Source organism: Cherax quadricarinatus, chromosome 27 (assembly GCF_038502225.1).
Source record: "Cherax quadricarinatus isolate ZL_2023a chromosome 27, ASM3850222v1, whole genome shotgun sequence".
In the NCBI taxonomy this organism is placed as follows: Eukaryota; Metazoa; Arthropoda; class Malacostraca; order Decapoda; family Parastacidae; genus Cherax; species Cherax quadricarinatus.
The window spans coordinates 9,735,937-9,808,025 of record NC_091318.1 but is presented as its reverse complement, the minus strand read 5'-3'; positions in this window follow the sequence as shown (position 1 = coordinate 9,808,025).

Here is a 72,089-nt window from a genome sequence, read left to right as displayed (position 1 = left end):
ATCGAATTTACTGAAGTCAGCATAAAAACAAAGTACCATCAAGGGATCTGTGTACTCTTCGATGATGGCTGCGGCACAGGTGGAAGCAAATATTACAGTCGTTTGAGCAATTAGCAAATCGACATCAACTTCTGCATAAACAGGCTTGCCTCCACTTTCATGCAGCCTCTCACCGAAACTGCTTGTATTGGTGGATATTAAACAGTGTATTGGTGAATATTGTATAAAAAAACCGTTCCATGTATGATGTCAGCTTCTGAGATTAGCTCTGAAACTGGACACGTATTATTACTGGTCAGTTAGAGTGACCAGGAGAGTGTGGTGTGTGTCAGTACGTGGCGCGAAACACCTGCAGCAAAATGTCATAAGACGTCACGGTTTGTTTTTTGTAGATTTTTTTTTTTTGTAAGTTAGGTTAGTTTTTTGGCTTAAGTGCTCTCATGTTTACCTGTAAAGCCCTAGTGTGCAGAGTCCTGATTAATTTTTGCGACAGTACTAGTACGGGTTGAGTAGCCTGCAGAAAGGAGGGGTGTCATGGAGCTTCCCTGTTCGTAAATGAGTGTTGTAGTCACTAGTAGCAGTGTGCTAGTGAGCTGGGTAACGGTGAACACTGGAGTATGGTGATGTTGGTATGTAGCAGAATAGGTTGAACGTTGTATATGTAGGTTTACTTATATATATATATATATATATATATATATATATATATATATATATATATATATATATATATACATACAAGGAATTCGCGAGAGCAGGCGAAATATACACAAACACTGATCTCTGGCTGAAGGAGACTCGAACCTACGAACCTTAGGACAAGGTACGCAGTGCTTTACCAGTGCTACACGTTTGATCCAAGGCAGCCTTGGATCAAACATGTAGCGCAAGCTACACACCAAGGTATTGTCCAGTGTGGGTAGATTGGTAAAGCACTGCGTACCTTGTCCTAAGGTTCGTAGGTTCGAGTCTCCTTCAGCCAGAGATCAGTGTTTGTGTATATTTCGCATGCTCTCGCGAATTCCTTGCATTGTTCAAATCTCTAGTAAGGCTGATGCATGCAGGGGATGAGATGAAAAGCTGTAAGCCTTCTCCCTGAAAGCTGGCCGCCTTGGATCAAACGTGTAGCACAAGCTACACGCCAAGGTATTGTCCAGTGTGGGTAGATTGGTAAAGCACTGCGTACCTTGTCCTAAGGTTCGTAGGTTCGAGTCTCCTTCAGCCAGAGATCAGTGTTTATATATATATATATATATATATATATATATATATATATATATATATATATATATATATATATATATATATGTCGTGCCGAATATGTAAAACTGGTCAATTAGTAAGAACTCATTTAAAATGAAGTCCTTTCTGAAATTTTCTCTTATACGTTTAAAGATATATTTTTTTCATTAATGTTATTGTAAAAAAATTTAATTTTGCACCAAAAGAATCTTAGAAAACTTACCTAACCTTATTATAACAAGAACAATTTATTTTAGCCTAACCCAACTAAATATATTTTAGATTTGTTTACAATAATTTAATACTAAACAAACACAGTGAAATATATTTTTTCGTTAGGTTCAGAATGATTTTGGCGAAATTATTGCATACACAAATTTTCACTTGTCCTATATGGCAAGATGAGCGTTGCTATTTAAGCCAAGATGGCAAGTTCTGCCTATTCGGCACGACATATATATATATATATATATATATGTCGTGCCGAATAGGCAGAACTTGCGATCTTGGCTTAAATAGCAACGCTCATCTTACCATATAGGACAAGTGAAAATTTGTGTATGCAATAATTTCGCCAAAATCATTCTGAACCTAACGAAAAAAATATATTTCATTGTGTCTGTTTAGTATTAAATTACTGTAAACAAATCTAAAATATATTTAGTTGGGTTAAGCTAAAATAAATTGTTCTTGTTATGATAAGGTTAGGTAAGTTTTCTAAGATTCTTTTGGTGCAAAATTATAAATTTTTTCTTCAACATTAATGAAAAAAATATATCTTTCAATGTATAAGAGAAAATTTCAGAAAGGACTTAATTTTAAATGAGTTCTTGCTAATTGACCAGTTTTACATATTAGGCACGACATATATATATATATATATATATATATATATATATATATATATATATATATATATATATATATATATATATATATATATGTCGTGCCGAATAGGCAGAACTTGCGATCTTGGCTTAAATAGCAACGTTCATCTTGCCATATAGCACAAGCGAAAATTTGTGTATGGAATAATTTCGCCAAAATCATTCTTAACCTAACGAAAAAATACATTTCACTGTGTTTGTTTAGTATTAAATTATTGTAAACAAATCTAAAATATATTTAGTTGGGTTAGGCTAAAATAAATTACTCTTGCTATAATAAGGTTAGGTAAGTTTTCTAAGATTCTTTTAGTGCAAAACTATAAATTTTTACATTAACATTAATGAAAAAATATATCTTTAAACGTATAAGAGAAAATTTTAGGAAGGACTTAATTTTAAATGAGTTCTTGCTAATTCAACAGTTTTACATATTCGGCACACAAGAAGAGTCCTTACTCCTCTTCATTTTACCGGCAAAGTTCAGTTGGAGACCATTAGTACCTCTGGTACTACTGGTACCAGAGGCTATAATGAAGGAATTAATAAATGTGATTAAGTGATAAAATAAAGGTACAAAACTGTAATCTGCCCTTGAAAATTAAAATGTTCCATCGTCATGTTCATCTCAAATTTGTAAATGTTGTTCGGTATAGCTTATAGTATAACTTAACACAACATATTTATTTTTCAGTTTCTTACATGACTAATCTTACTTCTGAATTTCACACGTCTAATCTTACTTTGGTAAATGCAAATCAGTTATTAGCTCCGTAGTTGGACAAGTTTTACACATTTCTTGACCTACAGTTGACCACCGTTTTTCATTCTTAACATTTTGGAAGCTGTAGAATCTTTTCACGGAACTATGCATCGAGTTCCTTTCCACCGTTTCCTCGCCCAGTTCATTCCACTTTTCAGTCATTCTGAGACTGAAAAGGTATTTCCTAACGTCCCTGTGGCTTGTAATAATATTAGTAGAATTACCGTCAATATGTTAGGTAAAAGGACACAAGTGCAACTAATGTGACATTTTATTGTCATGCTCCTGGAGAGAGAAACGTTGCCACAATAAAATGTCACATTAGTTGCACTTGTGTCCTTTTTCCTTTGGCTTGTTTCTAACTTCCATTTGTGCCCCTTTCTACCTGTCCCTTTTCGCTTTCCTGGGTGAATTTAACACGTCCGTCGTCATCATGTTTGCCTTAGTTTTTCTCTCTTGTAAGTCTGCATTTGACTCCTTTAGTCTCTCATTGCTTTGCTCTATATCCTAAGTTTTACATAGTGTTCTAAACACTTACTTTACGGTTCTGAAGGCAGTTCTTACCTTTGCCAACCTCACATTTTCTGCCTATATTATGGATTTGATCTGTGCCTCTGGTGAGATATTCGCTGTCATATTTACTCCTACATAAGTTCTTCGTATTCTATTTTTGGAATTTTCATCTCTTTTCCGTTTCGATTTGCATGCTGTTGCACTTCTTTAGGGTTCATTTCCCGAAACCAAATATTTGACCACTCTTGTAATCTGTTAATGGCTTCTCATAGCCTGTCTGTCCGTTCTTACTGATATCGTTTACAAACAATAGTGTGTGATAAATGATTTAGAAAACAGACAAGTTGAAAAATGAGACACTTATACAACATATGGGACTCTTTATTGATTTCCACATGTTGCATAAATGTCTCAATCTTAAACAAATAATAATATATAAGTCACCTTCCTTTGGTAGATTATTTAAGTATATAAAAAATAATACCCTTGGGAAAACCGTGATGAACCTGATTCTTTCTAAAGATTCCGTGATCCACTTAAGTGCTTTATCTTTTGTCCCGTCATGCTTTACTAGTTTATGCTAAAGGCTTTCCAGAAATAAGCAGTAAACTTAATACTGTCTTTTTTTTGTTAGATCTCTGTGATACGTTTCACAGAGCTCCTGGAGGTCCGTGAGGCAGGTTTTGTCAACTCCAACGCCGTTCTGGCTTTCGGTAAAGACGTCAATTTTCTCAAGGTTTCCCGCTAGTATTTTCCGCAGAATGTCTTTTCCAATACTTTGGACAGTATTCATGCCAGTGATACTGACCTGTAATTCAGTGCCTTTTGCCTGATATTCAAACTTTTCCAGTGTGGTTGCTGGCTCCTAGTGGCAGTCTATAGTCTATTTTGCTGATATCTGATTCGCTCAGGATGAAAAACATATTCAATTTGTAATATATTTCTTCTTCTCATGTAATTATTTATCCATCTTAATTTTATTAATAGAATATACTACTTTATTATCATATTTAAGGGTTTTCTGGGACACAACTCATCCAAGAAGAACTTGCAGTTAGTATCCCAAGACAGACACAGATACACACAAAATTTACCATTATCCTCCTATTTAGTATTTATAAAATACACATGTGCAGGAAATTCTAAAAAAAGAATCTAGTCAAATGTAAGAAATTAGCTTTGATTTTGATTAGGTTTATTATAAACGGCAAAATATTACAACAATGATTCATACATATTAAAATCTCAGATCCTAATGTATTCTGAAGTGGAACTCAAACTTATGGCACTAAATTATATGGAAGGAAGATTTACCATGTTATGACTTTACTCGCAAACTTCAGTTTCAGCTGAAGTCAGGCATCACTGACTTTCAGCACACACTGGAAATCAGACGCCAAATGAAACATTGGTTTTACAACTGGGTAATATACAATCGGGTCTCTTCCATTTGCAATACAAGTATGTCGAATTTACCTCATAGTCTATGAGACTATGAGTTTACTTTATCAATACCAAAACAATGCTTTATTAAAAAACTATAGATCTACACTAAAACATTTGTTTAAAGTTTAGTCCCACACTTAATCAAATTCTCTCTCTCTCTCTCTCTCTCTCTCTTGGATACAAGATTAGCACACCAATAAATCAAGTTTTCCATTAATTACATAAACAGTACGTAAGATAGCTTTACATATCAGCTGAATAGCGTTCTCTGGTCTGTGAAGAAAACTCAGCAGAACTACACAACTTACTACACATCCTGGTGAGGGACTTGTCTCAAAGAATTTGAGATACCTTGCCTTTCCTCCAACCAAACTAGATTTCCTCCCATTCGCTGGGTACCACGGGTAATGCAACACACAAGAATATATTAATGAATATCTTTAACACCCCCTCCCCCTGCCCCGAGAAAAAACTAAATGAATGCACTAGGAAAAATAAAATGAATACGCTAGGAAAAATAAAATGAATACACTAGGAAAAATAAAATGAATTCACTAGGAAAAATAAAATGAATACGCTAGGAAAAATAAAATGAATACACTAGGAAAAATAAAATGAATACGCTAGGAAAAATAAAATGAATACACTAGGAAAAATAAAATGAATTCACTAGGAAAAATAAAATGAGATTGATCTTAGATCTCTGTTAAAGTATTCGGGAGGAGTGTCAACTAATGTCTCTTGAAGGTGTTGTGCTACAGCTATGATTCTTGTAGGTGTTGTGCTACAGCTCCTGTGACTCTTGAAGGTGCTGTGCTGTAACTCTTGTGACTCTGTAGGGTGTTGAGCTACAGCTCTTGCTACTCGTGAAGATGGGTACAGAGTAAGGGGAGGGAGGAGAACTTGAACTCTTACGTCTATAGCTAAGTTACATTTACACAGAACGTGATCAAAATTAATCAGTTGTGAGTTAGGTCCGATACAAACAAAATTTCCTGGTGAGGAATGGTGGTCATGATAACGATGATTCTGAACAGTTAACACTAGCATTCATGGGATTGCAAGAGTCAAAGAACTGGTTTATTCTGTTCGTAGTCCCGTTGACACTACGTATCGCAAGAGATGTGGTAGAGGCATGCACTGTTCATACAGTTTCCGCCTCGACAGGTCTCTGGATTGTGCCAGGATATTATTCATAAGCCATATTGGGTATCACGTCCGCTGGTAATGGTATAACAACATGCCAACTTTCCCGGACATGCGGCGGAGGCTGGGTGTCGGTGCAGCCAGTGATGCTGTTAACACATATCTGAAATGTCTGTCGTTATTACCACACGGGAATAACTTTTGAACAAGAAAATGCTTCTAGTGTGAACAGGTCTACCTCAGTAAAGCCTTTTACCTTTATCAACACTGATATGCCAACACCTTTCATAATTCACAAATCAATTTCTCTTATCAAAGCCACTTTACTGGTTCTCGGTACTGGAGAATTGAATCGGTCGCTCCGCACCACCATTTGCCATCTGTCCATTAGGCAACGAAATGGGGAAAAAAAGTTGCACTGCATATTCTGGTGTCCTGAGATGTGTGGTGCTGTACATGTCTGTTGTGTGTGGCTGAGTGTTGCATTACTGTGGCTTTGCTGTGTTGTTGTGTTACGATGATGCTTACTGCTTCTCTTTGCAGCGGTCAAGCCCTAGCTCTTGGCCCTGTATTGTCGGTTGGCATTATTGGCTCATGGGCTCTTATTATACCTACCAATAAGTTTGTTTATAGAGTTTCCTTCCACATCTTCATTTTCCTGCTCATTTCGCTTACCACCATGATAATGAAATTCTATATCATAATATCTTTGAAGCTCAACTGTATTTTTAGGTTACATACATACATACATACGTGCCTTTAACTTTTACCTCGAATTTCAAGCAGACTTTCCCTTATCCTGCTCGTCGAATTCTCTGAAAATCGTGTACTTGGTGATCATGTTTCACTGGTCCATCTATCTCAGATCATTAGATCTGCTGCTCTATCTCTCTTCTTTTAGATCATTGGTCTCTTCATCGTTCAATTCCCTCCACTCTAAGAATAGTCTTGTTGCAAATCTCTTGAACCTCTAGAATTACTAAATTCACATAACGATGTGTGGGATCCATGTAGGCGCTACGCTCTGTGACAGGTTTGACATTTGTCGTGTATAGCCAGAATTAAGTCACCATTTATTTTTCTGAAGGCAGCTGTAAGACTTGTAATCCTCGTAAACGACACAGTTATCTGCAGTTTGAATGCATATCTGGTGACATGTTCGGTGGAATGTTCACTCTTAGATCTTACTCTCTGTGTGATATTATTTATGATTCAAGTTGTATCCCATCTCTGGTCTCTTCTCTTCATCCCTAGTGTGTATGATCTTACACATGTTTAACTGCAGTAACCATTTGTTTTCCTGTACCCGTTCTTGGCTCCGTTCATTGGTTCACGTTATCCAGGTATAGTGATAAACAGGATTCGGTTGCTTGTGGCAAGCTCTTTAGGTATATTAAGAAAAGTAACTAGTACTCAGTTGCTGATTCTTGAGTAACCTTACTCACTACCATTTATTATATTCATACGTCTTTTCTTTAATTTTTTTATTATTACTTTTTTGTGTGTGCGTGTGCCTAACTTTAATTTGTGAATTAGCCTCAAGTATAGCAGTTTATCAGATCTCAGGTAGTTCAAGAATATGAAATCGACCTAATCCTGTCGTTACTGCTTGATCACCATTAATCTATCGCAGAATTTCAGTAGGGTCGTTCAACCCATTCCCGCACCATAATGAATATGCGTGCAAATTTGAAGGTTTTCTGATAACGCTTGACCACAGTATTGACAGAGACACATGTCGGCCATTTTTCTAATTTGCTTATTTGTAGTTAAGTATACCTATTTAAATCACAAACCGGGAGGAACTCGAACCCATGGCAGGCGAGTCCTAAAATTCACAATATTTGCAAGTGTACAGTAGAAGCTCTAAGGAACTTACATTTGGTATATCGTAAGAAAATTATAGTAGTGACATGAGGATAGACCGATTCGTTACTTTCAGTCTGTCCCAATTTCCTACAACGAATTCCTTTCCCTCTAGTTAATTTGCAAAGTTCGTCATAATAATCTTTATCCGTATATACCAAGTGATACTAGCTTGGAATTCATTGTCATTTGCCTCTAACTGGTTTATCAAGACGACATATGCAATTTTCCAGCTGTCCTGTAGTTGCTTGTGGTTCCCACAATGCTCAACTTCCGTCAATACCGATTAGGATATGTTAGCAGACCATGTAGCTCTGTCGTGTCCGTTTCTTTCGATAGCTTCGTCACTTTCTGTTTTATGTGGATGAAATTCAATCTCTGTTGATCAGCTCTTTCGTAATGTTGCTGGTACCGTTCCTGCCTCTTTAATGAAAACCTTCTTCAATCTCTTTCACTTCCCCCCGTTGTCTTCTGTGAGTGTTCTCCCTCTGTCGTCAAGCCAACTATATGAAATTTTATGATCGTCTGATTTTGGTGGATGTGACGAAATTTCGGTTTTGATCTAGCCCTTCAGACACATGGGATTCTTCAGTTACCGCGCTGCCTCATATCTTACCCTTACATATTTATTCCTGTTTTCTTCTCTGTTAAGTCATCTTCAGTGCTCAGTACATAAGCCATATTATTTTTTCCTCGACTTTGCACCGCTGCAACTCTGGCTGAAGTACAGAGGCGCGCCCGTTCTTTCACATTCCCACTTCAGAATGGTATGAACAATTCTGTGGGTTTCGCCACTTTCTGGCTAATCTCGTCATCATCTTATGGGTTGTCTCACCATCCAATTCCCTCTCCACTGAACTGTGTGTGTGTGTGTGTTAGTTAGTTACCATTTTGTCCTAGGCACATGTCGATTAGACACCAGGCCTGTTGTGTGTGTAGGTGTGTGTGTGTAGGTGTGTGTGTGTAGGTGTGCGTGTGTGCGTGTGTGCGTGTGTGTGTGTGTGTACCGGTGCTGGTGCCCCTACCTAAGGAGACCAGCGGGTGAGGTGGTGGTTATCCTACTGTAGCACTTTTTACTTGCACTCCTCTGGTCATGAAACCGGTCACTTGCAGTCTTGCTCTATCTTGTGTGTGTGTATGTGTGTGTGTGTGTGTGTGTGTGTGTGTGTGTGTGTGTGTGTGTGTGTGTGTGTGAATGTGTGTGTGTGTGAATGTGTGTGTGTGTGTGTGTGGTGTTTGTTTTTGTGTGTGCGCGCGCTGAGGGAGGGAGGGGGATAGGGAGAGAGGGGGAGAGAGAGAGAGAGAGAGAGAGAGAGAGAGAGAGAGAGAGAGAGAGAGAGAGAGAGAGAGAGAGAGAGAGAGAGAGAGAGAGAGAGAGAGAGAGAGAGAGCTTAGTGTGGTGTTGGTTCGGCAATCTATAAAACAGATTCGAAATTTAATTGCCTTAGTATTTTAACTGAGTGTCTTCAGTTCGCATTGTTAAATCTGGTGAGTCAAGTTAGACGTAATGAGCTAAACTTTTGGCCGAAGAAAATCTTTGCATTAACAGTAACAATGTAGTTGAAGGAATAATAACTGTAATTAAAAGATTGGTGAGAATATTCATTATAACAGTAAAAAAAATAAGTTAATTTTAATGTATTTAGGAATAAATTTAATAACAATATAGAGGGTATATTTATTGCAAGTATAGAGGGAAATTGAGCGTTGTGTTGGGCATAGGGACCCACTAAAAATAGTCTCTTCTTTCAAGAAGGGAATGTTGCTCTTGCCAGTGTGTCTGAGATAATCAGTGCGTGTCTCCCTTAGTAGTTGCTGGACATTGTTATTCATAAAGAAATTACTTTGCAGTTTCTTAAATGAAATTTGTATGTATGTCATAATATGCCCTGTTAGGTATATTCATTAAATAATATTATTAATAGAAGTTTTATAACTGTAGTGTAAGCGCGCCTCTGGCAAGACAGTGATGGAGTGAATGATGGAAGTTCTTCTTTTTCGGGCCACCCTGCCTTGGTGGGAGACGACCAATGTGTTAATAAAAAAAATATTAGTAACAGAGGTCGTCGTCGATTCTGGCGAATTTATTTACATAGGTAATAAACACAGTCGTCGAAATGAACTTTTCTGTTGATGTGTATATGTAGTCGACGCTAAAGATGCAGGAATTCAAACCTCTTGCCAATTCGAAATGCATCTAACTATGGACGGATTTAATGCAGAGTATAGAGCAGAGGGATTTATATCACTAGTGAAAACGAAATTTTACTCATGTCAAAAAGAGTAGGACAATTTTTTCAAAAAGCAGGGATGCAAGGAGAAGATTGTAGAGGGAATAGTATAATATTAAGATCGATTAAAGCTTCAGAAGTCGAGTATTAATGTTAGTGATGTGTGTGATGTAAGCTGCATATAGTTTAACTTATTATTTAAAACAAGATTCAAGATATTCGAACACGCTTAGAATTTTATTTAATTTATAGATTTATAGTCGGAGTATGACTGTTAAATTCTATTTTTACCATGAATTGCTAATGAGTGTGCTGGGTTCCCTTTGTTAAAGTTGCTCATTCTAAGTTAAGTTTAATTTACATTAGCTCGTGAAAAAGTGATATTACTTTTTCTTCAATATTTTTTTTTTTAGCGTTTAGTGTTCTGGAATTTTATTCAAAACTTTGTTTTCGTTAATGAGGGAAACGAATGTAACAGTCTGTTTACTCTGCTTAGACTTCGATATTATCACCTGTTTCTTCTCTAGTAGGTAGTCAGTGTTGCCACTCATAAGTCACTATTTTGTTTTTGAGTGACTTACCCGTCACTAGAACCAAAGATTTTTATTGCCGCTGTTAATGCAAAAAAATTTTTTAAACGAATACGAAATAGATAATGATTCCTTTTATCTTACCTTTATCTTTATACCTTTGAAAAGTTCCGAGAGTTTAACTATTCTCAGAGCCCGGCCATGGGCCAGACTCGTCTGGTACTTGCCTGATCAACCAGGCTGTTGCTGCTGGAGGCCCATTACCCCACATATCCATCACAGCCTGGTTGATCTGTCACAACTTACTCAATGTCTTTTTAGGTTTAGATATATAACACTTAAGCCACGTAAGATATCTTGGAATTGATATACCAACACCAATAACAGTCTCTACGTCACTGACAGAGTGATCAGAATCTGATGTATTTCAGCATAAAAGTTTTATCTAAATTTGTGAGGGATCAGATAAATAGCAATAAATTCTTAGCTTATTGCAAATTTGTCTTACTTTTGCTTTAGCTGCTTTTAATACTAAAGGTCATTAGTGTCGGTCATAGGGTAAACTGGATACGATCAGTCAGGGGTGAATTAATCCCTAAAATAATAACTTGTGTAACCTCTCGGTTTCCAAACCACCGTCAGGGGAAACGTTGCAGGCGCTACCAACATATTTCTCCTACAGCTTGCACATGTTGATATAAACTACGTCTGTACAGCGTCTCCGGGACCACGATATTCTGATGTTACTCAGTCTTGGTATCAGGTGGTTTATATATAAGTAGAACAATCGACATGTCTTTTTTTCTGTGTAAAAGAATAATTGTTTTTAGCATATGGATTATGTAACACATTTTCTCTCTCACAGATAAAGAAATTATTTCGTCTATTCAGATTCCACTGTTCGAATAACCTTTTGTAAGAGATTCTGTGGAGGTCCCGAGCTCTGCGTTTGACTCCGCGAGACCATTTATTAAAGGGAATTTTTTCTGTCGTTATTGTTTTCAGTCCTTGTATATTGGCAAAGATAAAAGAAGTTATTCTGTTAGAAGTGTTTCGTAAGGGAGGTTCTGTTGATAGATGTTGTTCTGTCTTGTTTTGGGGATTTATCGTATGAATAATACCTGATGTAGGCCAAAAATATTTGCCTCTTGTAGGACAGTGATCTGTAGCTCAGTGGTAGAGCACACGACTCACCACCGAAGGCGCACTGGATCGATTTCCAGCAGGGTGAGACAAACTCTCCGCACATTTTCTGCTCCTCTTCACCTAGCAGTAAACAAGTACCTCAGTTTTTGTCAAATGTCGCAGATCTCATCCCGGGGTGGTGGCAGGATACCTTATATAAGACTAGGCTTTTGAAATGAGCTGTGGAAGACAATAGCTCTTAGCTATTACTAAAGAGTTCATATTATTGCCACAATGAGAACGCTCGCGGTTATAGCTACCCAGTCATTCCTCCACCGACTGATCCGTATTATTATTATTATTATTATTATTATTATTATTATTATCAAAACCAAGTGCTAAATCCGTAAAGGTCATACAACCAACTGGTCCCTAACACCCGCACATGCACAAGTGAATTTCAATCGTGGTTCCTATCTTAGCAAATAAATGTTAATGTAATCTTAGTGTTAACAGTGGATGCATGTCTTGGTTATTTCTTCTTGGTAGTCTATTGCAAATTGAATTTCTGTCCAGTGACTTTGTTGTATAAGTGTATTAGATTTTTAAGCTCATGTGCAAGCGTTAAACTAATGGGGGGGTCAAACAGCACTTGGGAATGAGTGATAACAAGTTTGTTCAAAGGATGATTTACTTTGATCAAGATCCCTTTATAGGTATCAACGAACTCACATGAAGAAATATTGTATTAGAGATCGCTTATATTCTGTATCTTAAAGAGTGCGTGGCATCTTCATATAGTGCAGTCAAGTGACTTGAGCAGCTGTGTCTGTGGTCACATGCAATTTTCATTAAACAGTTGTCGGGTGTAACAGAGCCATGAAATCAAGATGTATCAAAGAATTATGTCATACAAATGTTATCTGCATATATTCAAATGTAGTAAGTCAGTGATGTTTAGCACAACAGTAACTGAGCGTACATATATGAAAGTACAGTCAGTGTTCGCTCTAAATAGCCTGAGTTATTAATGTAACTTACTTTTAAGAATAATACCAGGTACACACATTCACGAACTAATAATTTACGAAGGAATTAAAGTCAAACTTTTATAGATTCCTTATCACATAAGCCTCAGGGAGAATGATCAAGTCGTAACCTTGGCTAAAGTTGCATTACACAAAGAGAATGTCTAATATAATGATGGTTTCTGAAACAAAGTTTAAAAAAAATGTTAAAAAATAGCAAATGAGCTTGAAGAATAATATAGATTTGAACTAGAGGTTATCATAATTAAATGTGTCAGGTAATTCGGGTTTATAGGAAAGGAATAATATCAGTAGAAAACAAGATACTTAGATCCTAGCCTAAGTCTCACAGTGGCAACCAGTGTGGGACTAAGGCTAGGATCTAAGTACCTAAAACAGTATGATTTCTATGGAGAATTATCAGTCACGTGAAGTGTAAGGAGTGAACCTGTTAACTGGAGAGACTGTAACCCAGGAAGCGACCAGTGTTTACAGCAGTAATAATTTTTTTTATGATTGTTATTAAATAATGCAGTGAGTAAATGATGAGTTACAAGATTAATATACGAAGTAACTGTAATGTCTTAATATCATAAGTAACTCTACACAGTGAGGTCTTACAAAGAACTACTGCAACCTCTGTAATCTTGTTATTTTACTCTCCCACATAGAATGAGTTACGGGTGTACAATAAATTGCCACTCTGGCAATTTTCATGTATACACACACTAAAAGTAAAAACTTATTGTATCAGTGCTGCAGTGGTGGGATAAGAAATGACGGAAATAAGATTTTAATGTAGAAGGTATTCTGGGGTACTTACAAAGTACTTAGAAACAGACTAACACATGGAAAGACTAAATGAGCTAAAGACACGGAATAGTCTAGATTGTGACGATGAAACCGAGGGCTCAACCTATACCATCACAAGCATAACTGAGCACGCAGGGGGTTAGTTTCTATTCTTTTCATCATAGACTGAAGACGAATGGAAAAAAGGGAGAGGCAGTTAGACGAATGAAGAGGTGGCGGCAAAGAAATCAGAGGATAATGTGATATATGTATGCATTTTTGATTACCTTCCATTGCAAGACGACATCTGACCCATAAGAATTTAGCGCTGCCTACCGAATATAATACGTTCACTGCCCTTCCCTCCGCGTCCTGTGGCCAGAAACAAGTATATTAATTATCGTTACGGACAGCATCCGTAATTACCTGGTAGGAACCCCTCCTAGCGACCAGTCATCTTTTTGCCACCTGCTGGGGTAACTTCTCTGCTGGAGCTGAGGCAAAGATCTCGCAGTTACTGAGGCAGCTGTGGCCCTCCTGCTGAGAGAAAGAATCTCTCTACCGAAGCGGAAATGTCCTTACTGTAATGGCTGCTTCTAGAGAGGAGAGTTGTGCTTCGCTGTTAAGGAGTAATGTATGTATGTGTGTGTGTGTGTGTGTGTGTGTGTGTATGTGTGTATGTGTGTGTGTGTGTGTGTGTGTGTTTGTGTGTGTGCGCGCGCGCATGTGTGCTTTTCTCACATTCACCTATATGTGGTTCGAGAGGTCAAGTCCTATTTCCCGGCCCCGCCTCACAACTTTCCACTTGCCAGGGCCAGAATACTGCAACAATAATATAAATATCACAATAATAAAATATAATTTGAAAATAATATTACCAGAACGGACTTGTTAAAATTCTGATTTGTTTGATGTTAATATAGCCAATATTATAGTGATTTATAACAGAACTTATATACATTGTAAAGAATATACTTTAAATAAGATAAATTGAAACTGAAAATTTTAGAATATTTCGGAAAATTGATAATTTTGAAAAGTTAGGTGTCTCGTGGTTCGGTTAGTAGTATACTCCTCTCACATACTGAGTGCCCATGGCTCGATCCCCGGCACGGGTGGAAATGTTGCGCATGTTTCCTTACACTTGTTCACCTAGCAGTAAGTAGGTACCTGGGTGCTATTCGACTGTTGTGGGTAGCATCCTGGGGAGTGGTAGTATGACTCAGAGCTCGGCTTTGAAAAAAGCTGAGGCTGGATAACTTCTTAACCTTTATTATTGATCTGTGTAAAAGTAATGCTATGTAAATTACCACTGAAATAATAATACAACATATTACTACAATGTGAAATAGATCGAATGATACAGAAAAATACAGAGTAACAAATTTATACTAAATGAAGCTAAAAATATGTGAACCTGATTAAATTCTTCAGTAGAAAAACTGCGAAGACAATATTAATGTGCCAAAAATACAAACCAAATGCAATTTTATTAACAAAGGCACAAAACAAATGTTTTATGTAACAAATAGTAAATAGAGGCAAATTATTTAACAGTTAAAAAATAGAAGTGACTCTTCATTGTTAAATTCTGGTTTCAAGGTCAAAAGAGCTAAAACATTTACTCAAGATTTTAAAGTCACAAGAATTTAAATAGCGCTTATTTTTCATTAAATGTTTTCGAATTATTGTGTGAAGGGCGAGTCAGATGGTAACCCGTCCTGGGAGACGCATTTTTATACTCGTATATATTCTGATTTGAAAATATAGCGTGAAGAACAACCAGTATACCGCAGTGTAGAGCTGGGACGTATATATATATATATATATATATATATATATATATATATATATATATATATATATATATATATATATATATATATATATATATATATATCGTGCTGAATAGATAAAACTTGCGATTTTGGCTGAAATAGCAATGCTTTTCTTGCCGAATAAGGCAAGCGAAAATTTGTGTATGCAGTAATTTCGTACAAATCATTCTGTACCTAACTAAAAAATATATATTTTATTATTATTAAATTAGTGTAAACTTATCTAACGTATATTTAGTTGGATTAGGTTAAATTAAACTGCGCTACTTATGATAAGGTTGGGTAAGTTTTCTAAGGTTCTTTTGGTACAAAATTATTAATTTTTACATTAACATAAATGAAAACATATATCTTTAAACGTGTAAGAGAAAATTTTAGAAAGGACTTAATTCTAAATGAGTTCTAGCTAAGTGACCAGTTTTACCTATTCGGCACGACAATAATTGGTTGTGTACTCCACGAGAGCAGAAGCGGCAAGCATTCAGAATATGAGGTGCAATAAAGAGTAAAATAGTATTTAGGTGGTTAGATAATATGAAACTAAGAGTGGGAATTATATTTTCTTAAAAACATGGCCACTCACAGTAATTATTGTATAGTTCCAGATTTCTATATTCGAAGGTTTTAGTGCTAAATCCACAACTACACGTGACAGTAGATGCAGTCCAGGAGTTGTAGTCAGTAGATAATTTCCCACATCTTTTGTCATTTTCCCGAGTATTTCTTAGGCACTCGCAAATTTAAGAAATGTAATTAACGAAAAAACAGACAAAAGAGACTGACAATGCCCAAATGGATTGACGTCAGAGATTACACGTGGTAACCGCACACTGTTCTCAGTGAGAATATATAACGAGAAAATACAACATTGTCTTAGCCCCTTTCAACAGAGATGAAGACCACGATAGTAAATACAAGCAAATAATGTGGCGATGCAAATAATATGGCTACAGGACACTGTAATGGTTTCTTTGTAAAATGAAGTTTGTCATTTAGTATTAAAAGGTTAAAGAGTACAGTGTCTGGGGAAGCTGAGATACATACATTTGATTTAAGAAATTGAAGACTAGTGAGTAATATAATTCTTTAATAGGATAAAAGTGGATGTGTATATTTGACAATTGAAAATGGTGTGCCACGATTTTTGGCAAACTCCTGCACCTACAAACAGGTAATCACAATCCATACAATACATACTAGCAACAGAATTAGCGAGGGCCAGTGTGACTAGATAAAAAGCTGTGGACACATTTTGCCTTCTACGTTTATAGCAAATCATTATTCTGTGCAATCAAGAGTGTTCCTACCCAACACGCTAACAGCCAGGTACCTCAAGAGAAGATAACGCAAATATCAACTATTCATTATTAAATCAAATGACAATTGAGACAAAGAAGATGGAAAAGGCAAAATAATATCACAAAGGAAGGGTAAACTGTAAAATAAACTCTAAACGAAATAAGACTTGCATAGACTTTGGCAACAAAGGAAAATATTCACAGACGGAGCCATCTTAATTCCCTAAATATGTAAATAATATATCAGGGGGGAGAATGCAGATATGGAAGCTCTGGAATAACAGAAGTATATAAATGCTGATTCCAGCACAACAGTGTATTCCTGCATATGTCAGGGATGTAAAAGAAGTAAAAATATATAAAAGAATGAAGGAGAAAATACGAGCAAGGGTCACACAAATATAAGCTTGAAAAACAACAGGAAGCGAGGATGATTACCCATTACAAGCACAAGCCATACACACCAGTTACCACTACTACTTCTACTCTCAACACTGTTACATCTCCTGTATCAGTATAGTAAGGAAGGCTATAACCACTACTCTGTCAACTATCTTAAGACCATAATCGCCTGATCACTAAAGCTCTCGCTTCCCACGGCGAGAGTCTGCGTTCGATTCCCAGTTGGGGTAGAAACATTGAGCGTGTTTCTTTACACCGGTTGTCTATGTTCACCCATCAGTAAAATGGGTACTTGGGTGTTAGTAGACTGGTGTGGGTTGCATCATGAGTCAAAGACCTAATTTGTCCGAAATGCTAAGCATAACAAGGGGTTTTCTGTATAGTAATATGTCATTGATGTCAGCTAGGACTGTATACCATGTACATGTACTTGTAGAAAATATATTAAAGAAACAAATACAAAGTTTGAATTTCACAGAAAACTGTAAAGACTACATGGATTGTGATCCCAGAGATATTTGGTAAAAACTAACACGTATAATTATTATACATATATATCAAATAACGTGACGTGAAATACAGAAAATCGTCTACAAAACCGTGGTGATCAGCATCAAATTTTATCCTATGAGAGTTCAGTTTCTCACAGTTCAAGTGAGAAATGATAGACAGCAGCATTGTAATAGATACATTACCTGGGAGTAAGCTTGATCAGTGGTATAAAACATGGGAGAGGTGTGAGAGAATAATTCAGACTCTTGGGGGAGTATACGCCTAAGAGTCTAAATTAAAATGGTATACAATACTGACAGGTTGGTAGGTAAGACACATAGGCAACAGTAGGCAACTTTATTCCGAAACGTTTCGCCTACACAGTAGGCTTCTTCAGTCGAATACAGAAAGTAGGCAGGAACAGTAGAGATGTGAAGACGATGTAATCAGTCCATCACCCTTGAAGTCGTAGAATTTGAGGTTGTCAGTCCCTCGGCTTGGAGAAGTTCAGTTCCATAGTCAGGAACTATCCTGACTATGGAACTGAACTATGGAACTGAACTTCTCCAGGCTGAGGGACTGACAACCTCAAATTCAACGACTTCAAGGGTGATGGACTGATTACATCGTCTTCACATCTCGACTGTTCCTGCCTACTTTCTGTATTCGACTGAAGAAGCCTACTGTGTAGGCGAAACGTTTCGGAATAAAGTTGCCTACTGTTGCCTATGTGTCTTACCTACCAACGAGTCTAAATTAGTTGGCAATGCAGTTTAAACATTGTTATTCATTATTATTTTTATTCCTACATGTTTCATTATTATTTATAAATGGAAGGGGGTAGTTAAGATTTTGTTGGCTAGTTCACCTGGTAACAGTGCCTAAAAAGTTGGATGCTATTTTTCTAGATCAAGAAACACGTCTTAGAGAGTTCTTCAGAAGGCGTGACTAATTTTCTTTACACCAACAAATAAAGCTGATTAACTGAAGTTCTGTATAATTCCTTCCTAATAGCATTACAAATACAACGATAAAATTTCTCAATTTATATTCGACAGGAAATGAAGCCTAAATGCGCGTTTCCTTGCGCCAGATTTTTTCACCTGATTATTTGGAACCTATGGCAGATCTAGGTACCAGGTCTGGTAACCAGCAGATCTAGGTACCAGGTCTGGTAACCAGCAGATCTAGGTACCAGGTCTGGTAACCAGCAGATCTAGGTACCAGCTCTGGTAACCAGCAGATCTAGGTACCAGGTCTGGTAACCAGCAGATCTAGGTACCAGGTCTGGTAACCAGCAGATCTAGGTACCAGCTCTGGTAACCAGCAGATCTAGGTACCAGCTCTGGTAACCAGCAGATCTAGGTACCAGCTCTGGTAACCAGCAGATCTAGGTACCAGCTCTGGTAACCAGCAGATCTAGGTACCAGCTCTGATAACAAGCAGATCTAGGTACCAGCTCTGGTAACCAGCAGATCTAGGTACCAGCTCTGGTAACCAGCAGATCTAGGTACCAGCTCTGGTAACCAGCAGATCTAGGTACCAGCTCTGGTAACCAGCAGATCTAGGTACCAGCTCTGATAACCAGCAGATCTAGGAACCAGCTCTGGTAACCAGCAGATCTAGGTACCAGCTCTGGTAACCAGCAGATCTAGGTACCAGCTCTGGTAACCAGAAGATCTAGGTACCAGCTCTGGTAACCAGCAGAACTAGGTACCAGCTCTGGTAACCAGCAGATCTAGGTACCAGCTCTGATAACCAGCAGATCTAGGAACCAGCTCTGGTAACCAGCAGATCTAGGTACCAGCTCTGGTAACCAGCAGATCTAGGTACCAGCTCTGGTAACCAGCAGATCTAGGTACAAGCTCTGGTAACCAGCAGATCTAGGTACCAGCTCTGGTAACCAGCAGATCAAGGTACCAGCTCTGGTAACCAGCAGATCTAGGTACCAGCTCTGGTAACCAGAAGATCTAGGTACCAGCTCTGGTAACCAGCAGATCTAGGTACCAGCTCTGGTAACCAGCAGATCTAGGTACCAGCTCTGGTAACAAGCAGATCTAGGTACCAGCTCTGGTAACCAGCAGATCTAGGTACCAGCTCTGGTAACCAGCAGATCTAGGTACCAGCTCTGGTAACCAGCAGATCTAGGTACCAGCTCTGGTAACCAGCAGATCTAGGTACCAGCTCTGGTAACCAGCAGATCTAGGTACCAGCTCTGGTAACCAGCAGATCTAGGTACCAGCTCTGATAACCAGCAGATCTAGGAACCAGCTCTGGTAACCAGCAGATCTAGGTACCAGCTCTGGTAACCAGCAGATCTAGGTACCAGCTCTGGTAACCAGCAGATCTAGGTACCAGCTCTGGTAACCAGCAGATCTAGGTACCAGCTCTGATAACCAGCAGATCTAGGAACCAGCTCTGGTAACCAGCAGATCTAGGTACCAGATCTGGTAACCAGCAGATCTAGGTACCAGCTCTGGTAACCAGCAGATCTAGGTACCAGCTCTGGTAACCAGCAGATCTAGGTACCAGCTCTGGTAACCAGCAGATCTAGGTACCAGCTCTGGTAACCAGCAGATCTAGGTACCAGCTCTGGTAACCAGCAGATCTAGGTACCAGCTCTGGTAACAAGCAGATCTAGGTACCAGCTCTGGTAACAAGCAGATCTAGGTACCACCTCTGGTAACAAGCAGATCTAGGTACCACCTCTGGTAACCAGCAGATCTAGGTACCAGCTCTGATAACCAGCAGATCTAGGTACCAGCTCTGGTAACCAGCAGATCTAGGTACCAGCTCTGGTAACCAGCAGATCTAGGTACCAGCTCTGGTAACCAGCAGATCTAGGTACCAGCTCTGGTAACCAGCAGATCTAGGTACCAGCTATGGTAACCAGCAGATCTAGGTACCAGCTATGGTAACCAGCAGATCTAGGTACCAGCTATGGCAACCAGCAGATCTAGGTACCAGCTCTGGTAACCAGCAGATCTAGGTACCAGCTCTGGTAACCAGCAGATCTAGGTACCAGCTCTGATAACAAGCAGATCTAGGTACCAGCTCTGGTAACCAGCAGATCTAGGTACCAGCTCTGGTAACCAGCAGATCTAGGTACCAGCTCTGGTAACCAGCAGATCTAGGTACCAGCTCTGGTAACCAGCAGATCTAGGTACCAGCTCTGGTAACCAGCAGATCTAGGTACCAGCTCTGGTAACCAGCAGATCTAGGTACCAGCTCTGGTAACCAGAAGATCTAGGTACCAGCTCTGGTAACCAGCAGAACTAGGTACCAGCTCTGGTAACCAGCAGATCTAGGTACCAGCTCTGATAACCAGCAGATCTAGGAACCAGCTCTGGTAACCAGCAGATCTAGGTACCAGCTCTGGTAACCAGCAGATCTAGGTACCAGCTCTGGTAACCAGCAGATCTAGGTACAAGCTCTGGTAACCAGCAGATCTAGGTACCAGCTCTGGTAACCAGCAGATCAAGGTACCAGCTCTGGTAACCAGCAGATCTAGGTACCAGCTCTGGTAACCAGAAGATCTAGGTACCAGCTCTGGTAACCAGCAGATCTAGGTACCAGCTCTGGTAACCAGCAGATCTAGGTACCAGCTCTGGTAACCAGCAGATCTAGGTACCAGCTCTGGTAACCAGCAGATCTAGGTACCAGCTCTGGTAACCAGCAGATCTAGGTACCAGCTCTGGTAACCAGCAGATCTAGGTACCAGCTCTGGTAACCAGCAGATCTAGGTACCAGCTCTGGTAACCAGCAGATCTAGGTACCAGCTCTGGTAACCAGCAGATCTAGGTACCAGCTCTGATAACCAGCAGATCTAGGAACCAGCTCTGGTAACCAGCAGATCTAGGTACCAGCTCTGGTAACCAGCAGATCTAGGTACCAGCTCTGGTAACCAGCAGATCTAGGTACCAGCTCTGGTAACCAGCAGATCTAGGTACCAGCTCTGATAACCAGCAGATCTAGGAACCAGCTCTGGTAACCAGCAGATCTAGGTACCAGCTCTGGTAACCAGCAGATCTAGGTACCAGCTCTGGTAACCAGCAGATCTAGGTACCAGCTCTGGTAACCAGCAGATCTAGGTACCAGCTCTGGTAACCAGCAGATCTAGGTACCAGCTCTGGTAACCAGCAGATCTAGGTACCAGCTCTGGTAACCAGCAGATCTAGGTACCAGCTCTGGTAACCAGCAGATCTAGGTACCAGCTCTGGTAACCAGCAGATCTAGGTACCAGCTCTGGTAACCAGCAGATCTAGGTACCACCTCTGGTAACAAGCAGATCTAGGTACCACCTCTGGTAACCAGCAGATCTAGGTACCAGCTCTGATAACCAGCAGATCTAGGTACCAGCTCTGGTAACCAGCAGATCTAGGTACCAGCTCTGGTAACCAGCAGATCTAGGTACCAGCTCTGGTAACCAGCAGATCTAGGTACCAGCTATGGTAACCAGCAGATCTAGGTACCAGCTATGGTAACCAGCAGAACTAGGTACCAGCTATGGCAACCAGCAGATCTAGGTACCAGCTCTGGTAACCAGCAGATCTAGGTACCAGCTCTGGTAACCAGCAGATCTAGGTACCAGCTCTGGTAACCAGCAGATCTAGGTACCAGCTCTGGTAACCAGCAGATCTAGGTACCAGCTCTGGTAATCAGCAGATCTAGGTACCAGCTCTGGTAACCAGCAGATCTAGGTACCAGCTCTGGTAACCAGCAGATCTAGGTACCAGCTCTGGTAACCAGCAGATCTAGGTACCAGCTCTGGTAACCAGTAGATCTAGGTGCCATCTCTGGTAACCAGTAGATCTAGGTACCAGCTCTGGTAACCAGCAGATCTAGGTACTAGCTCTGGTAACCAGCAGATCTAGGGACCAGCTCTGGTAACCAGCAGATCTAGGGACCAGCTCTGGTAACCAGCAGATCTAGGGACCAGCTCTGGTAACCAGCAGATCTAGGGACCAGCTCTGGTAACCAGCAGATCTAGGGACCAGCTCTGGTAACCAGCAGATCTAGGGACCAGCTCTGGTAACCAGCAGATCTAGGGACCAGCTCTGGTAACCAGCAGATATAGGGACCAGCTCTGGTAACCAGCAGATCTAGGAACCAGCTCTGGTAACCAGCAGATCTAGGTACCAGCTCTGGTAACTAGCAGATCTAGGTCCCAGCTCTGGTAACTAGCAGATCTAGGTCCCAGCTCTGGTAACCAGCAGATCTAGGTACCAGCTCTGGTAACCAGCAGATCCAGGTACCAGCTCTGGTAACCAGCAGATCCAGGTACCAGCTCTGGTAACCAGCAGATCTAGGTACCAGCTCTGGTAACCAGCAGATCTAGGTACCAGCTCTGATAATCAGCAGATCTAGGTGCCAGCTCTGGTAACCAGCAGATCTAGGTACCAGCTCTGGTAACTAGCAGATCTAGGTGCCAGCTCTGGTAACCAGCAGATCTAGGTACCAGCTCTGGTAACCAGCAGATCTAGGTACCAGCTCTGGTAACCTGCAGATCTAGGTACCAGCTCTGGTAACCAGTAGATCTAGGTGCCATCTCTGGTAACCAGCAGATCTAGGTACCAGCTCTGATAACCAGCAGATCTAGGTACCAGCTCTGGTAACCAGCAGATCTAGGTACCAGCTCTGGTAACCAGCAGATCTAGGTACCAGCTCTGGTAACCAGCAGATCTAGGTACCAGCTCTGGTAACCAGCAGATCTAGGTACCAGCTCTGGTAACCAGCAGATCTAGGTACCAGCTCTGATAACCAGCAGATCTATGTACTAGCTCTGGTAACCAGCAGATCTAGGTACCAGCTCTGGTAACTAGCAGATCTAGGTACCAGCTCTGGTAACTAGCAGATCTAGGTACCAGCTCTGGTAACCAGCAGATCTAGGTACCAGCTCTGGTAATCAGCAGATCTAGGTACCAGCTCTGGTAACCAGCAGATCTAGGTACCAGCTCTGGTAACCAGCAGATCTAGGTACCAGCTCTGGTAACCAGCAGATCTAGGTACCAGCTCTGGTAACCAGTAGATCTAGGTGCCATCTCTGGTAACCAGCAGATCTAGGTACCAGCTCTGATAACCAGCAGATCTAGGTACCAGCTCTGGTAACCAGCAGATCTAGGTACCAGCTCTGATAACCAGCAGATCTAGGAACCAGCTCTGGTAACCAGCAGATCTAGGTACCAGCTCTGGTAACCAGCAGATCTAGGTACCAGCTCTGGTAACCAGCAGATCTAGGTACCAGCTCTGGTAACCAGCAGATCTAGGTACCAGCTCTGATAACCAGCAGATCTAGGAACCAGCTCTGGTAACCAGCAGATCTAGGTACCAGCTCTGGTAACCAGCAGATCTAGGTACCAGCTCTGGTAACCAGCAGATCTAGGTACCAGCTCTGGTAACCAGCAGATCTAGGTACCAGCTCTGGTAACCAGCAGATCTAGGTACCAGCTCTGGTAACCAGCAGATCTAGGTACCAGCTCTGGTAACCAGCAGATCTAGGTACCAGCTCTGGTAACCAGCAGATCTAGGTACCAGCTCTGGTAACCAGCAGATCTAGGTACCAGCTCTGGTAACCAGCAGATCTAGGTACCAGCTCTGGTAACCAGCAGATCTAGGTACCAGCTCTGGTAACAAGCAGATCTAGGTACCAGCTCTGGTAACAAGCAGATCTAGGTACCACCTCTGGTAACAAGCAGATCTAGGTACCACCTCTGGTAACAAGCAGATCTAGGTACCACCTCTGGTAACCAGCAGATCTAGGTACCAGCTCTGATAACCAGCAGATCTAGGTACCAGCTCTGGTAACCAGCAGATCTAGGTACCAGCTCTGGTAACCAGCAGATCTAGGTACCAGCTCTGGTAACCAGCAGATCTAGGTACCAGCTATGGTAACCAGCAGATCTAGGTACCAGCTATGGTAACCAGCAGATCTAGGTACCAGCTATGGTAACCAGCAGATCTAGGTACCAGCTATGGCAACCAGCAGATCTAGGTACCAGCTCTGGTAACCAGCAGATCTAGGTACCAGCTCTGGTAACCAGCAGATCTAGGTACCAGCTCTGGTAACCAGCAGATCTAGGTACCAGCTCTGGTAACCAGCAGATCTAGGTACCAGCTCTGGTAATCAGCAGATCTAGGTACCAGCTCTGGTAACCAGCAGATCTAGGTACCAGCTCTGGTAACCAGCAGATCTAGGTACCAGCTCTGGTAACCAGCAGATCTAGGTACCAGCTCTGGTAACCAGTAGATCTAGGTGCCATCTCTGGTAACCAGTAGATCTAGGTACCAGCTCTGGTAACCAGCAGATCTAGGTACTAGCTCTGGTAACCAGCAGATCTAGGGACCAGCTCTGGTAACCAGCAGATCTAGGGACCAGCTCTGGTAACCAACAGATCTAGGGACCAGCTCTGGTAACCAGCAGATCTAGGGACCAGCTCTGGTAACCAGCAGATCTAGGGACCAGCTCTGGTAACCAGCAGATCTAGGGACCAGCTCTGGTAACCAGCAGATCTAGGGACCAGCTCTGGTAACCAGCAGATATAGGGACCAGCTCTGGTAACCAGCAGATCTAGGAACCAGCTCTGGTAACCAGCAGATCTAGGTACCAGCTCTGGTAACTAGCAGATCTAGGTCCCAGCTCTGGTAACTAGCAGATCTAGGTCCCAGCTCTGGTAACCAGCAGATCTAGGTACCAGCTCTGGTAACCAGCAGATCCAGGTACCAGCTCTGGTAACCAGCAGATCCAGGTACCAGCTCTGGTAACCAGCAGATCTAGGTACCAGCTCTGGTAACCAGCAGATCTAGGTACCAGCTCTGGTAACCAGCAGATCTAGGTACCAGCTCTGATAATCAGCAGATCTAGGTGCCAGCTCTGGTAACCAGCAGATCTAGGTACCAGCTCTGGTAACTAGCAGATCTAGGTGCCAGCTCTGGTAACCAGCAGATCTAGGTACCAGCTCTGGTAACCAGCAGATCTAGGTACCAGCTCTGGTAACCTGCAGATCTAGGTACCAGCTCTGGTAACCAGTAGATCTAGGTGCCATCTCTGGTAACCAGCAGATCTAGGTACCAGCTCTGATAACCAGCAGATCTAGGTACCAGCTCTGGTAACCAGCAGATCTAGGTACCAGCTCTGGTAACCAGCAGATCTAGGTACCAGCTCTGGTAACCAGCAGATCTAGGTACCAGCTCTGGTAACCAGCAGATCTAGGTACCAGCTCTGATAACCAGCAGATCTATGTACTAGCTCTGGTAACCAGCAGATCTAGGTACCAGCTCTGGTAACTAGCAGATCTAGGTACCAGCTCTGGTAACTAGCAGATCTAGGTACCAGCTCTGGTAACCAGCAGATCTAGGTACCAGCTCTGGTAACCAGCAGATCTAGGTACCAGCTCTGGTAATCAGCAGATCTAGGTACCAGCTCTGGTAACCAGCAGATCTAGGTACCAGCTCTGGTAACCAGCAGATCTAGGTACCAGCTCTGGTAACCAGCAGATCTAGGTACCAGCTCTGGTAACCAGTAGATCTAGGTGCCATCTCTGGTAACCAGCAGATCTAGGTACCAGCTCTGATAACCAGCAGATCTAGGTACCAGCTCTGGTAACCAGCAGATCTAGGTACCAGCTCTGGTAACCAGCAGATCTAGGTACCAGCTCTGGTAACCAGCAGATCTAGGTACCAGCTCTGGTAACCAGCAGATCTAGGTACCAGCTCTGGTAACCAGCAGATCTAGGTACCAGCTCTGGTAACCAGCAGATCTAGGTACCAGTTCTGGTAACCAGCAGATCTAGGTACCAGCTCTGGTAACCAGCAGATCTAGGTACCAGCTCTGGTAACCAGCAGATCTAGGTACCAGCTCTGGTAACCAGCAGATCTAGATACCAGCTCTGGTAGCCAGCAGATCTAGGTACCAGCTCTGGTAACCAGCAGATCTAGGTACCAGCTCTGGTAACCAGCAGATCTAGGTACCAGCTCTGATAACCAGCAGATCTATGTACTAGCTCTGGTAACCAGCAGATCTAGGTACCAGCTCTGGTAACCAGCAGATCTAGGTACCAGCTCTGGTAACTAGCAGATCTAGGTACCAGCTATGGTAACCAGCAGATCTAGGTACCAGCTCTGGTAATCAGCAGATCTAGGTACCAGCTCTGGTAACCAGCAGATCTAGGTACCAGCTCTGGTAACCAGCAGATCTAGGTACCAGCTCTGGTAACCAGCAGATCTAGGTACCAGCTCTGGTAACCAGCAGATCTAGGTACCAGCTCTGGTAACCAGCAGATCTAGGTACCAGCTCTGGTAACCAGCAGATCTAGGTACCAGCTCTGGTAACCAGCAGATCTAGGTACCAGCTCTGGTAACCAGCAGATCTAGGGACCAGCTCTGGTAACCAGCAGATCTAGGGACCAGCTCTGGTAACCAGCAGATCTAGGGACCAGCTCTGGTAACCAGCAGATCTAGGGACCAGCTCTGGTAACCAGCAGATCTAGGGACCAGCTCTGGTAACCAGCAGATCTAGGGACCAGCTCTGGTAACCAGCAGATCTAGGGACCAGCTCTGGTAACCAGCAGATCTAGGGACCAGCTCTGGTAACCAGCAGATCTAGGGACCAGCTCTGGTAACCAGCAGATCTAGGGACCAGCTCTGGTAACCAGCAGATCTAGGGACCAGCTCTGGTAACCTGCAGATCTAGGGACCAGCTCTGGTAACCAGCAGATCTAGGTACCAGCTCTGGTAACCAGCAGATCTAGGTACCAGCTCTGGTAACCAGCAGATCTAGGTACCAGTTCTGGTAACCAGCAGATCTAGGTACCAGCTCTGGTAACCAGCAGATCTAGGTACCATCTCTGGTAACCAGCAGATCTAGGTACCAGCTCTGGTAACCAGCAGATCTAGGTACCAGCTCTGGTAACCAGCAGATCTAGGTACCAGCTCTGGTAACCAGCAGATCTAGGTACCAGCTCTGGTAACCAGCAGATCTAGGTACCAGCTCTGATAACCAGCAGATCTAGGTGCCAGCTCTGATAACCAGCAGATCTACTTGCCAGCTCTGGTAACCAGCAGATCTAGGTACCAGCTCTGATAACCAGCAGATCTAGGTACCAGCTCTGGTAACCAGCAGATCTAGGTACCAGCTCTGGTAACCAGCAGATCTAGGTACCAGCTCTGGTAACCAGCAGATCTAGGGACCAGTTCTGGTAACCAGCAGATCTAGGTACCAGCTCTGGTAACCAGCAGATCTAGGTACCATCTCTGGTAACCAGCAGATCTAGGTACCAGCTCTGGTAACCAGCAGATCTAGGTACCAGCTCTGGTAACCAGCAGATCTAGGTACCAGCTCTGGTAACCAGCAGATCTAGGTACCAGCTCTGGTAACCAGCAGATCTAGGTACCAGCTCTGATAACCAGCAGATCTAGGTGCCAGCTCTGATAACCAGCAGATCTACTTGCCAGCTCTGGTAACCAGCAGATCTAGGTACCAGCTCTGATAACCAGCAGATCTAGGTACCAGCTCTGGTAACCAGCAGATCTAGGTACCAGCTCTGGTAACCAGCCGATCTACGTACCAGCTCTGGTAGCCAGTAGATCTAGGTACCAGCTCTGGTAACCAGCAGATCTAGGTATCAGCTCTGATGACCGGCAGATCTAGGTACAAGCTCTGGTAATCAGCAGATCTAAGTACGAACTCTGGTAACTGGCAGATCTAGGTACAAGCTCTGGTAACCGGCAGATCTAGGTACAAGCTCTGGTTACCGGTAGATCTAGGTACCAGCTCTGGTAACCAGCAGATCTAGGTACCAGCTCTGGTAACCAGCAGATCTAGGTACCAGCTCTGGTAACCGGCTAACCTCACAATTCTGATGTTGGGAGAGTTGATTCTTTAATCCCTACAAGCCGGGAAACATTAAAGAGAATCCACCTGCTTGAATAGCCAATGCAAAAATGCAAAACTTTGATGCAAAAGTCCATTAAAAATAGCAAAAACAACCTACGCAATAAACCGGCCGCTAAGCCAGAGATGCAGGAGCTCAAAATACTGAAAGTAGTAAGACATGCGACAGAAAAATGGGGAAGGTGTGGGGGGGGGGGGTCTGATTGAAAATTGAGGCCACGCTGCACTAGTCACTCCAAAAGGAAGTCTGACTCGCACTAATAACGCAGTATCCTCTCCTTTCTTCATATATCTAATATTGAGATATTCCCCTTTGCCAAATATTACTGTGGCTTCTCATCTAAGACTTCGAACGAGTTATAGATAACTTGTCTTATGCAACTGAAGCTTACGCCACTGTAGCCCCCGCCGACACTGCTGACACAGTGTGAAAATTTGTGACTTAAAAGAATATTGGATATGGAATGGACTGCAATGCACGGACTCTAGCTGTCGCTGCTGATGCCGCACTACTGCTGATGACGTCGCCGCCGCTGATGACGCATCTGACTCCTGACGTTTCCTCTCACACCCCTCTACTATTGATGATACTACTACTGACGGCGCCGCGTAGAACTCCGCCGCAGCTGTCGCAGCTGCTCCTGCCATTGCGGCTGTCGTCGTCGTCGCCGCCGCCGCCTATGTTATGACTTATAGTCTCTTGGTTCAAATCCTTGATATTATTTGCACTGTAACTGGTATATTTTCCTTTTACTCTCTTCCTCCTATATCGTGGTTATGATTTTTGCAATACGTCGGTACCTTTACTACCGGTAACCAGAATTAATATTTCGTCTGCTGTACCTTTGTATTGTTGACAGTAACTTATTGATGTTAGCTCATTTATTTCTCTTTGAAAAATACCGAATAACTACACCGTTCCATAGCTCTGTAGACTGTATAACTCACTCGTTCACACCAAAAGGGAGATGACAGTAAATTGTAAGTGATAAAGCCTGAACAATAGCAACCTACCCAGAAAAAATGAATTTGAAGATGCCTATACAAGATTTCACAGCGACTTCACGAACTGGTTGGGAGAGATCATGACTCTAGCATATGGCGAGGAATGTTGTTTGTCCACATAAAAGCAAGCAGCTCGAATCTTCTAGTTCTTAATTAAATGTTAACGATATATTTTTTAGCAAGTATACCCTGTTATAAAATACTTAATTTTCAAAGTTTATGAAATATTTAAAGTGCCATGCAAACGAAAATAAAGAAAATATATCTTTAAAAAAATCCTTAAATATTTGTAAAATTTCATAAAATAAATATGTAACTAAATGAAGGCACTGACATTAAGACAAATAGAGTGTGAGGGTTTGACAACATGGTAGAAGGCAGTAAGTGGAGCTTTTGATACTCATTTAATATATTACAGTCACCAGCAGCCCAAAACAAATATATGGTGTGATAGAGATGATGTGGGAGATTGCAACATAACCATAACTGAAGACGTGTCGCTAACCAGTAGCTTTATCAATTCAATACAGAGGTATGTAGAGGTGCTGAAACTGGAGACAGTAGAAGACGAGGTAATCAGTCCCTCAGCTTAGCTAGTGTCTTGGTGTCTTCTTCAACCTGTATGCTAACTAACCTCTGGTCCATCTCTTGGGCATGACCTTCCGCTAATTGACACAACCACCGTGACGATGCCTTCACCCGCTGCATCTCATCTGTCCCCTATCTAAGCCATCTCCTTCCTGCTTATGGTGTATATATTATATAAGGGGTGGGCCGGTAAGCCAGCGGAAGGCCTCGGTCAGATGATCAAAAGCTCTAGTTGTGGGTCATCATATGACTAAGACCCGCTTCAGGAAACACTTCATCCAGGCTGAGGGACTGATTACGTCGTCTTCTATAATCTCCAGTTTCAACACCTTCATGTATCTCTCTCGACACGTTTCCAAAATAAAGATACATGTGTCTTATTTATCACCTTTTTGGTATTGCATGCCATTACTACTACCTTAATTAGGACAGATCATGCTACTTAACAAATGCGATCATCACGTTGAAAAAAACATGCGACTATGCTCACACGTCCGCATTCTTTGGAATATAACAGTTACAACAAACGTCCCTAACAGTAAACTAATTTCCTTGATTCGTTACATAGCTTGTTCAGCTTAGCGACTCAAAGCCAAAAAAGCAAAAGTCCCGCAGTTAACTAAAGAGGGAAGATAACGTGCAAGGACGGGTGAGAGTGAAACATATCTTTCGATATTTTCACGAATATGTGGCTTTCAAATGCAGATTTGAATAGTCTATAAAAGACAGTTAGATATAATTGTCATCATTCATAATGTAGCCTTTGTGGCCAGTGTAAACATAATTAAATCAAACCGTCGTCAAAACACGTTTATACAAAATGCAACTATATTTAGGAAAACTCCCTCCTAATTCTAAATTATCACCAGCTGCTCCTGTTTTACAGGCCATTAAAACACTTCCAGTCTTCCTGTGGTTATGTGGTCCCGAGTTTCCTGTTTGTCGTGCTAGTGAAACTACTTTTTGTCTGCATGCATAAATCCACAGGGATGTATATACAGCACCCATGTTTCATACATCTATGAATAAGAGCAAAAATGTACATGCGTGTTATTCAAGCATAGCTATGGTTTTGCACGCATGCAAGAATGTATTACATTAAAAAATAGCACATAATTCTAATATTGCTTTTTTTTTTTAGCTAGGTGGTGTGTTGCCGAGGCCTATACCTTGAGCCTAGTGCTAAACTTCTAGATCATCTAAAATCCAGAGCAACACATCGACGTGATTACACGCTATGGATGGTTCATAGCTCAGCTGTTCAGGAAGAATTCATACATGGTATGTGGTATGCTCACTGTAACTCTTGGAATCTAATGAACTTACATACATTACCTAAACGCTACATCGTGACCCTTGATAACCTTTCGTGAGGGAGGTTCTCAAGGGTTGTCATCATGAACGTCACTACCTACAACCAGAAATTGCAGGGACTCCTCGATGACAACGATATACACGAACAGATCACACCTATCGAGTTAGAAAAAACGCACCTGTTCCTCGTTGACGTACGGAGCATCTTCGATTATTCCCAATCCCGAATCAGCCAGCATGACTGGTTTACGTAAAACCCTTAAGTTTAATATTCCCGTGAAACCTATAACATCTGCCACTGGCAGTGCTCTGCACAGTTTGTAGGCGTCTTCGCTAAACATATGTCCAATGTTCCATCTTGCACTCTTTAAGTACCCTTGAAAACACTTCTACGGGCCCTGGGACCTATTTTGCTTTAATCAATACTCTTATTTAATAACTGTGTTCCCAGTGACAGTCATATTGCTTAATTTGTTTTCTTCAGGTCCTTTACAATTATTAATTGCTGGGATGCCATTTGTCTTCTTGTGTGAAGACTGATAGGAAATAATTACTGAAAAGAGAACATATTTCTTACTCCTTATTAGTAAGCTGCTCAGATAAAATTTTAAGTGGGGTCATTTTTTTCCCCAATTTTTGGTCTGCAAGCTTGAAGGAATCCTCAGTTTTGATATATTGTTTAACTTTCCGAACCTTTGCCACAATAAAAGGTGATTCTGCATTGTATATCTTTAATTCGTTAAATAATATTAATTGCAATGTTCGTAATAAATAACTATTAAGAACGATGCTTTAGCAAATACAGCTCTTTAATATAACCATTTAGAAAATAATAAATATGAAAGAGTATATTATTCTCTTTTCAGTAAATCAAGCTACAGCAGCTGTAAACCAATAATAAAGCTTGTCTGTGAGAACAGCTGCTCTGATTTACGTTACATCTTCATCTAGCTCCGCAGCAACACAGATCCCAGGCTATCCGTCATACCTGATAAACACCACATGACGTTTGAATAGGCTCCTCTAGCCACAACCTAAAACTTACACAATTGTCCAGAATAAAGGTGCCTTTTCCGCGCTTTAGAATGTAAATCGCTCCCTTAATGGCCTGCCATGGACATAAAAGGTATAATATACCGACAAGTTGGAAAACAAGCTCAAGGGCAGCAAGGAAAATTTATTAAGATATAGCCTCGCTTAGTGACCAAGTTTGATCTTCAGTCGTAATGTTTTAATGGTTTCCAGTCTACCTTCTTCTCTTCGTCTTCAACCTTTTTTTTATTACAACAGGTAAACGCGAAATGAACGAATTATTTCGTACTTGTGTCATTCGTGACACTACTGATATCTGATGCTACAAACGACCCTATGTAAGTTCTGTTGATGATGCACTTGGTTAAAGCGTTAGAATATTTTCTTGATGAGCTTGAATAAAAAAATTCAATACGTGACCCAGTCCCCAAGAAGAGACCAGAACCTACTACTTATTGTAATTTCCTTCACTATGTATTTTAGGTTAGTCAAAATACAGGTCAAAATACAGTCTCCCTTGAGACTGTCAGTTCCCAGCAATACCACTGTCGGTGCTTACCAAGACACTCGGTCGGTCAACACTCAAGCAGTTCACTCAGCCAGCATTCAAGACACTAACCCATAACTTACGATTCACTGCATCCCTTAATTTGTTATATCTAGGTACTGCAGTCGTCAGAGCACGTCACAAATACACGAACATAACATTAGTTATTTATCAGAATCTCCAATACAATTACGCTTATTAAAACACCACTGCTCTACCACTCCCAGCTACCATTACGTTCTCCAAACTTACCATTTTCAAGTCAACATTCGAACAGACTGCCAAAGCCACTGTTCACTAAAATTTCTATTTCGCTTCCTCTCAAACCTCCAACGCATTTCCGAGCATCACAACACCAGAGATTTCCCTATCACTCAAATCATTTCTCTGGCATCGCTACCACCACTGCACTTTCCAAATCACCAATACTCAGTGTTTCTCCTTCACACAGTCCACCACTTCACCAGCACTGCCACAGCCTTCCTCACTACTTTCTCTGCTCAAACACTTTACTCAGCAGCTCTGCAGCAACTCTCGCCTTGGCCACTAACTTTCATCTTTGCCTTCAGCTTTAGAATACAGCCTGGCAATCTTAACATAGCTGGGTACCTCTCCCAACTACCGTACAATACCAAGTAAAATTTGACGAGAAGTCATACCTCCTCAACATCGTCCCTCTCCACTCCCGGACCTCGCTCCAGCTCCCGGGTCCTCGCTCCAGCTTCCGCTAATTTATACATCCAATTCGGGGACTTTACGGCATGCTTCGTGTGCCTTTTACGGGATCCCAGCTTGAAATCATGTCAACAAACCCAGAGATAGTGGTCCAGAGAGGGAGCAAGACAAGAGTTGAATAAGATCATCCCCGAGTCTACTGCAACCATAGCTAGGAAAGTACATTGTTATTGTTTGTGTCGTTGTTTTGATAGGTACGTTAAGATTATATGAAGAGTAGTGTACTTGAAGAATGTAGTATAATTGTGAATTTTTTATATGTTGAACTGTCTTGAAGTTGATATTGGTGTGTACTCGCGTATGTGTGGTTACATAGCTTTGTGTGTGTGTGCGTGTGTGTGTGTGTGTGTGTGTGTGTGTGTCAGTAAAATGACTTATTTCGCTTTTCCGGCATTACTTCGAACCGCTTCTTAATGTTGTCAGCAAGCTTGATTTCACACTTCTACAATGCAATAGATCAACTAATTAATAATGTGTGATAAATAGAGATAAATTATACTAATAACCAATTTCGTTCGGATGACAAGTTCGACATTATGTCCACTCACAGGCCCTGTTATTTGCCGAATTACATAAGCTTCTTCCATCCGGCTACCTTTCCCAGGAGCCCTATTACCAACCCATTCTCCTAGGAAAACTTTTCTTCTTATTGAAAAAACGCAACGTGGAAAAAAAGTGATTGCAGAACTACAGCAGGATGTTTGTGTTGTGGGCTATATAGACTTGCACGGCCTTATGTGGTTCTTCGTTCTTGATTATCTCGTTAAAACATACTCCCTCGGCATTATACACACACACACACACACACACACACACACACACACACACACACACACACACACACGCACGCACACACACATGCGGGGCCAGGAGCTATGATTCGACCCCTGCAACCATAATTAGGTGAGTATAATGTAAAAACACACACACACATGATAACGACATATAGAATACTGCGAGGAATTGACAAGGTGGGCAAAGACAAGATGTTCCAGAGATGAGACACAGAAACAAGGGGTCACAATTGGAAGTTGAAAACTCTTATGAGTCAAAGGGATGTTAGGAAATATTTCTTTAGTCATAGAATTGTCAGGAAGTGGAATAGCTCTAAGACGAGGTTTGATGAAGCTTATGGAGCTGGGGGGAGGGGAAGACGTAGTAGCAATCAGTGAAGAGGCGGAGCCAGGAGCTATGAATCGACCCCTGCAACCACAAATAGGTGAGTACACACACACACACACACACACACAGACAACATGCATTCATAAGCATGGATGCTCGGCCTCGGGAGAACCAGCAAGGACTACCACCCACAGAACCTCTCAACCTGTAGCCTCCCCTCTCACCCAAACACAATAACCCAAAACAAACCATGTTCCACACCCACAGTTCCAATTTTCCCCAGCACAAATACCATCCTCACAGCAGCCTCTCATAAAATCCCTCCCATCTTTCCATACCTCCAACTAGGACCCCGGACCCATCGACATGGTTCAGGAATCCAAGTTTCCACGAACAGGAATACAGAAATGGAAGAAAACGCTGAAGGTTTAGTACGCTAACGCTGATGGAATAACAAGTAAGAGTGAGAAGTGGCATGAACAAATCATGGAAGCATCCACAGACATTACAGAATTCGTGGAGACAAATCTTACAGAGATAATAACAGACACGATATTCCCATCTGCCTATCAGATTCTGAGGAAACGCAGAAGGAACATATGAGCACTGCTCATCAGAAACCAGTGGAGTTTCAAGATGAGAGGAATGGATAGAGGGGAAATAGATAACTACGTAGTGGTGGTGATATAACAGCCCTCCACTAAATAGCAAGAGGCCAATACAAGGGCATGATGAAAACAGTAGAGTAATGGTGCATACACTAGCAAAAGTGTTCATGAGCAGGTCAGAACTACTTGTCATGTAGAACTTTAACCACAAGGAGATTGACAGGGAGAACCTAGAGCCACGTGGGACACTAGAAACGTGAAGGGCTAAGATGCTGGAGGTGGTAATGGAGAACTTTATGCACTAACATGATAGGGGTACAACTAGAGAGAAAGGAGAGGGTGAACCGGTAAGGCTGAATCTTATATTCATCCTGAGTCTTTCCTATATAGTGGATATTATATATGAAAGGCCCTTCGGTGCTAGTTGATCATATGATCCTGAGTTTCAAATATCTTGTGAAATTAACAGTGGGGAGTGGAGCAGCACGAGGCGAGAAGCCAATTTTCAGAAAAAGAGAATACGCAGGCATGAGGTCATTCCTGTATGAGGTGCTTTAGGAAAGGTAACTAGAGGAAAGACAGTGAACGAGATAAAGAAGCATGTAGCCAGAAAGTGGAAAAAGGCGGAGAACTTTGCACCCAGGAGTAACAGAAACAAACCCTGGGAAGACCTGAATGAGCCCGTGGTTTATCCAGAGGTGCAGAGAGGTTAAAGCCAAATATGCTAGAACATGGGAAAAGTATAGAAGGCAAAAAACTCAGGAAAACAAGGTGTTGAGTTTAAGAGTCAGAAACTAGTATGAATGGATAAGGAGGGAGGCTCAACGGTAATTTGAGAATGACAAGCGCTGATAGCCAAATCCGACCCAAAGTTGTTATACAGCCACATTAGGAGGAAAACAACAGTCAGTAACCATGTAATCAGGCTGAAGAAGGAGGTGGGAGGATAACAAGGATTGACCAGAAGTTTGTGAAGAGCTCAGCACGAGATTTAGGGAGGTATCCTCAGAGGAGACAGAAAAGCTTCCAGCAAACCTAGGAGGCAGAGTGCACCAGTAAGCGCAGGACACACTACGCACAACAGATGAGGTGAAAAGACTGCTAAGTAAGCTAGATACCTCGAAGGCAGTGGAACCAGATAATATCTTTCAATGGGTTCTGAGAGAGTGAGCAGAGGCGCTGTGTGTGCCATTAGCAACAATCTTGAACAAGTCTATTAAAACAGGGCAACTGCCAGACACATGGAAGACAGCAAATATAGCCCAAATTTTTAATAAAGGAAAGAGACAGGCAGTATTAACTACAAATCATTGTCACTGACATGTATGTGAAGTCAAGAAGATTAACGTTAGAAGAGTGATGGAGCACCTAGAAAGAAGTTGGATCATATATGACAACCATCACGGCTTCTGGGATGAAAAATACTGTGTCACAAACTTACAGGAGTTCTACGACAAAGTAACAAAAGTAAAACAGAAGAGAGGGATGGGCAGATTGTCTTTTCTCATACTGTAAAAAGGATTTTGACACAGTACCACACAAGAGATTGATAGAAAAGCAAGAGGAGCTGGCAGGAATAACAGGAAAAGCTCTGCAATGGATCAAGGAATACCTGACAGGAAGGAAACAACGAGTGATAGTCCGCGACGAGATGTCGGAAAGGGTGCATGTGACAATTGGGGTTTCATAAGGATCAGTCCTAGGACCGATGCTGTTTCTTGTATATGTGAATGACATGACAGGTATCAGTGTTGGCAGATGACGTGAAACTGAGGAAAATACAAGATTACGAGGACCAGTTAAGGCTACAAAGGGATTTTCGAGATCTAAGTAAGAAACCATTCACGACACTGTACACTGTGTACGTCAGGCCCATATTGGTGTATGTAGCTCCAGTATGGAACCCATATCTGGTAAGCACATCAAGAGATTGGAGAAAATGCAAAGGTTTGCAGCTAGACTAGTCCCGGAACTAAAGGGTATGTTCTCTGAGGAGAGTTTAAGGGAACTCTACCTGATGACACTGGAGGACAGGAGGATTATGTAGGTATATGATAACGACGTATGAAATGCTGAGAGAAATTGACACGGTGAATAGGGACAGAATATTTCAATGGGAAAAAGGAACAAGAAAGCACAGCTAGAAGTTGAAATTTCAGATGAGTCCTAGGGATGTTTGGTAGTATTTCTTCAGTCTTGGAGTTGTCTGGAAGGAGAACAATCCGGAGAGTAAAGTAGTGGAAGCAGGATCCATACATAGCTTTAAGAGAATGTACGATAAGGCTCTTGGAGTAGGGGGAGAGTGGACCTAGTAGCGATCAGCGAAAAAGTGGGGCCAGGAACTGTGACGCTACCCCTGCAACCACATATAGGTGAGTGAGTACACACAAAACTATATTAATATTCACAGACAGACCAATAGACAACCGAAAGCAAATTTGTATGCTTCTGCATGGAAGCCATCATAGCCAGCCACTTTGGTATTGGAGAGTCGAGAGAACCGTCTCAGTGCATCGCTAATTTCTATACACGCCACGCATCCAAAGTCAGGAAAGCGTAACGTGCCAGTGGTGTCCATGAGACTACTACTGGCTATCTGAATCACTGATACAGTTTGGAGTTTCCAGGTTGTGTCAGCCCCCACACGGCAATTATTTCAGAATCCCCTACTGCACCATCAACTCTTTCGGGCAGTTAATCTTAACCTGGCTGTATAGTGTATTTCTTTACACAACCCGTTCATAGGAAGGCTGCCTTGATGCTGGTGAAGAGAATTTTATTCAAGGAATTAAAGCTATCCCTCCACACTCTTAGATCAAACGTGATTACTTCTCATTCCCAGGCGCTGTACGACCCCTAAAGGTTTAGTGCTTTCCCATGAATATATTAGCAATTCTTTACACAGTAAGTTTGAGTCACCACTGGCCAATTTAGAAATTCAGTGACTGTTCCCTCGGCTGTAATTTGCATCAAAAAAGATAGACAAAGAGGCAACTTATAACCATTACTTACGTTCTATCACTGTTACAGCTGCAACGGTGTGGTGCATAGGAGTGTTTTGTGTATATGTTATGAGCATAGGAGTTTTGATTGTAAGAGTGTACAGAAGAGCGCAATGTGTTGATATATGTTTTTAGTGGTGTAGTATAAGTTGTGTACTGATGGGGTGCATTGGGGTGGTGTATTATGTGGAGTCTAGTAGGGGTGAGTATGGTGTGGCTCGAGTCGTGTTGAAGTGTGTCTTGATTTTATTTGGGGGGTGGGGGAGTTTGTAATGGTGCGCCATGTTGAGGAGATGGGTAAGATGTGGTGTGTGTTGGGGTGTAATGGGGTATCGTGTGTATTTGAGGTGATGTAGAAAGGCGTTGACTTATGGTGTGTGGGGGATGCCAGGGTGCTTGATGGAGGGAAAGTCTGTTTGTAGGGGTGTGGGTGTGGTCTGTGAGTATTCAGAACTTGAAAAGGACACTGTATACAAAACTCAAGAGGATCATCAAATAAAAGATCTGCGAGTAATTACGTCGAATGACCCATCTTTTAAAGAGCACAATAATGTATATGTCACGGCAGCCCGGAAAATGACGGGGTGGATAAGGAAAACTTTCAAAACAAGGGAAATACTGCCAATGTCGACATTTTTCCAATCGGTTGGGCTCTCTCGTTCTGAATATTGTTCAGTGTTGACGGCCCCGGTCAAGTCAGGAGAGAGATCAGAGCTGGAACAGATACAGAGAACATTTACGGCCCACAGAGCCAATAAAGCCATATAGTCCTAAACATTTATTCACTGGCGCGGAGAAGACGGAAATACATAATAATATATATTTGGCCCCAGACTATTCAACATCTTACAAGTAGATATCAGAAACACTCCTGGGACAAGTGTAGAAGTCTTCAAGAGTAAACTGAACAAGCGTCTTCATCAGGTGCCAGATCAAGCAGGCTGTGATGGATATGTGGGCCAGCAGGCCGCCAGTAGCATCAGCCTGGTTGACCAGTCAAGCACTAGACGAGCCTGGCTCTAGGCAGGGCTCCGGGAGTAGAAAAACTCTCGAAACTCTTCAAAGGTATCAAAAAGAGTATGGTGTGTATATCGTAGTGCGTAAGATAAGTTTGCAATAGTGTGTTTAAGGTGTGTAGTTTTGTCTGAGTTTTGGCATGTGGGTGTGTAGGTATGGCGTTTATTGGGATGTGAGTAGGTGTATGTGTAGGGGGTATTGTGTGTATGTGTGTTTACGTAGAGGAGTATGACGTACATTGGAGTGTGGGGGGGGGAGACAACTTTGTAAGAGAGTGGCGTGTGTTTAAAGCTGGCCGCTCGTCCCCCTGACTTGATTATTGCTTGTTGAGGTAATTGGCTTATTGTTTGACTTGGCGATGGGCCGGGCCGCCAGCCACCCACTCGGCCGCCATCAAGTATTGCTTTTCGTTCTATGTAGGATATTGCCCAGCCTGCCCGTAATTAATCTTAGCCCCCGGGCTGCCTGTCTTGTGGGGCCGGGGAGGGATTTTGACGGCACTCGGGAACTGATGGTGGGGGAGTGGAGCCGAGGAAACACAAAGGAAATCAAGGAAGGAATGGAGGGTAGAGGGAAAAGATGAAGAAGGGGATGGGGGAGAAAAAAGATAGTGGGGGAGAAAGTGAGAGAGGGATGGGGCGGGGAAGGATGGGGAAATGAAGGTAGTAAGGCAACAGTAGAGAGAGGAGAGAATAATAATAACGAGGGAGATAAATAAAAATGAGGAAAGTGAGAAAATGCTAATCTGACAGAGATGGACACTTAAGCTGATGTGACAGATGGACACTTCAGGTGGCGTGACAGAGATGGACACTTAAGCTGGTGTAATATATTTTATTGGTGTTCTAAAGGATAAATAACGTTCAACCTTCAATACACGTAAGAGCCTGGGAAAATATCACAACAAATGAACATGATGGATATTTGTAAATAAGGCCTGGTTAATGTCCCCAGCTGATAACTCATATATACTTTTTTTCCATTATCGGTCTATTCCGTCGTAAAGAGTTTTCTTTTCCACATATGTGTACATTTCGCGTCATTATTTGCAACTAGTGCTAATAAATTTTAATTACTCCAGCAACTAAAGCATCCCCGAAGCCTCGCTAATTTATGAGCCATTTGTGCTGATAACACAATCACCATAAATCTAAATACAATCACATCAAATTTTCATTCCAAAACTCGGTTCAAACTCCCACATAAAAGAAAACAGAGGGAAAAAAATGGTTGCCCCAATTACCGAGCAATCCTTCCCTTCTGCACATGCTGGCCAGAATTCCAAAATGGCATCACCTTCAAACTTCCCCTTCAATCATTAGCGGGGCCAAACGACCGTGTTAAAAGAGGCCCGGCCGGTAAGTGGCCTAACAAGGTGACTGAACAATTATTTTCATTTTAACGAGGTCATTAGCGCTGCCGGTGACAAGTGGGCTACGCTCTCGTTAAGATCTGGCCACTGATTGGGGGAGGCAGCGCCACCGCTGCTGCACCCACCTCTCCGACTCCCTTCTCTTCAATATACCCAGATTTATCTTTTATGTATAGATATAATGAGAAATAAACATGGGATATATAGGAGCGTAGCTCGACTCTCACAGAGGGTGGCGCATGCTGCAGCTGGCTACACTAACTTATGCAAATTGTGTTCAAATACATTCGTCCTGATCTAGTTAATCTGCTGCCAGTGACGAAGACAAGCGAACACGGACATTTTACTGTTTTTCGCCTTGGCCACCAAGACGCCAGCCTCAGGCAACACCCACAGAAAAGCAGCAGTTTATTTTTCTTCAGCGTTCCTCACCAGTAATCTGACTTACAGTAGTTCTAGGACCGTGATACAACTCTTCATTTACCGAATTGTCACTGCTTGACTGTTGTGTTATCATTTGTTAGATCCGCATAATTTGCCAGAAAGTTGTTCCAATCAACAACTGTGCTTAATGCAGTCATTGTAAAAATAATGTTCTCTGTAAAATCATGTATAAATGTGAGTAAAGGTGATTTTACCAGTATAATGTTTGCCATCACACCAGTCCCGTGTCTGTGTTTTGCTGTATTTGTAGCGCTCGCATAATAGCTGGTTTGAATCTTCCATGCTTGTAAAGGGCACTTGATTCAAGTAATTGCAAGTACCCTGCCCTTGCTCTATGATCCTGCCGATTTATCGCTTCTCCGTGGATATAATGTTCCAGGTTCAAGCTTGAAACCTGGGAAGCAAAGCAAGTTCAAAGTGCTCTCGTGGTTACTCATAATTCAATGGTAAAGCTCACAACCGAAAGGAAATGGGGTCGACCCACAGGCACGACGGAGGGGGGTGATGACCAAGTCTCATTATATCTGCTTAACCTGATCGCCTAGCAGGACACAGCGAGGTATTAACTGTAACAGATAGCATTCTAGGGAAGACAGCAGAAGGAAACTAGTGGAAATAAGCCACACTGCCTGATTTTCTTTATATCTGGAGAGTTTTCTACGTGCTGGTACACACCTCAGAGTACAGTAAATACCTGCCGTAACTCCTATACAGTACCTACCTGCCGTAACTCCTGTACAGTGCCTACCTGCTGCCACTCCACAAAGTACCTACTGGTATCACTCCCCGGAGTTCAGTACCTACCTGCTGTCACTCCCCAGAATAATTTAACTACTGCTGTCACTCCCCAGAGTTATGTACCTACCTGCTGTCACTCCCCAGAGTACAGTATCTATCTGCTGTCACATCCCAGAGTAAAGTACCTGCTGTTGTCACTCCCCATAATACAGAACCTACCTGTTGTCACTCCCCAGAGTACAGTACCTGCTTCTGTCACTCCACAGAGTCAAATCCCTATCTGCTGTCACTCCCCGGAGTACAGTACCTATCTGCTGTCACTTCCCAGGTTACAGTACCTACTTCTGTCACTCCCAGAGTGCAATACCTACCTGCCGTCACTCCCCGGAGTACAGTACTTACCTGTTGTTACTCTCCAGAGAACGGTACCTACTGCTGTCACTCCCCAGGGTACAGTACCTACTGCTGTCACTCCCCAGAATACAGTACCTACCTGCTGTCACTCCGCAGAGTACAGCACCTACCCGTTGTCACTCCCCAGAGAATAGTACCTATTTGCTGTCTCTCCCTAGAGTACAGTACCTACTGCTCTCACTCAACAGAGTATAGTGCCTACTGCTGTCACTCCTCGGAGTATAGTACCTACTTGCTATCACTTCCCAGAGTACAGTATCTACCTGCTGTCACTCCCCAGAGTTCAGAGCCTACCTGCTGTCATTCTTTAGACTACAATACCCACTCATCTCAGGTACAGCAGGCACCACTGATCACTCTCCAGAGTACAGGATTTACGAGTGATCAGTTTCCAGAGTGCAGGATGTGCCGCTGATCATTCTACAGAGCACTTGACGCGCCAATGATCACTTTCCCCGAGTACAGGAACTACCTGTGTTCACCTCCCCCGAGTCCAAGAAGTTTCTTTTGCAGTAATGTTAGCGCATTCCTGTGTTTGTGTACCTGGCGGCGAATATTTGCACCTGCTTCAAGGTGTCAAGGCAGGAGTGACATTAACTTGTACTTAGGCAAACAGATTTATTCCGACAAAAACATGAAAATCGTGAGATCGGTGCTGGGTGAAGAACGTCATAATTTAAGTCTTTTGTTATGGAGACGGTAAAAACATTGACTGGTGCAGCAACACCTCCTTCTCAAGCCAAATTCGATTTCTAATGTGTTGATTTAAGCAAATTTCTTTTTGTACGTTATTTAGGGAAGGTTAGATTACTTTTCGTTAGGTTAGATTAGACTGTCGCCTTAAAAATAGAAAAAAGGGTATCAGATTATAACAACATTTGACGAAGTATGGATTAAGCCAGGAATCTACAGAAGCAATTCCAGGACTAAGAGACATGTTAGGAAAGTTGTATTTGAGGGCTGATGCAAAAAGACGCCGTCTTTGAAGCCTAGAAAAAGCGTAGATAATTTAACCAAAGAAGTATATTAATAGGAATAATTACATTTTTCCTTCCAGTGTCACATTCACGCATTTGACGTTCTTAGCCAAAGTGATACACTAACGTTGAGTAAAAAGATGAGTGGGGTTTAGAGGCAATCTTCGAATAGCAATGCAGAGATTGCGTGCTGTGCGTGTACGACCGCTAGTGTCATGTTTATGTGCGTGCAAATGTGCGTGTGTGACTGTGTGCTGGTGTGAGTGGGATAATGTATGAACCATTTGTTTTCACTTCAAATACATACGGCAGTACTTCCGAGAAACCTAACTGAGGGAACTGATTGCTTAACACAGTTAAGTAGAGTGTCATGAAAGTCTGCATCTGAGGACGTACTGATAAGATTTCTGCAAATAACAAATATTATTTGTTAACTCTTTGTCAGAATATCCATACTAGGTAGAGCAATGAACTCATTCACAGTGAGTTTGATAAAAAAACACAAATGAAGTAAAAAAAATTCTTATCACAGTGGATAAAAAAGAATGTAATTAGTCTATATATCTTTACTATATTAAACTTTTTGGGAGAACGTTAAGCAGGAAATTTGGTTAAAACATTAAGTTACCAACTGGTGGAGTGTGTGAGTACCTTGCCTTCCCAAACTTCGGAGGGCAGATCTTACAATTAAGCTCAAAAGTGCGCATATATATATATATATATATATATATATAATATATATATATATATATATATATATATATATATATATATATATATATTTATATATAATCTGCTAGAGGAGCAGCGGCTTATGTTAATGTTCAATGTATTAATATTGGTAGAATTACCGACAATATGTTAAGTAAAAGGACATAAGTACAACTAATGTGACATTTTATTGTGGCAACATTTCGCTCTCCAGGAGCTTTGTCAGGCCGTAACGGCTTGATAAAGCTCCTGGAGAGCGAAACGTTGCCACAATAAAATGTCAAACTAAATGCAATTGTGTCATTTTAATTAACATAATTTTCAGTGAATGTCAGCACAAGAGCGTGTGGATACACAAAAGGTCTATCTAGCAGGCCTTAAAAGGGGTATCAGGAATACATTGAGATATATTTCTATACAAATTAATATTATCTCTCTTACAAATAAATTACTTGCTCAAAATTCTTCATCTTATTTTCACTAACGAAATAAATCGATATATCTACATGATATAAAATAAGTCTTGCAGAGTTGTGGAGTCAATGGCTTTTAACTTCATAACACTGAAGTTAGAAAAAACACTGATGGACACCTGCTTCTAGGAAATCCTCCTCGACTCTGTGGAGCCCACAGCGTGCCACTTACTGTGACACACACGGACAGAATTTTTAAGCTACTGCCATAACAGAGCGAAACTTAGTAGCTCTTGTGTTCTTTTATCTAACACTCTGTCGGTAATTTTTACTAATATTTATACAGTAGAAACGTTCTGAACAGCATAAATATCCTGAAGTGTAGATAAGTGCCATTTTCCACAGTCTGTCGGTATCACCTTACCATTTCCAACCAAAGTTTGTACAGTTTAGACATGGTTTTTATAATTGCCGGAGTGTCTACAAGGACTAGTCACATTTTTTTTTATGATTGATCTAATGAAGTATGCAACTCAGAGTGTTGTTTTTAACTCACCATTTTTTATTGTTTTAAGGAGTGGTTGTGCTATGTTACGTGTGGTGAGGTCTCAGTGGGTATGTGTGTTGTGTCTCAGGTCATTGACTCAGCTTTTTATCACAATACCGAATGATGCTTTGTAAATTCCGCAATTCCTCTCCCTTCTTACTATCACAACAAGCCGATAAGAGGGTACAGAAACACGTAATGCAGAGCAAGTTTATATTTTAAACGATGTTTTGCTCAGGAATGAGTTATATCAAAACCTGATTGTGCTCAATCATGAGATAAGCATCATTTGAAATGAAGGACTGCTGTGTATAATTTAAATAAAGTTACCCTATGTAGCAGAGACAGAGGATCAAGTCTCCACAAATATTACAACCGCTGAATGACACACACAGGTCATGAAGTACAAACTACTCCATATGCCTATGAACACTGTATTCTTGTCAGGAATTTTTGTAAGTAAGCTTAATAAGGTTAGCTGAATTTATTTTCCTACTCACTATTATCAATGTGTTTTTCCTTTTTCTCCCAGTATTAGATATAAAGTTTTATAAAAACTTTTTACTGTATCAAAACAATAAGGCTGAAGTTTTTTTTTTTTTCATTGAGAAGGTATTGTATTGTCGAAGCAGTTGTTTGTAAAACTCGAGATTGTAAAATATTCACAAGTTTGAATCTTAAAACTGTGGATTATTTCTAAAAGTGACTCTCCAGAAATCTTTAGATGGGCGATTTGATAACGTTGTGGGAGGCTGGATCTTGCCACAAGTTGTCACTACAAGCACGTTATTCCTTACATCAATACAAGTCCAGTATTTCTGACATCACAACAAGCGCATTATTTCTGATGTGATTACAAGCATATCAGAATATTATACCTGTAGTTATTCCTGACATTAATACAAGCACGTTATTCCTAACAACAGAAGTACGTTATTTTTCCTGACGTCACTACAAGCTTGACTCGTATGTATTTAACACTTTTCGTTAAATATTTTAATGGAGGTACGGTCTACAAATGCCAAAATTGGGCAGAAGTCTCGAAGCGTGATTAATTAAAATATTTATTTAATTACATGGCTCTCCATACGTAATTAAAAACGATATTAACGGCGTGTGTGGCACTCTGCTCACACATGGCTTGAGTGTGTGGCACTCTGCTCACACATGGCTTGGCGTTTTCCTCATTTACGCCAGATTGTCCGGTTGTGGCGTCTTAATATTCTCCCTCAGACCAGCAGCGCACCATTTAATATTGCCACCTCTCATCTCTCCCTCACCCCCTCATTCCTCCCTCAGTTGCCTTTTCTACACTAACTCACCCTCCCTGCACTGTCCCCCCCTTCTTGCACTCTCTCATTATCCCTTTCTACGTTCAAAGGTTTGGTGTTCTTCGCCGTCTCTAGACTCTGGGACTGCGGGGTCTTCAGTTCCAGTTTCTCCAACGGTTTCTGTCTAGCAGATCGTTGAACGTGACAGTGGATTCATGCTACTAGTGGGAGCTTTCCCCTAGAGTAAAGATTCCCGCAGGGAAGCATTTTGAGCATCACACGCTTTGTTTTACCTAAGTATGGTGTTGGTAGTGTTATTCCTGATGGCCTCCATGATGTATGTGGATAATCTTATGAAGTATTGCACTGCGTCTACTCCCAGGGTGGCCCAGTCACTGGTTTCAGGTGGCAGTGGACAACACGATGTGGGCTGCTTCTAACGGCCGCCAGTTTTTCGATTGATCATTTTACAAGGTCCCGGGTTCGGTAGCCTGCCTCCCATGCGCTATTCCACAGTGTGATCCTTACTTATGAGAAGCAGGTGATGTTTGTGAGGGATGCTCTTTGTCGCCTGCCTCCTTCAAGAAAGAAGCGGGTGCTGTGCGGGCTGCTTCCCCACCATTCGTTTGGGAGAATCGGTAGACAATGCTCCGCCTGTATGCGGCCTTGTATCGTTCCAGCCTGGAGTGTGGCTGCCTAATCTACCCCTCGGCTAGCTCTTCCTTACTGTGTTTGATATATCCTGTTCATCACCTAGGGATACGATTTTGCAATGGTGCTTTTCACAACTGTTGGGACCCTTCCTTGTTAATTCTAGTTAGCTTTCCCTAGATCTCTGCCATGATCCGCTACGATTGCACTATCCGTTCCTTGTTCAGTGTATACCTGGCAACCTGGCTTATGCTGCGTTCTTTGCATGGGAAAGAGATTGGAAAGGATCATGCCCTTTGCTCATCACTACCACCACTAAGAGTACCCTCACCACTGTAACAGTAGTGGTAGTAATAGCGGCGGTACGGTGCTACACTCTCCATTCCTATTTTTAATTTGTATTTCTACATTATTAGATTAAACCTAGTTGTACTATTGCTCACTCTAGGTCAATACATAGACTATACCAAAGTCATTACATTAGACCTTAGTGCAATTACAAGTGAGAGTCTTGTGCTATTTTTAATTTGTATTTTTATATTATTAGTTTATACCTAGTTGTACTTTAGCTCATTCCAGCACAACACATAGACAACACCAACTTCATTATGTGTATTAGTGACTATACTCTACATGACCAAAATGCTATAGCTATATACTTGTCCAAACTTCCCACCACTACAGATATCAGTACTAAAACTCAACACAACTCAGGATATAAATAACCATAATTTAAACCTAGAAGATGATTGATCACGTTGACCCTGATCTAAACCTACATAATCTGACACACAATCAAAACCTATTGGAAAGTAACTGCCTTTATTACACAGCATCACAAGCCAGCACTATCCTAAACAATGATAAAAGTCTATCAGTACTTAACTACAACATCAGGTCCTTAAGCAAACACTATGATGACCTCCTGGCACTCCTTGAATCACTAAAGACACCCTTCTCCTGCATTATTCTTACCGAGACCTGGCTAAAACAGGACACAATAGATATCTACCCTCTACCAGGATACACAGCAATCCACAACTGCAGACCATACCAAGTTGGGGGTGGTATTGCAATCTATTACTCTAACCAATTATCTTGTATCAGCACCAATTGCTTTAGTGATGAATATGGAGAATACATTTTTGCTAATTTTACTGTAAAAAACCTTAAGACGCCTATAACAATCGGTGCCATTTACCGGATACCCCACACTAACATCCCAAACTTCAGTGAGAAATTAAAGGCACTAATAACAAACAGACAAATGAATAAACACCACCTTCTCTTAGCTGGAGACTTCAACATCAACCTTGGCCTACTAGATGATCAGCCTGTAACTGATTTCATCAACAATATGAACAACACACTTCTCATACCAACAATAACTAAACCAACCAGGCTCACTGAAACAATTGCAACCATAATAGACCACATATGGACCAATATACTAGCCCCCCTTAAATCAGGGATAATCACAGATAGCACTACAGACCACTACCCTACCTTCCTCTTGACAAACATTAGTAAACCACCACTTGAATGCAACAAAGTCTCATTTAGACTCCATGATGAGGCCTCAATAAGGAAGTTCACAGCTGACCTAGAGACTGTTGACTGGCCTACAGAATTCTCCAAGGCCAATGGTATTGACGACTGGACAGACATTTTTCTTAACAAACTACTTAGACTATACAACAAACATTGTCCTATAAAAACGAAACAGATCACAAACAAACGGCTTGGTTGCCCATGGCTAACCAGCACCATTCTGAAATCCATTGATAAGAAACACCAATATGAAAAGCAATATAGACAGGGCTTAATACACAAAGATATTCTTAAACACTATTCATCAGTCCTCACCAAAGTAATAAAGAAAGCCAAACAACTATACTACTCCAGTAGATTCACTGACACAAGAGGAGATGTAAAAAAGACCTGGAAAACACTCTCTCAGATTCTAGGGACCCACAAACTGAAAAAAACAAGAATATTGTCCTAACTAAACCTAATGAAACACCACTGCAACCCACCGACACAGCTAACAAGATAAACGACTTCTTCTCAACCATAGGTTTTAATCTCGCCAATAAAATCCCACGTACCAATGCCCATGCCGGGGACTACCTAGATGGGAATTTCCCAAATTCCTTCTATCTTGCTCCAACTGAGCCCACGGAAGTCACCGAGATTATAAAGTCACTTAAAAATAACTCAGGGAATCTGTCTCATGTCCCACCATTATTGTACATGAGAGTGGCCCATGTCCTCTCGCATGCTTTTTAACAAGTCACTAGAAGCTAGCACCTTCCCGAAACTACTCAAGACGGTAAGGGTTACACCAATACATAAAGGTGGTGACCCTACAGATTTAAACAACTATAGGCCAATATCAAACTTACCATCCCTATCCAAAATCTTTGAGAAACTCGTGCACAGGAGACTATATTCATTTATAACGTCACAAAACATACTCAACCCCTGCCAATTTGGATTCAGGAAAAATAAAAGCACTAACGATGCAATTATAAAAATGCTAGATCTGCTTTACACAGCATTGGAAAATAAGGAATATCCACTAGGAGTTTTTATTGACCTAAGAAAAGCTTTTGACACAGTAGACCACGGCATCCTACTCCACAAACTTGACCATTATGGTATAAGAGGCCATGCGCTTGCATATTTCAAATCTTACCTTACTAATAGGTATCAGTATGTCACCATTAAAGACAGCATCAACAACACAGCCACTTGATACTGGAGTTCCGCAGGGAAGTGTCCTTGGTCCCCTGCTCTTCCTTATATACATCAATGATCTTCCAAACGTATCTCGACACCTGAACCCCATTCTCTTTGCTGACGACACGACTTATGTCATCTCTCACCCTAATCTTGCAACCCTCAACACCATTGTTAATGAGGAGCTGATCAAAATATCGACTTGGATGATAGCCAATAAACTTACGCTTAACGTTGACAAAACCTACTACATTATGTTTGGTAGCAGAGCAGGAGATGCGCAAATTAACATTAAGATCGACAACACTCTAATTACCAGGCATAATGAGGGCAAATTCCTAGGCCTATACCTCGACAACAACCTGAACTTCAGCACCCATATCCAACACATAACCAAAAAAGTATCCAAAACGGTTGGGATCCTCTCCAAGATACGATACTACGTGCCGCAAACTGCCCTTCTCACACTATACCACTCACTTATATATCCATACCTCACCTATGCTATCTGTGCTTGGGGTTCAACTGCAGCAACACACCTAAAGCCAATAATAACCCAACAAAAAGCCTCAGTAAGAATAATCACTAAATCCCATCCCTGGCAACACACTCCCCTACTCTTCATAGATCTAAACTTACTCCCTGTTCAGTACATCCACACTTACTACTGTGCAATCTACATCTACTGGACCTTAAATTCCAATATTAACCTTGACCTAAAACGCTTTCTTGATAGTTGTGACAGAACCCACAGGCACAACACCAGACACAAACATCTCTATGACATTCCCCGTGTCCGACTAAACCTTTACAAAAATTCAATGTATGTCAAAGGCCCTAAAATCTGGAACACCCTACCTGAAAATTCCAAAACTGCAGACACATTCATCACCTTCAAAACTACCATCAGAAAACATCTTATCTCCCTGATACACCCTGTCAACTAATAATACGAATACCACCTGGTGGTTCACACTTACACTCACTCACCCATTTGACCATAAACAGAAATATCAATCTCAATCTCAAAATAATGAATCTTAACTAGTCAAAAGTTGGCCTGTGATACTCCAATACTGAAACTATGTATAGTGCCAAAACAAAAGCATTCACATTGCTAAACTCACAACTAGTATTTAGTCACTTAGCCATAATACCAACTTATCTCATAATTCTGTAACATTTTAAACCTAAGATTTAATATAAGTCTGCCCGAAATGCCTAGCCATGCTAGGCGTTCTAGTGGTACACTCTGTAATTATTATTTTACTACATGTAAACCACACAATAACCAAATTCTGTAAACTCAGCATTGTAATACTTATAGAGAATAAAGTTTGAATTTGAATTTGAATAGTACCTCTCTTCATTTTTTTAAGGTAGTGTTGCCAGAAAGATCGAAGGAAGACAAGAGGAAGCTCTGCTCTGCTATCCTGACCAGAGCTCTCTAGATAAAAACAAATAGCATTAGCTAAAGAGTAATCAAGTTATTTTTTGGAAGATAACTTACACGTTTTTCTGTTGTGTTATTCCCATTGCCGTGTTTATGGCTCAGTGGTAGAGCATTCGGTTCTCAGCTGAAGGACCCGGGTTGCTCCTGCTTTTCTAGCAATAATTAGGTACCTAGGTATTGACTGACTGATACTAGTAAGATGTGGAAAAAGACACTAATGTAAAGTTCAGGATATTTATGAAAAGTTTCGCCATTCGTGGCGAAACTTTTCTTCCAATAAATGTCTTGAACTGTGCAAAAGTGTTAACTGATTGTTGTGGGCCGCATCCTGCGAAAGATCAAAAGACATGAATATAAGCAACACTGACTTGCTTTCTTGGTTTATCCTGGATCACTAACCCTCCGATGTCAGTAATTCGAGTACAGTATTCTTCCACTGTACTCCTATAAGCACTCTTACAATATGCTCCTGTGAACACTCGTGTATGCCTTTGAACTCCCATGCATTCCTCTCTACTCTAAATTTAGTACCTCATCCCTCCTGCTTTTTCATCATCAGGTTTCTCACCACCAATGTGTACATTTCACTGTCATTTTTACTACTCTGTATCACTATAGCTGCTTTTCATACCCCCATTTCTCACTTATCAAGCCTCTCCATACTACCTGTATACCTTTCCATCAGTCTCTTGACGCTATGCGGAGCTTGACTGTTTTGGGTTTAGAGGCACTATAGCCACTCTTCTCACAGTGACTGTCCGACTAAGAACCCAGCATATCTTTCACTATAAATGGTGGGCTTTATTTACCCCTTTCGTCTAGATTTCCTGATACGTCCAATGACTCCGAACAAAGTATGGATGTAGATCGCGAGATGTGAAAAATAGAATATGAATATTTTTACTAGCATTTTGATTATGGTGTATGTAATACGAGAGTGAGTGGTGATGACAATAGCAAAGTCATACTGATAATGTAAATTTGATGTTAGAAAATGAATATGATTGAAGCATTCACTAATCAAATGGAACTAGGTTTTGAGAAGCATATTAATGTTCCAAATTTCCATGTAATACCTTCTGGAAGCTCGAGTATTCAAATTTATTAAGGGTGCCTGAGATCATGTGGTCTTTTGAGCTCAACTCAAATGACAAACTTGAAGGTCCTGTCTCTTCTCAAGCAGTACCCAGAACTAGCAAGGCATCGCAGAATAGTGAGGGAACCAGTTAGAAGCTCGTCCCTCCCATCCTCAGGAAGGAGCCGTTTCTGGGTAATAACGAATTAAGAGTTAGAGAATTTTTATGAAACTCTGGGAATGGACAAAAATTTATATGGGAACTCTGAGCTCAGGATCTCATTTTAGGGGCTATTTATTGTATTGTTGGCAGAGTTTGACCTCTTTTAACAAGAGGTCGGAGTAGAGATAGATTTTGGCTGGACATCGGACTTCTGAGGAGGTTAGTGAAGCGCACTGAACCTGTGGGAAGGTCAGTGAAGAGAAGGGGGTCTCTCAAAGTTTAAGGAAACCCATAAAGCGGCTTCTATAGAAGTTACTAATAGCGCAACTGTGTTTACAATGTTCTCACTTGGTTGCTAACCATTACTAAACCTTCTCCCAGAATTATATTATTCTCCCTCCTAGTAACTGTGTTAATATTGAACTATTTACTCTTAGCATCAGTATATATTTCCCATTTCTAGTGTAATAAATAACTATTTCTTTTTCTATTTATTTAAATTCATACCCAGTAATTTTTTATAAATTTATATGGTGCAATTTTAAATGGTGAAGAGGTACATAGATTATGTATTGACAGATGATTATCAGAGTTGAAGAAAAATGTTCAAACCTTGTTGGGTAAGATGACTTCATGGGCCAAATTCATAAATATATCATGGGGAAAATGATGGGCCCATTAGACCACAGAAGAGGAGTAACTTATACAAGGTTGGGCAGCGCCTGCATGTTTTGCCTCTCTCCTTCAGCAAGAATCGTTTTATGAGGATAATTCTCTGTTGATGACTTAAACACATGTGCAACACTTGGGTATCTTTACTGTGGAAATGTGGTTTCTTCAGTCCAATACAGAGAAGAATAAGTAAAGATCAGTAGGAGTTTGAGGTACTCAGTCCCTCAGCCTGGAGTCGATGTGATCAGTCCATTAATCTTTTCACAAGGCCGTTAGACTGATCACATCGCCTATTCTAATCTTCACCTATTCGAGGCCTGGTCACACACCGGGCACCGGGGGGGGGGTGACCCCCGAAACCCTCTCCAGGTATATTCCAGGTATTCCGATCTTCACTTATTCTTCTCTGTATTTGACTGAGGAAGCCACTGATTGGCAAAACGTTTCTATGATAAAGATACGCAAGTGTTGCCTAAGTGTCTAATCCATCAACTTGTCGATTCTCTGAACCATTTATCTACACTTCTTTGTTGACTGAGAAACAGTCACAGAAGCCTCACATATAAGAACCTACTTGCAAGTAGTTCTTGCTATTATTATTATTATAATCAAGGGGAAGCGCTAAACCCGGAGGATTATACAGCGCCTGGGGGGGATGTGGAAGGCATTCAGGCTTAATTCGGGGAACTGGAGCACAGATCCAATTCCCTAAATCGAGAGCCCCTCACCAACATCAAGGAACCTTCCTTGAGGGGAGTTCTTGCTCTTATCTGTGTGACTTGTAACATCCAGCTGCCTGTAGAGCATATTTTATCTATTTCAGTACAACTTCGGCCTTTTCACTTAGGTTCTGGGTTTTCATAATTACCAGAGGTAACTTTAAGAACCTCGAAGAACTATTTTTGGGGGAGTTTTTTTCAAATTGAAACTTTAATGAGGAATTGAATTGATATCTCGTTCTCTTAATTTTGTGAAAATATTTACTTGTGTGTTTTGTGTCAATAGCTATTTTTTATTTTTAACATATGTTTGTGTGTGCTTTATTCTTTTTATTACCAAAAGCGAATGTTAACTACCATGTCGAAGCGCTCTTCAAATCTCACAGCATCACTCCCTTACAACCATCACCACTACTCTCATAAGACCCCCCCCCCTCCTCAGTACCATCACTCTCAGTTCTCGTCCCCCCTTCCCTCCATTTTTGCCCTGATTATTCCTCACCACCACCACCTTCACCTTCCTTCCCTCATCTTCGCCCACTCGTGTACCGACCTATACACTAAAGGAGTCAACGCCGCAAGGTCTGCGGAGCTGCCAATACCCGGGCGATGGCCTCAAATAACATTTACTCCTGACAGCCTATATTTACCCCGTATTGTCTCTAGTAATGAATTCTTGACGCGACACACACACCGGCGACGGCTCTCTTTCTCGGGACATATTGACAGCCTCGAACGATGGAATTCGAACAACAAAACGGGAGAAGAAAATCGCAGGAGCGTCGTTTTTGAAAGTAACAGCGCAACCACAATCAGCTGATCAAGGCAAGGCTTCCAGCTGAATGATACAGCCCACCCACCAGCTTTGATTAAAGCGTACGAGATATGCAGCACCAGTCGTTCAGAGGGAAGAGAACAAGTATGTTCTCGACGTTCTTAGAGAAAGAACGAGGAAGCTCTCAACGTTCTTAGGGAAGAGAACAAGTAAGTTCTCTATGCTCTGAGGGAAGAGAGAGCATGCGTTCTCAGTAAGCGGTATACAGAAAGGTTTGAGCCACTCTGGAGAACGACAGCAAGATCTGCAGCACCTCAGGAGTTCACATAGCAGGGATCGAGTGAGATCTGCATCACACGAGTCGTTATCTTGGTAGAGGAGGAGGAAGTGAAATCTTCACCAGTATTGAGGAGAGAGAAGTGAGAGATCTGCAGCACATCAACAGTGCTGAGGGACACGGAAAAGAACTGTAATAGATGAGCAGCATACACCAGCAATTATTAGAGAAGTGGGAGAGAAGAACAATACACCAGCAGCTATGTACTCTACAAGCATCTATTTTTCTATGGGTTTTTATAATAATGATTAGTGGCTGAAATTTAACTAGAATCAAAACTGGCTAGTCTTCTTAATTGTGATACGAGACTTGTATCCGTCTAGAAGCCATCAGACTGATGCTAGGGGCACCTAGCTGATAAATTTCAAATTGTGCTGGCATTCAAAGGATTTACTTTTGGATTGAGATGTATATAAGGCGCATATTTTGTTTAATGATGAATTCCAAATTAGGGGAAAACGTGGAGAACGAAAATCTGAACCTCATTAAAGTGAACCCTTTTAACGTCGGACGTGAGTAATAATTAAGTGAAAATCATGGTGATTCTGATGTTGACAGGCGTGTGAGATTATTAACAGCATAGGCACACCTCTGCATTCATGTGCTGTTTCGCATGACTCATTTAGACTAGTCCTATTTCTTTAATCACCTTCCTGCAGATTAAGGACCGGGCACACACATCTCATACCCACCTGCCTGCAGGTGCTCCTGCCAATCTCTGTGACATGTGGCGTGCTGAGTGTGGAGTATATTTTAACTGCTCGTCTATGGCTTTCTTACTTCAGTTATGACCCCTTCTCCCAGACGATGGGTCACCTTAATGACGTGGTGGGGCTTAAGAGCTTTGCTCTGAGGGGTTGGAGCCTCTCATATGAGATGGTTCACTCTCCATACATGGTCTTTGCCTGACTAAGAACCAAACATCTCTTATGGCATAAATGGTGGGGATATTTCACCTTTCGACTAAATTTGCTGATACTTATTTCCATGGAAAAGGAACTAATTATGAACATGTATTGAAGAAGATTAAAAATACTTATGAGTATTTTTACTCGGTATGTGATTATGATGTAAAAGAAAGTCTTAAGTTGTGGCTTTATACAATTACCTGAATGCCTGTGGGGACCTTGTGAAAATTTTGAGGAGTCTTTTAACGTTAATTTTGATTTAAACAATGCTGGTTTTCTTTACTGAGCTGGAGAGTAGTTATTGTTGGTGTGTGTTTGTTAATGCTTGTAATTTTATTTACGTAGTTATAATTTCAGTGTTCTTATGTAAATTCGTCTTTTTTTGTTGCCAAGAGAGCTGAGTGATCTTAAAGCTGAAAACTCTGTTCTAATCTCCAAACTTTGTGTTCTATTTCCCTTTCAACAACAGGTGTTAAAGAGATACCTGTTGCCTAGGGAAGTCAACCGTCCCTCATGATCTTAACAGATGTTTGCCAACCACACCTGCAGCCTAGGGGAGAGTCAGCCCTCCTGGATGACCTCAACAGGTGTTTGCTATACTCACTTGCTGCTGTGATATTTATGCATGTTTTAATTGGATTTCTCGTATATGATTTATATGTATACTTTCTATAATATAAGAGCCGGAGGCGCAGGAAAATAATCGAGCAGTTGATTAAAGAGGCGTTAGTATAACTAAACATAGCTATGAGTAATGATGAGATGAGAGCTTGCTAGGGCATATTGAGTTTTTATGATGGTGGGAGCCAGTGCTGGCAACAGGTCGTCTGGGGCATGGGTACGAGTAGAGGCGACAGGGAATTTCGTAAAAAATTTTCGTGTTCACCAAGGTGTTTTGATCTAATCTGGTGTTTGTGAGCCAACCGTATTTTGATCAGGGATAAATTTAATTGTTCCTTTACCTTTAAGTCTACGTCGGGGGTCAATGCCCCCGCGGCCTTGTCCCCGACCAGGCCTCCCGGTCAGCCAGAGCCTGATCAACCAGGTTGTTACTGGAGATAAATGATATAAAATATCGACATGATGGAAAATAGAGAATAATGCAGTATAAAGCAGTATATACGTAGTCAACAAAGATTGGCATTATTCTGCATTTGTGTCTGCTTTTCCAGGCTGTTACTGCTGGTCGTACGCTATCCAACATACAAACCACAACCTGACTAATCGGGCACTGACTGTAGGTATATTTCCAATTCTCTCTTGAAGACAACCAGGGTTATATTGGTAATTTATCTTATGTATAATGGGAGGCGTCGCTTTCGTGTAGTTCATAAATTTTTAGGTTAACTTGAATAGTTCACGTGACATGGAAAAGCAAGTGAACTGCGATATATGACCTGGAGGTTCTGGAGGTGATTGACTGTTGCTGGTCATTCTAGAGGTTAAGAGTTACCTTTGACAAGTACACTGGCAGTGAATGTTTCTGGGTTTACTAACCTGGAGGGCATTCCGGGGATCAACGCCCCCGCGGCCCGGTCCATGACCAGGCCTCCTGGTGGATCAGGGCCTGATCAACGAGGCTGTTACTGCTGGCCGCATGTAGTACAACGTAGGAACCACAGCCCGGCTGATTTGGCACTGACTTTAGGTATTTGTCCAGCTCCTTCTTGAAGTCAACCAGAGGTCTATTGGTAATTCCCCTTATAGCTGGTCGGAAGCTGTTGAACAGTCTTGGGCCCCGGACACTTATTGTGCTTTCTCTTGGTGTACTAATGACGCCCCTACGGTATGTTGCATCGCCTGCCAAGTCTTTTGCTTTCGTAGGAAGTGATTTCTGTATGCAGATTAGGGACCAGTCCCTCCAGGATTTTTCAGGTGTAGATTATGATGCATCTATCTCGCCTGCGCTCCAGTGAGTACAAGTGCTTCCAAGCGTTCCCAGTAGTTAAGGTGTTTGATGGAACTTATATGTGTAGTAAAGGCTCTCTGTACATTCTCTACATCTGTAATTTCACCTGCCTTGAATGGAGATGTTAATGTACAGCAGTATTCCAGCCTAGAGAGAACAAGTGATTTAAAACTATCATCACTGGCTTGGCATCTTTTGTCTTGAATGTTCTCATTATGCATCCTATCAATTTCCTCGCAGATGTGATAGTGGCACTGTTGTGGTCCTTGAAGGTGAGATCCTCAGACATTACCACTCCCATGTCCCTCACATTACTTTTCCGCTCTGTTGTGTAATTAGGGTTTGTAGTATACTCAGTCCTAGTTATTATTTCCTCCAGTTTTCCATAACGGAGTAGTTGAAATTTGTCTTCACTGAACATCATATTGTTCTCTGTTGTCCATTGGAAAACTTGCTTTATATCTTCTTGGAGATTTACCGTGTCCTCAATGGATGACACTCATGCAGATCCTAGTATCGTCTGCAAAGAATAATACGCTGCTATGGTTTACATCTCTGTCTATGTCTGATATGAGGATGACGAACAGGATGGGGACGAGTACTGTGCCTTGTGGAACAGAGCTCTTCACTATGGCAGCATCTGATTTAACTCCGTTTACCACTACTCTTTGCGTTCGATTGGTTAGAAAGTTGAAGATCCACATGCCTACTTTGCCAGTTATCCCTTTAACACGTATTTTGAGTGCTGTTACACAATGGTCGCACTTGTCAAAGGCTTTTGCAAAATCTCTGTATATTGCATTTGCATTCTGTTTGTTTTCCAGTGCATCCAAGACCATATCATATTGGTCCAGTAGTTGCAAGAGGCAGGAGCGACCTGCTATGAACCCGTGTTGCCCTGAATTGTGCAACTGTTGAGAGTCCAAGTGGTTTGCAATCCTGCTTCTTAGAACTCTTTCAAAGATTTTTATGATATGGGACGTTAAAGCTATTGGTCTATAGTACTATGTTTCCTGGTGCTAAACTTTACACAGTAAGTTTATGTTTAAACATCATAGTAATGACAATATCAGTGGTATTCATTGTGCCTTTAGATCCAAAGAGAAGGAAAATAAATTATTGGCTCATTAACAGATGTTGGAATGAGTTTTAACGTGTCAGCGAGCCTAGAATCCACATAGAAAATATTCAAAAATTAAAAAAAAGTAACGAATACTCTATGATAAAGAGAGGTAATAACTTCAACAGAAGAAAAACTGGATAAAATCATTTTAAAATTTCAAGAAGTATGCATAATAAACTAAAAACTATTAAAGATGATGATGATGATGATAAAGATGATTTAAACGCAGAAATGTGCGTACTGAATATAAAGAATACGAGTCATTACTCTATGAACAGAACATTTAATATGACGTCTTAAGTTCAACTAGCACTGAATAGTGCCGCATAATTAGCATCAGGAAATTATTAATGGGTTTTTTTTATATATAGTTTCGTACATGTACCTACTTGCTTATTCAGAATTTCATGCTTCGCCGAGTAAAACAAGATCCAAAGGAAAGTATTGGCCTTGACTCCTGCTATAACCTGCCACTAAACTATTATTGTGCGCAAGGGTTTTTGTCTACATAAGCACTGTGCAATGATTAATAAATAATTCACAGTATCTTACAGGTGTTGTGGGAGATATCGATCGGAAACGATGATTGTATTCTGAAGCAGTTCCTTTTTGGTTTGAGGTCTTGATAACTGGATCAAGTTTCTTCGACCATTCATCGTCGGTACTTCACTGTGGCACTTTCTCGATAAGCACTATCAAAGCTGGTTATCACTGTTGCCTCATCACCGTCACTGTAATTGTCGCTATTTAGTTTCAACTTTAGGATGTTCATACTGTCCCATAAACAAACAACAGTAAATCACGCTTCTGCATGATTAGCATCTTACTATAAAGGGATTTCCGGACGCTGGATGCTTCTCCGCCTTGCTTGTGCGTCGAATTGACCTACGTCGCGGCATCTTTTTGCAAAAAAAAAAAAAATCGAAAGAGGAACAGAAAGAGAAAATATCTTTATCAGCTAAGTAGAAACAAGTTCTAAATGAAAAAAAATTGTACCTGTCTACTCATATGGAGATCATTCTCTCCACATGACCATTGATAACACTGAAGCAAATGGATCAATGGAATAGCGCCCCGAGTTTGCAAGAAATATGCAAATGAACTTCATTACCCTCTTAGAACTTAAAACTTTGCTGGGTGTAAACTGCGACATCAATGGGAAATGGAGATTAGTACGTTCATATTAAAAGAGAAGTAGAAAAATCTATACATACAAGGGCAGACTCACGAGTGTGCTAAGCAAAATATTAGAAAAATTATAACTCGTAGAAGATTATTGAAAATAGAATTACATAATATACTAATAAGCAATTTGCTTTTAGGTCATTAAACTCTCCGTTAATCTTATTATAAGGAAGTTACTGCATTATTTTAAGAGGAGAATAGGCTGAGTGTAGTGATATATAAGTTTTAACATTTCTTCGGTGAAGATTAATTTGGAATTTGCAAAATATAGTATACTGTAAGCTATTGAGTTCCAGTGAAATACTCTCCTTCATGAAAAGTGGATAAGAACAGTGATTAATACGAAAATATTTGACCAGAAGGCACTGTGCTTGATCAGACACCGTTCCAAATTTACATAAATGATATGCTGGAGGGAATGACAAGTTATGTAAATTAGATTTCTGATGAAAAAAGTCTGGGGTAAATTAGGAAATCGAAATGAGCGTATAAACTTAATGGAAGACTTTGATAGACTGAGCAGAGAGAAAAAATGGATAATGGAATTTAGATTGAAAAAGTGTCATGTAACGGAGATTGGTTACGGAGAAAACAGCCTTAATGTATATTATAAATAACATGATAAAATTTTAAGAGTATGTGATTGAAAGATCCTGGGGTATAAGGTCATCACTACGTAAAATAAATACAATTAAGGGACATTAGTAATTTTTTTCTGTAGCCTTTAAATATATTAATATGGATAATAAAAAAGAATTTCAGTATGTTTAAGACCTAAGCTGTAGAATATGGAGACCACATTTAAAGAAACACAACGAAAGTATAAAAAATATTCAAAGACGTGCAGCAAATTGTACTTCAAAATTAAGAAGATTAAGCTTGAAAAATAAAGTTGCCATTGTGGAAAATGATGAGAGATGAAGTGATAACCATCAATAAGGTGAAGTATTAGACACAAGTACAGCAACTGGGTATCTATTATGTAGACGTTTCGCTCACCAATGGCTTTATCAATACAATATAGAGAAAAAAAAAAACAGACGACTGAAGAGGTTAAAGTTGAGGTAATCAGTCTCTCAGCCTGAGAACAGGTGTTCAGAACCGTAGGCATCAGATTATGTACATGAATTATATTGTTAAAGCCACTGGATAGCGAAACGTCTGCAGATTGATACCAAGATGTTGCATATGTCGCTATTCTATTGTTGTGTGTATGTGCATATATATATATAAATATATATATATATATATATATATATATATATATATATATATATATATATATATCGTGCCGAATAGTTAAAATAAGTCAGTTAGCAAGAACTTATTTAAAATTAAGTACTTTCTAAAATCTTCTCTTAAACGTTTAAAGATTTTTTTTTTCATTTATGTTAAGTAAAAATTAATAATTTTGTGCCAAAAGAACCTTAGAAAACTTACCTAACCTTATTATAACAAGCGCAATTTAATTTAGCCTAATTCAACTAAATTCATTTTAGAAAAGTTTACAATAATATAATAAAAAACGCAATGAAATATATTTTTTCCGTTAGATTCAGAATGGTTTTTTGCGAAATTATTGCATACACAAATTTTCGCTTTCCTTATTCGGCAAGAAGAGTGTAGTTATTTATGCCAAAATCTCAAGTTTTACCTATTTGGCACGATATCATATATATATATATATATATATATATATATATATATATATATATATATATATATATCAGCACGGCGCAAGCTCTGAAGGACAAACATCCACCCAGGGCTCCCAGTACCAACATTGACCTCCCTGACATTGCAGCAGGCGAAGAACATCTAACCTTACAGGATGCTGATGTGTATAAAGCTGCTATGTCATTTCCACAGGGTTCAGCAGGAGGTTTCACCGGTTTAAGGCCTCAACACTTAAAACAAATACTCAATCCAGCACTTGGTGAGGTTTCAGAGAGGCTGCTGTCTGAACTCACCAAATTTTCCAACCTGTGCTTGGTTGGCGGTGTCCCAGAGGCCATCAGACCCTTTTTCTTTGGTGCCTCATTGTGTGCCCTCCGGAAAAAGGATGGAGGAATCAGGCCCATTGCAGTGGGTAACACCCTTCGGCGCCTAGTCGCGAAGGCTGCAGTAAGAAGGGTGAGTCAAGAGGCTGCTGCAATGCTGAAACCAACTCACCTCGGTTTCGGCGTTCAACAGGGCTGTGAAGCAGCTGCCCACGCAGCACGAGTATATATCAAAAACATGTCCTTATTATTATTATTATCACACCGGCCGATTCCCACCAAGGCAGGGTGGCCCGAAAAAGAAAAACTTTCACCATCATTCACTCCATCACTGTCTTGCCAGAAGGGTGCTTTACACTACAGTTTTTAAACTGCAACATTAACACCCCTCCTTCAGAGTGCAGGCACTGTACTTCCCATCTCCAGGACTCAAGTCCGGCCTGCCGGTTTCCCTGAATCCCTTCATAAATGTTACTTTGCTCACACTCCAACAGCACGTCAAGTATTAAAAACCATTTGTCTCCATTCACTCCTATCAAACACGCTCACGCATGCCTGCTGGAAGTCCAAGCCCCTCGCACACAAAACCTCCTTTACCCCCTCCCTCCAACCCTTCCTAGGCCGACCCCTACCCCGCCTTCCTTCCACTACAGACTGATACACTCTTGAAGTCATTCTGTTTCGCTCCATTCTCTCTACATGTCCGAACCACCTCAACAACCCTTCCTCAGCCCTCTGGACAACAGTTTTGGTAATCCCGCACCTCCTCCTAACTTCCAAACTACGAATTCTCTGCATTATATTCACACCACACATTGCCCTCAGACATGACATCTCCACTGCCTCCAGCCTTCTCCTCGCTGCAACATTCATCACCCACGCTTCACACCCATATAAGAGCGTTGGTAAAACTATACTCTCATACATTCCCCTCTTTGCCTCCAAGGACAAAGTTCTTTGTCTCCACAGACTCCTAAGTGCACCACTCACTCTTTTTCCCTCATCAATTCTATGATTCACCTCATCTTTCATAGACCCATCCGCTGACACGTCCACTCCCAAATATCTGAATACGTTCACCTCCTCCATACTCTCTCCCTCCAATCTGATATTCAATCTTTCATCACCTAATCTTTTTGTTATCCTCATAACCTTACTCTTTCCTGTATTCACCTTTAATTTTCTTCTTTTGCACACCCTACCAAATTCATCCACCAATCTCTGCAACTTCTCTTCAGAATCTCCCAAGAGCACAGTGTCATCAGCAAAGAGCAGCTGTGACAACTCCCACTTTGTGTGTGATTCTTTATCTTTTAACTCCACGCCTCTTGCCAAGACCCTCGCATTTACTTCTCTTACAACCCCATCTATAAATATATTAAACAACCACGGTGACATCACACATCCTTGTCTAAGGCCTACTTTTACTGGGAAAAAATTTCCCTCTTTCCTACATACTCTAACTTGAGCCTCACTATCCTCGTAAAAACTCTTCACTGCTTTCAGTAACCTACCTCCTACACCATACACTTGCAACATCTGCCACATTGCCCCCCTATCCACCCTGTCATACGCCTTTTCCAAATCCATAAATGCCACAAAGACCTCTTTAGCCTTATCTAAATACTGTTCACTTATATGTTTCACTGTAAACACCTGCTCCACACACCCCCTACCTTTCCTAAAGCCTCCTTGTTCATCTGCTATCCTATTCTCCGTCTTACTCTTAATTCTTTCAATTATAACTCTACCATACACTTTACCAGGTACACTCAACAGACTTATCCCCCTATAATTTTTGCACTCTCTTTTATCCCCTTTGCCTTTATACAAAGGAACTATGCATGCTCTCTGCCAATCCCTAGGTACCTTACCCTCTTCCATACATTTATTAAATAATTGCACCAACCACTCCAAAACTATATCCCCACCTGCTTTTAACATTTCTATCTTTATCCCATCAATCCCGGCTGCCTTACCCCCTTTCATTTTACCTACTGCCTCACGAACTTCCCCCACACTCACAACTGGCTCTTCCTCACTCCTACAAGATGTTATTCCTCCTTGCCCTATACACGAAATCACAGCTTCCCTATCTTCATCAACATTTAACAATTCCTCAAAATATTCCTTCCATCTTCCCAATACCTCTAACTCTCCATTTAATAACTCTCCTCTCCTATTTTTAACTGACAAATCCATTTGTTCTCTAGGCTTTCTTAACTTGTTAATCTCACTCCAAAACTTTTTCTTATTTTCAACAAAATTTGTTGATAACATCTCACCCACTCTCTCATTTGCTCTCTTTTTACATTGCTTCACCACTCTCTTAACTTCTCTCTTTTTCTCCATATACTCTTCCCTCCTTGCATCACTTCTACTTTGTAAAAACTTCTCATATGCTAACTTTTTCTCCCTTACTACTCTCTTTACATCATCATTCCACCAATCGCTCCTCTTCCCTCCTGCACCCACTTTCCTGTAACCACAAACTTCTGCTGAACACTCTAACACTACATTTTTAAACCTACCCCATACCTCTTCGACCCCATTGCCTATGCTCTCATTAGCCCATCTATCCTCCAATAGCTGTTTATATCTTACCCTAACTGCCTCCTCTTTTAGTTTATAAACCTTCACCTCTCTCTTCCCTGATGCTTCTATTCTCCTTGTATCCCATCTACCTTTTACTCTCAGTGTAGCTACAACTAGAAAGTGATCTGATATATCTGTGGCCCCTCTATAAACATGTACATCCTGAAGTCTACTCAACAGTCTTTTATCTACCAATACATAATCCAACAAACTACTGTCATTTCGCCCTACATCATATCGTGTATACTTATTTATCCTCTTTTTCTTAAAATATGTATTACCTATAACTAAACCCCTTTCTATACAAAGTTCAATCAAAGGGCTCCCATTATCATTTACACCTGGCACCCCAAACTTACCTACCACACCCTCTCTAAAAGTTTCTCCTACTTTAGCATTCAAGTCCCCTACCACAATTACTCTCTCACTTGGTTCAAAGGCTCCTATACATTCACTTAACATCTCCCAAAATCTCTCTCTCTCCTCTGCATTCCTCTCTTCTCCAGGTGCATACACGCTTATTATGACCCACTTCTCGCATCCAACCTTTACTTTAATCCACATAATTCTTGAATTTACACATTCATATTCTCTTTTCTCCTTCCATAACTGATCATTTAACATTACTGCTACCCCTTCCTTTGCTCTAACTCTCTCAGATACTCCAGATTTAATCCCATTTATTTCCCCCCACTGAAACTCTCCTACCCCCTTCAGCTTTGTTTCGCTTAGGGCCAGGACATCCAACTTCTTTTCATTCATAACATCAGCAATCATCTGTTTCTTGTCATCCGCACTACATCCACGCACATTTAAGCAACCCAGTTTTATAAAGTTTTTCTTCTTCTCTTTTTTAGTAATTGTATACAGGAGAAGGGGTTACTAGCCCATTGCTCCCGGCATTTTAGTCGCCTCATACGACACGCATGGCTTACGGAGGAAAGATTCTTTTCCACTTCCCCATGGACAATAGAAGAAATAAAAAAGAACAAGAGCTATTTAGAAAAAGGAGAAAAACCTAGATGTATGTATATATATATATGCATGTGCGTGTCTGTGAAGTGTGACCAAAGTGTAAGTAGGAGTAGCAAGATATCCCTGTTATCTTAGCGTGTTTATGAGACATGAAAAAGCCTTGGTCAAATTGGACTTTGCCAATGCTTTCAACTCAGTCAGAAGGGATGCTGCTCTCCAAGCAGTTTATAGAAACTTCCCTTCCCTTTATCCCTTCATAGAATCGTGTTATAGTTTGACTTCCAAACTATTGTTTGGGGACCATGAAATTGACTCGTGTGAGGGCGTGCAACAGGGGGACCCTCTCGCCCCCTTTCTATTTTGTTTGGTCATCAAGGAAGTCACGGAGGCACTCTCCAGTGAGCTCAATATCTGGTTCCTGGACGACGGTACCCTAGCTGGCACAATAGAATCTCTCCTAGAGGACATCAGTAAAATTAAAGACATGGGAGAAAGCCTGGGCCTTTCTTTAAACTCCACCAAATGTGAAATAGTTTCTACCAATCAACAGATGATCCGGAATATTAGTGCCGTTTTACCAGGAGCACGAGCCATTGATCCAGCCAATAGCACTCTCCTCGGTGCTCCTCTTGGGTCCAATGCCATCGATCTGATCCTAGGAAAAAAAGTCTCAGACCTCCGGACGATGGAAAGCAGGATGAAAGACATTGACACACACGATGCCTTCTACCTACTCACCAGGTGCCTGTCAATCCCAAAACTTACCTATTTTCTGAGATGCTCTCCAGCCTTCAGCAGTCCAAAACTCAAGGAATATGACTCTCTCCTGAAGGCCATGCTAGAGAGTGTATTGAATCTTTCCCTTGACGATGGACAGTGGTTGCAAGCCTCACTTCCGGTCAGGCTTGGAGGGCTAGGAGTACGCAGATCCTCCCAGATTACTCTACCAGCTTTCCTATCCTCTTCCATTGCATCAAACGAGTTGATAAGACAAATTCTTCCTGACACCCTCAGTGACTCAGCAGGAATAGAAGACCCTAGCTATGCCAGTGCCATCACCGAATGGGAGACTCTTGCTGCTCCAGCACCAAACCCTAGTGCAGCACTGGCTCACAAACAGTCAAGCTGGGATGGCCCAATTGCTGCAAAGGTGCTTGCCAACATGCTCAGGGCTGCAAGATCAGATAGGGAGATTGCCCGTCTCCAGGCTGTGAGTGCACATCATTCCGGGGACTTCCTCCAAACAGTTCCCATATCGGCAATGGGAACGCGACTCGACCCTAAGACCCTCCGTATTGCAGTGGCTCTGCGCCTTGCTGCCCCAATTCACACAGAATATATGTGTATTTGCGGCGAAGTGCAAGCAGACCAATACGGTCTACATGGTCTTAACTGTTCCAAAACCAAGGGCTGGCATGCAAGACACAATGAGGTTAACGACATCAAGAGAACCCTTGCTACAGCTGGATGCCCTGCCGAGAGGGAGCCACGATCACTAGCAGCCAACAATACCCACAACCCAGCAAACCGCCCCGACGGGATCACCATCTATCCTTGGAAGAATGGCAAGCTCTTAGCATGGGACTATACCTGTGTGTCCACACTGGCTGACACCTATATCCTTCACAGTGTGGGGCGACAGGGAGGAGCTGCTGACCACAGGGAGGAGTACAAGATCAGCAAGTACAGGGACATTAGCCAACAGTATCAATTTGTCCCAGTGGGATCAGAGACTTTGGGATCATGGGGAAAAAATGCCACACGTTTCCTTAAAGAATTGGGTTCCAGACTCATCGACACCACCAGGGACCCAAGGGCAGCCACTTTCATGTTCCAGCGCCTCAGCGTCGCCATCCAGAGGGGAAATGCTTGCTGCATACTTGGCTCACGTCCAGCCTCGGAGGAGCTGGAGGAAATTCATGATCTTTGATACATTGTGCCATTGTATTCATGTTTATGTTTTTTTCTGTAAATGTATTTTGTTTATTAATAAATGTTCACATAGAATAAAAAATATATAGAGGGTGGTAGGAGAAGAAAATATTCAAACAGCTCCGGGGAGAACCTTGAGTTTTCACTGAGGTACGTTTATTGTCTTCTCTGAGGATGAGGGTCCCCATTCCAGCTATAGAGGTGGTACTTCCCTATATAATATATATATATATATATATATATATATATATATATATATATATATATATATATATATCCGCAGGCGAGGCTGAAGCTTGAACATTAGACAGGGTAACAGTCGCAAGCCTCCCGACCCACCACGTCCGCTATAAAACATTTTCTATTGTTAGACAACCTATCAGCTGTCTCTACCATTTTTTTTAACTCTTGGTGCGTGTGTCCAGCTAGAATTTTACCGTGTCGCTATTATACACAGTTTACATGTAGTCAGTTTTTTTTTTATCGTGAGCGAGTGGATGTATTGTCTATACTGATTCAAATTAAACAAAAACAGGAAGTTGCTTTTAATAATAGTGGATTTCGCATAATTACTGATGAATGTTTACAAAGCGAATAATTGGAGAAGTGTGTGTGTGTGTGTGTGTGTGTGTGTGTGTGTGTGTGTGTGTGTGTGTGTGTGTGTGTGTGTGTGTGTGTGTGTGTGTGTGTATGTGTGTGTACAAGGGTTCGAGTCTCAGCTCCTGGCTCTACCTCATAAGTTGGAACTTATTGTGTTTATTGCTCCATTTTAGTCTCCTGAGGCCTGTCGTACCTGTCCTTAAAATTATAAATGAAGCCTACTTCCACTACTTCACTGTCCAGTTCATTCCACTTCTTGGCCGCTCTCAGCTGTATAAATACTTCCTAACATTCCCGGGACTCATTAGTATCTTACTGTCTTTACCTTCCAGCTGTGACCTCGCGTACTTGTACCTGTTCATTTTATCAAGTCCTCAAATAGCACCAGGTTTAGTTCCTTTAGCCTCTATTCACACCTAATTTTGCTTATCCCTTGGACTTATCTCATTGTATACCTGTGTATTTTTATTCAGTTTCTTAACATGCTTTATCTGGAGAGGGTTCTATGCTGGTTCTGCACACTCCAAGACGGACCCGACGTTTGTCGTAAGTACGGGCTGTGAATGACTATTGAGATTCCTGAAAGTTCGCCTAAGATTTGAAAAACGAGCTGGAGACGTTATTCGTTCGATATAAGCGTCTTGTGATATGCTCGCCACTATGCCCACCCCTATGCCTTTCTCTTGAGTGAGGTTTGCACTCTCACTCACCAAGCACTTACCAAGTTGTGTTTAGCCGGGAAACGCTTAAACCTTAATGATTACAATGGTCAGAAAATTTGCTATTAAGGTAAGAGTATTTGCTTTAGACTAATTCGAGTATACTGATTTTTAGTTAGATATAATTGAAAATTATTTTTTTACCCGTATTTTGAGTATTACTGACGAGCTGGCGACAATTGAACATCATTCACTTAAGTCAATGGTGCAATTATTCAATGTGACTGATTTTTAATAACAAGGCCTGAAAAATATGCCATATTTCAAAATATTCACGTATTTTGAGTATTACTGATGAGCTGGTGACAATTGGACAGCACAGACACACATCAGTTGTGCGATTGTGCAATGTGCTTGATTTTTAATAATCATTGCATGAAAATAACAAAAATCTAACTAAAAATTCTGTTTTACTCTGTCAGTTCTGAGTTTTAATTTAGAATTATTATACTCGAGTTAATAAAGAACACATACATTTACCTCAGTAACAAACGATATGCTTTTTATTTCTGGTACACCTTAATCATACCTCAACTGATCCTTTTCTTGTCTAAAGTGATCACGTTCAGTTTTTGTCTTTCTTCTCAGGTCGATCTCCCTCCCGGCTAGTCTTACTGTAAGGTTCCGACCTCCTAGAGTTTCTGTATATGTTAAACCAAACGTGGGTTCCATACTCGTTCTGCGTACTCTTAATGAGCACAATATGTTCTGTAAAGCCTCCTAAAGGATAATTTGTTGAGGTTCCTGAAGGCGGTCATGAGATTCGCTACTCACAAAGATGTTATTTAGTTTGTTATCCCTTTGGCTCCTTAGGCAACTTATTAATTTGCAGCATCCACGCAGGTCTTGTGGTGACATGGCGGCCTGCTTAAATAAGTATGGTGAACAGAAGAAATAAGTTCTCGCGTAGGCATCTTTTGAACACCTGTGACTTAGTACAACAGTAGTCTAGCAAATGTAGGCCACATGTTGGATCCCCAGTGTCCTACCCCTAGGCGCATACACGCACGCGCACATACGCACACGCATGTACACTTGCACACGCACACATGCGCGCACACACATATAATAGTGATGGAATATGTCATGGAATACACTGGAGAGTGGTGTAGTGGAGGCAGGATCCATGCATAGCTTGAAGAAGAGGTACGACAAGGCTCAGGGAGCAAGTAGAGAGTGGTCCTAGAGGTGACCAGTGAAGAAGCGGGGCCAGGAGCTATGAATCGATCCCTGCAACCACAATTAGGCGAGTACAGTTGAGTACACACATGCGCGCGTAAGCACACACATACACTCGCGGGCACGCACATGCACTCGCGTGAGTGTTTTACTAGCCAAAGATTGCGATTTCGGCTTAAAAAATAACGATCATGTTCCCGAACAGTGTAAATTCATTGTCGCCGTAACTCCGAGGAAACATCTAACTCTAAAAATAACTTTCAGATTTTTTTTTTTTTTGCTGTGCTTGGCAATATATGACAGAGAACAATGTTTACCAAAGGTCTGCTCGTCTTCATACTACGATATTCACGAGTATGTTTCACGAGAGGCAGCGTTTTGTTGAATTTAGCTCTTTCAGATATGTTTAGCAAATTCGGTTGGTGTCACATCTGCACATGAAAACTTCCTGATTTATGGCACAACAAATCAACAAATTTGAAATGAAAACTGGACGACTGTTTGGTCAGCCCTGAACTATATTCAAGCCTCTGGTAAAGCAGGAAAATTATGAAAGTCGAAAAAGTAAGGTGATGGCAGTGAGTGAGACATGACAATGTCACTTATGTCATGAAGACTACACTATAACGACAATGTACTGAGAGGCTAGCATCGACGAGAACAAGTAGAAGGATAAAATAGATATTAGAGAGATTGTGTATCATAGCAGATTCATCAAGAGTGAGTTTGAGAAGGACCGAAAAAAATAATTTTTACAGAAGTACCCACATATGGAAGCCAGTATATATGCCACGAAATGGTTTCCAAATTTTGCTTATATCACATTCAAAAAATTACTTCAGACTATGGTAGGGAAACTCTCGAAGCATTTTGGTCAAAATAGCCGTCCTTTAAATCCGGTAGTTTTTTTAAAACATTTTTCAGAAGTGCATTGGTTATGTTAGTATGTTTACGACTCTCGACGACCAAAGTAAGGTCGTGTTTTGTGATTTGGCATAAAAATTAGAAGTTTACAATGTAATATTTATTTGTATTTTATATTTTTTATGAGAATTTATGATTACATGTACAGAGTTAAATGTGATCAGTAATCACGCGAACTAATCAACAAATACTTTTTCATTTGGTAGTTAAAACCAAACCTAGAATATTGAAATCCCGAATGGTTCCCTAGTAGCTGACACATCGATGAAGACAGAAATAGGTTGAAGAACAAGTCTTCTTAGGACAGCGTTTTGCTCTGCGTAGAGCTGTACATAACTTGATAAAGTTCTACACAGAGCGATACATTGTCACAACAAAGGTATCTCACATTCAGAAATCCACACTGAGTGTTCTCCCAGAACTGGAAGAACCTCACCCCACTTTACTGTTATTTCAATTATTTTTATTAACTTAACGCTGACTGCTCTTTTCCGCCACTTGATCAGACTTTTGAAAATCAGTTTAAAGTGACTGCAGATTCCACCTGAAATACGTTTAATATTGAAGTCTCAAGATTTTTTAAGGATAAAGTCGATACTTAGTAACTTCGGGGAACTTTCAAAAAATGATTTTAAGTACGAGAGAACCACCAACTTGACCTACAGCTATATCATATTTCATTCAATTAAAAATAAAATCTCTCAGAAAAAACAATTTTGATAATTAGAAACATGTGCAACATCTGATTATCTTTACTGTAGACGTTTCGCCAACCAGTGGTTTTTATCAATATGTCTACAATAAAGATACCATTCATATACAAGAACAATTCTAGGTCCAAAATTTTATATTGCATGCGGAGTATAATCAAATAAAAACGTTAATAGATGACCCATGTAAATCATTAGTTGTCCAACAAGGAAAACTGAGGAAAATTTAAGACAATTTCCATTAATTTGTGTGCTATGTTTTTTAAACCAGATATACGATTCTTTCTTTAAAATTTCGATTAATGAAAATATAAATTATTATGGGGGAACGCTAAACCCGTAGGGATTATACAGCTTTTTTGGGGGGAAGGGATGGAAGGAATTCAGGCTCAATTCAGGGAA